At 38.9% G+C, this 72,089-nt stretch overlaps 1 protein-coding gene and 2 non-coding genes across 3 annotated transcripts; all 3 read left to right on the top strand.

The window, feature by feature from the left end:
* Window positions 1–17,634: 17,634 nt before the first annotated feature.
* On the top strand, window positions 17,635–17,706 carry Trnad-guc. The gene has a single exon. It is a non-coding gene; the product is annotated as a tRNA-Asp (tRNA).
* A 1,610-nt stretch (window positions 17,707–19,316) lies between these two features.
* LOC6558899 (leucine-rich repeat and immunoglobulin-like domain containing-NOGO receptor-interacting protein 4) lies at window positions 19,317–56,168 on the top strand. The gene is given in 5 exon segments (XM_032743496.2): window positions 19,317–19,393; window positions 39,904–40,192; window positions 53,050–53,189; window positions 53,366–54,666; window positions 54,668–56,168. Coding segments are annotated over 2 exon segments (2,361 nt in total). The 5' UTR covers window positions 19,317–19,393; window positions 39,904–40,192; window positions 53,050–53,189; window positions 53,366–53,400; the 3' UTR covers window positions 55,763–56,168.
* Window positions 56,169–59,357: 3,189 nt separating this feature from the next.
* On the top strand, window positions 59,358–59,439 carry Trnal-aag. Its single transcript has one exon. It is a non-coding gene; the product is annotated as a tRNA-Leu (tRNA).
* The last annotated feature ends 12,650 nt before the right edge of the window (window positions 59,440–72,089 follow it).

Raw genomic sequence — 72,089 nt, 5'->3', positions numbered from 1 at the left:
TCGTTTGCATTTGAATTCGAAATGCTCAGCAGACGAGAGCGAGAGAGAGACATAGACAGAGGGAGAGAGAGGCGGAGAGGGAGAGAACTTTGCATAATTAATTAATAATTAGTTGTTCCATTGTTGGACAGGTGGCGTCTGTGCTGGAAGCCACGCCCCGTGCCATCGATAACTTTTAGCCCTCGTCATTAAATATTCAAATGAACTACATTTCCATACGGAACATTCCCGTAGCGCTTTGGTCACACTCGGCGCTCGCTTGCCAGCCGCAGCGCCCCCTATCGGACACCTATTTGTCTTTGTCTTATTTGGTAAGCATTTGGGATCGACCCAATAATTAGTTGGACTTGAGTACACATTAGATAAGTGCCAGTCGGGAGCAATGTGTGTTTATGTTTCCAATGATGAAATTGATTAAGCGTAAATATTCTCTCTCTCTCTCTCTCTCTCTCTCTTTCTCTCTCTCTCTTTGTCTGAACAGAAGGGTACAAATTATGTGTACAACCAGCCACTGCCCGAGAGCAATTCAAAATTCAGTTTTTCGATATTTTCGGGGCTGCAATTGAACAGGCACCCAAAATTATTGATTTTTCTTTGCGAGTTTTGCGGATTTGTTGTTTTGTTTGTCTACGAAACACTGACCAGGCCTTGTTTGCCTGTTTGTTTGTTTATTTAATGTTTGTTCGACTCGAAAATTATTTGGGTCAAATCAACAGCAGTGTAATCAATGAATAGACGAAAGCGCAGACGAAAGTTAAAGAGTGAAAATCGAAAATACAAATTATATTTTAGTTTTGTTGTCTTCGTAATTGCTTCCTGGTTGTTGTTGTTGTTGTTGTTGTTATTCTCGCTCGATTTATTTATCAATTTCATGTGTTTTTCAAAAATTACGGTCGTTTTGTGAGGCGTTGCTCCACTCAAACTGGGCGGCAAAATCAACAACATTTGTTTAGCACAAGCTTTCGGTGGGGCAGGTTAGTTAAAACGTGCAACTCATCTGGAGATGAATTCACACAGAGGTGTAGTAGATTCAGCTTGATTATGAAGATACTTTTCATCCATACTATAAATATCTCAATATCACTTTGCATCCACTAAATAATGTTGCAAGCATTTGCTATTCAGCTGCGAATACAACTTGAATTGCTTAACCCCCTAAGACCCAAGACCACAAGACCTTTTAAAGCCCAAAAACCTTAAAGTCTTATAATCAGTTCTATTGAAAATAATTGAGACAACTTAAAAAATGTGTGAAAGATATGCATTCTTAGCTTTTAAACTTTATTTACTTCAATCAGTGATTAAATGCGTCATGAAAATGATAAACTTTAAATTATTTTTTATGGACAAAAAAAAACAAAGAAAAACTTGGTTTACAGTTATGCGTCATCTGTACTTTAACTGCATGACTCAATTAACCACATTTGTGCGAAAATTCTATTTCTGCTTCCAAATACAGCTATTTTAATATAATCATTTTTTTTGTGCCCAACCAGGTACAGTGGCCAGGAATGGGTTAAGCTGCGTGTCTCGTGTCTTATCTCTCATTGGCCTCTAAGTACACACACACACACACACACACACACACACACACTCACTTTTGCACAGTTGAGTTGTCTCAGCTGAGCGGAAGCCCTGCTCCCAATGAGCTGACGACCCCTCGGGCACTTAACGACAGCTACACACACACACACACACACACACACGTACACATACACATGCATAGACATACTTACGCATAGATGTGTATGCCAATTAAGAACGAGCTGAGCTTTTAAAGGGGGTTGCAGTTGAACTTAAAGCGGCGCGTCGCCAAGTCAAACTAATAACGGGTCTCAAGCAAAAGGCAAATGTGCCAAAAGGTTTGCCAACGGTTTGTTGACAAACAGAGCCATAAAATGCCAGACGCTGAAACCGTAGAAGCAAAGCCCAAAGGATGACTAGAAGGGAGAGGGGAGGGGGGGGGGGGGACACACAGGGAGAGGTGCTGCGTGTCAGTTGGGGCACGTAGACAAGGGGAGCACATTGTGCTGGCAAAATAAAATGCTAAAATTATTCATTTTGCAAATAAGCAGCGTAAATATTTAATTAACAACTCGGCGCGCAAACAGAGAGGGCGAAAAATGTGTGTATCACATGTGCGTCGTGGATCTAAGGTTTCCTCTGTGTGTATAGCCACACACACACACACACATACACACACACACACACACAGATATGAGGGTAATACAATATTTATTTATATGTCGCAGTTAGTCGGGAGCAGTTCTCAAAGTCAGCTACAAGTTGAGGCGACAACAATTTGTTGCCTTGGCTCGGTCGGATATTTTATAGTTGAAACAGAGCCACGCCAGCCACGACACACTCGATAACATTTATCACTTAATCCATTTCACTGGAAAACTCACGGCAATAGTGCCCAGAATTAACACAAACTTTGTTTACTAACTCTTTTAGCTATGACTCATAATTGATAGTGGAATAAATTTCGATAGGTTTCGATAGGCAGGTGGGTAAGCTGGATGTTTAAACTTTTTATTCTGTTGTACACATGACTAATAATTGATAATAATATTTAAAATTAATAAATTATTAAAAATGCGGAAACAATGATTCCATTGAACATTCTTCTAGTCTTAAATCCGATGTTCATACAGCAACATCTATTCAAAACTTGGTTCATCATTTTCCTCAACTTGCTGCCAACAATCCAACTTGATTAGTCCTGAAAGAAGGCGTATGAAACATAAAATATAAACTAGGTGGATAGAGTTATACACATATGATTCACAGGACGAACATAAAGTAAAACCAATCTTCGAGTTGTATTTAATATCTTGCAGTTTTATCTATATATAACTCTATAATTTTTAATTAAAATCCGAAAATATCTTATTCTGTTACATTACAATCGCATATCTTCGCTAAAAATGATTCGATATACAAAATATAATAATTTGCATGCTGGCTTATTATTTATATTAATTCTGCATTAAGAACTGAAAAGGTTGAAAGTTATTTTCTGAATCTTTTATTCGACTTCTTGCATTTAATTGTTGAATTTCGCACATAAATTCCCCTCACTATTTGTGTGAGTCAAATTGAAAGTTTCTTCTTTTGCAAAACCTTATAAATGATTGCAACAAAAGTAAGAATTTGAATTAAGAACAAAAACATTTTCATTAAATAGTAAACAAATACATTTTATCCAATTGTGAGCCTATCAACTTCATCTGCTACATTTTGTTTTTCGTCTCAATGCTTTCATTTACTTATCACACCTTTATTGATTGTTGTTTCTATGGGTGAAATTTGGCCCACTCAAAGTTTGATTTAATTTGCAGCAACTTGCCAACCAAATCCAGAGCCTGGCAAACTAAACCTACAAGGCCCGGAGCCCCATCCACTGCCCCTCCCTTCCCCCCTGGCTCTCCTTCTCCTGGTTGGTCTGACTAATTAAATTAGTTTAGTCTGTAGTAGAAATGTGATGTTATTTGTTGCTGCTGCTGTTGCTATTGTTGTTTTCATTATTGCTTGGCTTTAATTGCAGCGGTGCTATTGTGGGGCAGCAGCAATAACTTAATAGCTTTAATGCTGGGCTTCCGAGAATTTCATTTGTTGGCGGTTACTTTGGGGTCAGAGCAGCACTTTTGGGGGCAGCAGCTAAGAGCGGCTTAGCTAAAATCGATGCGGCTGCTAACTAACAAATTCGTAGCAAAAATAAAGCAATTAATAACAAATATGCTTATGCATTTTATAAGCCATCAAAAGCGGCTCAGCGCGTGCCCAGCACCAGCCAAAGCTGGGTGCCTGCTCCTAGGGATTTTATGTGCAGGTGCTTAAATATTCCATTAAAATCCAGCTAGAAAAGAGCCAAAAAGAGCAGGTTGCCAGCAGGTTGGCAGAAGAGAGTAAGGTCTCGGGAAAAACCAACCAAGTAAAGTGCTTGGTTGGTTTTGCTCATTGTTGCAATGCGGGGCACAAACAGCTCGTAACTCGTAAAACTCAGCAAATATTATTGCCCAGGCTTTGGGGTCGACGGGTTTTGGGCTATTAAAATGTCATCATTCGGGCAGCCAGTGAACTGTGGCGATAAGTCAAAACACGCAACTTCAAATCATGCGCCTTTTTTTATTGGCAGTCCAATTCCCAGTACTCCCAACATCCTACTTCCTCGCGTATTTATTATTTAACACCTAGAATTCAGCCGGATAGCTCGCTGGAGCAGGAACTGAACTGAAACATAGACCTAAGCGGAAAATGCCTATAAAATGTTGACCTTTTTCTATTTGCACGCACTGACAGCCAAGACAAGAACCCATCAAGCCATCAGTCCAGCAACCCATCAAGTCATCAACCCATTCAACCCACGCAGTCGGTTTTTGGGTGGTCTGCCTTTTTTATGGGATACTCTAGTTTTTACGAGTCGGCACACCATAGGTTAAAATATTTAAAAGTGTGCTTAATTATGCTGTGAAAAATAAACGAAGAGTACAACACAATGAAGAAATTCCCAAGACACGAACAGCGACAACTCATAAAGTGCCTTGTGATTCTTTTCTTCTCCATCTGCTCGCTTCGCAAAAAAAAACAAAACAAAGTAATTTCCTTGGCGTGACGAAAGCTTTTCTGGAAATGGATAAAATAATAAATTTGCTGCTTAATTGCAAGGAATAACGGTTTCATTCAATGCGCTAAGCCAGAAAGTGTTGAGTCATTGCTGGAGCATCTTTGTGTTTATCCTTGTTTAAAGACACTTCCATTCCATCGATAACTGTTTTGAGAAGATATATATATATATTTATATATATATATATATATTTTATTTATATATATATATATATCCAGATTATTTTAAAAAATCATTCTTTTTTTCAACCTGCGTTTTGCTTTCTAAATTTTCATAATTAACTTAAAAACTGGACTTCAAACTACGTGGCCTTTAAATTAGTTTAAAAAAAAGATTCAAGTTATCAGTGCTGGATGAAGTAATAAATGAAGTACACAAAAATTATAAATTTAAAATTAAATGTGAATTTTTAAATGCAAAAATTCATACAAATAAATTCAAACAAATGATTATTATTTTAGTATTTTTTACGAACCTCAATATAAATACATAACAAAAGAAATAAATAAAAAATGCATAAATATATGTTGTGTATATAAACAATCAAAATTTGAAAGAATTAAAATAAAAGTAATCGTTCTAATTAAAACAAATAAAAGAAAACCTATTTTAGGTTTCTGTCTAAAAATATAATTCTGTAAAAAAAAATAAGTAAAACAGTTAACAAATATTTATAATATGTATGTATGTTCTATTTTTTAAAGTAATATTTACAGTAAAATAAATGGAAAAATTAAAATCATTAATTATTATTAACAGAGCTGCAAATCTAGTCGCTAAAACTTTGAATATTATATATACAGATAATACTCCGATTAATAATATTCATAAATATTTTGCATACACGAGCAATCTGTAACCGTACTTTCAACTTGCTCTCTTTACAGTTAAATGCCACAACGCGCCAATTGCCACAGCTGCCAACTTTTGGGGTAAGTAAGATCCAAGCGCTCAACTCACCAAGTGTCCAAGTGTCCAACTGTCCAGGTGTCCAGGTGTCCAGGTGTCCAAGTTGCTCTGTTCACGTGTTGTTTAACACGCTCTGGCGGCTGCCCGTTACCAATTTACCCCACAAAACCATCCTAGTTGGCAGACCAAATCCAAATCCAAACTCGAACTCAAACCCAAGCCCGAGCCCGATTTCATCGTTGTCGCTGCTGTCGCTTGATATTCATGTACGCTATCATAGACACTCAAATTGAATTACAACAAACATGGGGCTGACAGTCGAATGGCTTTGGATGTTGGCAGCGCAACGAGATGGACCCATGCATAAAATATGCAGTTGCAAGTGCAGCAAGTGCAGCGACAGACATTGAAAGAAACTATGCAGACGGCTAAAGTTAAGGCAGCCCAGGTGATGTATCGCCAAACTAGTTTACGCAACATGTGGCATGTGAATTTTGCATGCCACACACACACACACACAGACACACAGCCATACATGCAGCTGCAAACAGACGTGCCACAAAAAAAATTGACATTTTGACATGCGGCGGTACCTCAAGATTTGCCACAGATAAACTACAAATGGTCCGAGCGACCGGTTTTCTCTGCATGTTGCATGCGTCGTGTGTTCGTTTGGGGCCAGCGCAAAGTGTCTTTTAAATACAAATGTTATCTGCTGACCGCCCCGAACCGAGGCAAGCAGAACAAATATCAAACTGTGTACTGCTCGTACGTGCCACGTTTTGTGGCTGCTACAGTTTTTAATGGATTGACGGCAGACAGCGAATGCGCATTAGAAACCGGGTGGGTCCCCAAAAACTACAAAAAAGAAAATCAACCAATGCACATGAGCATCATTCAGATGCAGATGCACCCCTTGCCACACACACACACACACACACACACCCACCCCTCCCACTCTACTCCCTCGTATTCACCACACTCGACTGTCTTTTTCCAATTTTCTTCCAATAACTGGCCCCGGTCAGTTGCCAGTTGTCCGGTTGCCAGTTGCCAGTTGTCCGGTTGCCAGTTGTCCGGTTGCCAGTTGCCAGTTTTCAGTTTGGTTTGTTGGGGCACGTAGTGCCTTAAAGTATCTGTTGGACACTTGAACCCTGCTATCACTTACAGCCCCCCCTCCCCCGTCTCTTTGTCAGTGTCTTGGGCGGGGTGTCAATGGGCGTTTGAGAGCGACTTTTTTCATTGCATATATTTATTTTAATTGCATTCGCTGCTCGCATTCGCATTTGCGCTGAATAAACATTGTCGAGAGTGTTTGCGGCAATGACTTTCGACTTGTTTTTGGGCTAATTGGAAAATTGAACAGTAGTTTCGACTGTGAGTAAATTGTCTCACTCAGTTCGCAAAACATTTGAAAGAATATTTCGAGAATTAATTGCGTTAGCTTCATTCACAAATTTTCCCAAGTCTTCATTATAAACATATCTGTGGCAAGTCCGGCAAATAAAATGATCTTATTCCAAAGGTTCAGCGACTTGCTTATATTATTTTTATTTTCCCTTTCACTCTTCGTCCCTCTCTTTCCCTCTCCCCTCTTAACATTTTACTTTCCTTAACGTTTTGGAGTTTCAAATTTTAATTTAATTATGCACTTCTAATTTGAATATAAAATAAATAAAATAAATAAATAAATAAAATAAAAATAAGAAAAAAATTCTGGAAACATTGAAAACAAAAACATTTTAATAAATTGCTACACTAAAATTGATTTATTATTAGCTTAAGTGCTAATGAAACAAACGATAAATAATAATTTTTAGCCACTTTTCAAATTCTCAAAATTGCTAATACTTTTGCGTAAATCTGGTGAAATACAGATTGAGATAATATTAATAAAAGATTATTTTTAAAAAGCTTTTTCAACGTAGAATATAAGCATAAATCGCTGTACATTTCAAAATATCTTCATCTGATTGAACTAAGCAGATATAATATTATAAGGAAAATCTTCATTTTATTTTCATTGAATTTGTAACATCTCATAATACATATTTTCTAAATAAATCAGTTTCTTGCGGTGTACACACTTTGAAATTGTTTCAGTTTGCTTTATAAGCCACTTTCCACTCCAAAATTCTGCTATACATTTTTCAGTTTGGGTTCGTGAATTTTTCATGTAAATAACTAAACCTTTTTGTTATTTTTGTTTTTGGCTAAAGGCATTCTTGTGAGTTGGCAAACGGTGTCTAGACGTCTGTTTTGAAAGCAGCCAACACACAGCTCACTTCCAGCTACTTCCTGTAGGCTTAAATAGAGACAAAGTAATATCTGCCTGACAAAGACCCACTCAATGGGAAGGTGAGCAGGAAGAGCTCTGTGGCACTGTCCTCATAATTGATATTCATATGCGGATTTTGTGGTCGTCGTTTGGGCTGCATCTGATTAGGAGCAAAGGAGCCTAGAAGCCTAGGAGGAAGGGAGTCATGGAGTCTGGTGTCGAGTTACCTGCGCTTATAAATAAGCACATAATCAGGCGACAAACGCGTCGGCAGAAGCTGCCACACTCGCATGCATAAATAAATAAATAATCTGCAACAATTAGCATAAGTTGCGCTGACATCTCCACTCTCACTCGGTGTAAAGGTGTTCGGCATTCAAGCATTGGTTATGACTAACTTGGCTAACTTGGCCCGACTGCCAGCCAGTCTCGGCCAGATGATGATGTTGACGATGATGATGTCAGCAGCGAGAGCTACCAGTCGATAAACATAAATATCTGCCACGAGCATCAGCTCATAGAGCGCTCACCCCTCCCGCAACTCTCCTCTATCTGTTACCAGCATCGTTAAGTGTTTGAGTTTATGGCCAAATGGGCGACAGACGCGTTTCAACTTCGGCTTCAACTTCGGAGTTCGTCTTTCGCACAGAGTCGAGTTTAATTAGTGCTCTCCTCACAGCTAAATTATAGTTTTCTGCCAACTCTCTACACTTAGAAAAAAACTACCATAATTTGTAGAAGAAAGCCACGAAAAACAGAAACAGTTTTTGGCTTTTAGAAGTAATTTCTAAATACACAAAAAAAAAATTTATTAAAATTAAAAAATATAAATATATAATCAGGAATATATTTCTTACAAATATAAAATATTTCAAAAAGTAGGAAATATAAATGCTTAGAGGTATTTAAAGTTTGCTCTCTCGAATAGCCACATTCCACATTTCTCACCTTTCGCGATCCCACAACGTGTGAGTGGCAAAAATACCACTCTTTGTGATATGAATGTTAAAACAATTAATTGAAATATGAGACAGGCGATAATCTGCAGGCAATCCAAAAAATGAGAAACATAGTAACAAATCAAAAATGATCTCATTTGTATCTTGAAATAAATTGAATTATATTTATTGATAAATCAGCTGTTTCTGACAATGATGTTGCCATACCTTTCACAACATAACGAAATTCGATATTTCATCGCTAAAACAGGAAACATACTTTACGAATGTTGAATGTATAGAATGTGGTTTCTTATGTGAAAAGTAGAGGCAACATACTTAACATACTGCCGACATTGGACAATGTTAAAAATGTTGATATTGAGAAATATAAATGTTCCATTTGAGAAATATACCTTTTCAATGTTTGGGTGATTTATTTTTCTGAGTGTAACTGACCATGATGCTCTCCACTCCTCCTAACAACTGGGAGTCTGTGAAGCTGCCGACTTGTTAACTCACTGCCTGACAGTCTGCCAACAAGTTTTAATTACCAGCGCGACAAAAAACATATATATATGTTTATATATATATATATATATATATATATGTGTATAATTGTCTCGCGGGCAGTTGGTATTTGATAGTCTCTGCTTTTTAATGACTCTCCACTCGGTGTGTTTTCTGCTTTTTTGTGCATGCAAATAGATGCATATTTTAGCGCATTTTATTGCCAGTGATTGTTATCCACACGTCAGTCTGGCTTAAAGCGTTTTTAGTGTTTGGCCTTTACATTGACCGGGCTCATGGGGACCTTATGGCCCGTCACTCTTCATCAGCAATATGGCCAGTTGACAGTTTTTTGATTTGTTGCTAATTTGTACAGAAGCCCGTTTGGCTTTTGATTTTGTTTTGTCTCTTCTGATTTGTTTATTGTATTGAAAAATACGAGTCTATCTCGTCTATTTATGACAGGCCGGTAGAATAGCGGAAGCTTGACTTCATTCTCTCTTTCTCTCTCTGTGTCTTTCTCTCACTGTCTCTGTCTCTGTCATATTGACATGCATTGTGTCAATAAAACCAGCAGCACTTTGTCATCTGATTTTATTTTGATGAAGGTCGTTTCTGTTAGCGCTGTAAAGTGAGGGACATTTTACCAACGACCTTCCACAATTGGGCCCCCAACAGCAGATACTACTGAAAAAATGCCACACACACACACAGAGACACACACACACACACATGTAATAGATGCCAATAAAAGTTATTTGATTGTTGTTCATTTATGACGAGTCTAAATTAAACAAAGCAGCTTTTATATATTTCATTTATAAAATTGACCATTCTACATTTATTTGTATAGTTATTTGTCTATAGTCGAGTGGATATAGACTCCCTTCCCTGTATCCCAATTATTCTCTCAGTGCTTCCACCTATCTATGATGCATACACTTTGCGCAATTCAATTGGAAATTTAGCTATATTAAATACACGTTGAAAAAGAAATAAAAACAATTAAAATAAGAAAGTTAAGTTGCGAAAATCAATTAACGGCACATATTCAAATTAAAATAAATTAAAAATAACAATTTAAAAAATACACGATTTTGTTTTCTTTTACTCTGATAGCTAAGATATAAGCTCACTCCCAACTATCCCGCAATTAAAGAGGTAAAGTTACCAAACTCAGATGGTAGATTTCAAGAAATCGCATTCGAAGATTGTTGCACGATTCATCTTAATCTTGACGAGTAATGTTCCCCCACAGAATTTAAGTCCGTTGATCGTGCTGAGCACTCTTAAAGCTGAAAGTCCTTCATCTTTTTTCTTTTTATTTTTCTTTTATATACTATTTAAATATGAATCATATCTGTGCGTAAGCTGTGAATACTATTTGACCCATTTTATCCACACTTATATACATTGGCTGGCAGCTCCTTAAATCTACAGTTTAAACGTATAGCTGGAGCATCATGCCCCACCCAGATTGCTGTGTGGCATGTCCCGCAACATGCGATTTTCTTTGGCGCTGCTCTCCGGCTTATTTACAACATGACATTTCTGTTGCCGGAATCGCGGCACTTCCATGCGCTCCAATTGCATTTTATGACAGACCAAACTGACCTACTTAAAAGCACTTTCCACACACACACTGCCTCACAGAGCTGTCACGCCCACAGAACGCTTGGCGATTTCATCGTCCTTTTCAATCGCATTATAAATTTAATGTGTTGACCTTTTTTTTGTTCGGCCTGCGCTCTCGACCGCAATTTCAATAGATTGGCTGCAGAAATCAGCGCTCGGGCGACTCGCAAACGGGGACCCTTAAAACCCTCGTAAAATTTAACTAAAATGTCCATAAGTAGCTCGGCGGGGTCAACACAACTGCAAATGGCAAGTGAGCCGAGCTACAAGTGAGCAGTCGTCGCCTGGAATTGTGAATTTCAAGCTGTATCTGAAAGATACTCGGGCGCTTTAAAGGCGTGCCAGGGTTGTCGCATTTCACGCTGAATGCACGCACGACCCACCAGGCCCCGCCCCCGCCCAACGCCCACGCCCTCGTGTCCGCCAATATCCTGAGCCATTTCCTGCTGGGTGTTTTTTTTCCCTCTGCAACATTCGCATTCTGTTAGAAGGTCACCAATTTTTTTGTTGTGTTGGCACCCGCTCAAGTCATGGGTTAACATTTCTTGTTGTATTTGTTTTGTTTTTTTTTTTTGTGACAAATGCTGCAGCGTATCGGGCTTCGCAGAAAAGACAAAGCAACAAAAATAAGCAAAAATAAGCAAAAATAAGAAAACAAACAAAAGTTTCTAAAGAGTTCTTCGGCTGCTGCTGTTTTTGTTGCTTGGCATTGAATAAAACGTCTTCAACTAGAAGCAAAACATTGTAAATTGTTTTTCTTTGGCACACACAGCTCCCACTCGCTGCTGGCCCCTCCCCCTAACCCTCCCCCTCCCATGTCATCACATGTCCTGTGTTATTTTTGTTAAATTTTTCTGGGGGCTGTCATCTATTGTTTTCCTTATATATTTTTTTTCAACTTGTCTGGCCATGTGCACTTCAAAAGCAGCCAAGGAAAACTTTACTTGTTTCAATGTTCTTTCATTGCATGGTCTACACTGTTTTTTTTTCAAGGACTCTGCCAGCTCCTTCACCTCCTGCTCGATCTGTGCAGTGTCTATCCATCTATATTGATATAAACAAAAAAAAGTCCCGAGTCCACGCTTCAATGATTTTTGGTCGTGCAAATTCTTTATTGACTATTATTTTGGTCTTTTTCCTTATTTTTCACGCTTTGCCGCTCTGCTTTTTAGTTAAATGTATCTTTTCTGCCTTGCCCTTTCTTTAAGTTTGGTTTTCTACTATGTTTATTAAATTAAAAACACACTCTTCCAGTTCTTAATTTTTCCTACAAAAATGTTGAACATCAGTTTGGCATCAAATCGAATTCAGCGTTCCGGAAACTTTCGCAAATTAGAAACGATCGTAAATATAATTATTTTAATAATCTCTAAGATCAAATTAAATTTTAAATATTTTATTTTGTATAGAAAACTTGCAGATATTATTGAATAATAAACATGAAAATAAAAATAACACTGGAAATTATGACTTGGTTTCATTTGCTGCCTTCATTGATCACTTCTTGATCTATTTTCTCGTTTCTTACTCTGTCTCTCTCTTTTTTCCTAATTAAAATTGAGTATAAAACTAATGTGAACCAATTGAATATATTTTAACATTTACGCCAACTGTAGAAGTCAGTCACTTGTTCCCAAGAGTCCTTGAAATAGTCCAAATAGATTATGCTTATGCACATCCAATAATGATAATTAGGTCTTAGTAAGCATCTTATTTGCTGCGCGGCACCATCAAAGATGTTTTTTACTGCCTCTGGCATTGAATAACTAAATAAAAGAAAAACAGAAATGAAAATACATTAAGTAAATCGATTTTTAGAGGAAGCTCTTCGCCTTTATGGGGCCAATAAACATGTGGCTGTTAATCCATCAATATATTCATTCTAATAGATTGTCTTAAGCTAAATTGCCGCCAATTTTGAGCGTTTCGAATTTTCGCACATCGCCTTGGATCGTGAATTGCGGCAATTAAAACATTTAGCACGCATTTCTGTTCACACAATAATTTGCCATCCCGTTGAATATTTAAAAAGTGTTTTCAATATTTGATTCGATGGATCATGCAATTAATTGAGCGGTCGCCTCTCGTATCGTGCATAATTGCCGCAAGTCTTTCTGAGGCGCCTCAAGCGGCGCGAAACTAATCAAGAAATCATCGACAAATGCCGGAGGGGCAAAAGGCAATATTATGAAGCAGGGGGGGAAAACTGTTGAGAAACATTGCGCTTTAAAGCCATTTGCCACTAATTTTATTAGACTTTTGCTCCTTCCCCATTTCCAGTGATGTTCTTGGCCCAAATGATTATTGCAAGCAATAAAAAAAAACAAACAAAAAAAGCGGCAAGCTGGGCAGATGTGTGGGTGGGAGGAGGGGGAGTACAGCTGGCAGAATTGCGTAAGGGAAACAAATGAAACCATCCTTGAAATCTATTGTCTATCGTCTGGGGTCCAGAGTCCAGACAATTGCAACGGCAAAAAGGGAATGAAAAACAAGAGAAAAAAGCAAATGTGGAAATGGGAAAATGGGAAAAGCAACAACTGATGCCGCCCTTACATAATTGAAAAACATCAAAACAAACGCACAGACATCAACATGAAAATCAAAACTACGAGTATCTGTTAGATACAAGATACAAAATAAAAGATACAACCCAAATGCAATTTCCAGCTGACTCTTTTCCGACTCTTTTTGCTTTTGCTGCCCTTAAATTGGCCTCTTAAAATTTCAATGTTATTGCGGCAATGGGAGGATTCCAGTTACTGTCCATACATATTCATAATTAGTGCAACATTACTTGTTGTTGTTCGCCATAATTGTGTTGCTGCAAATGAAAAGTAAACATGCAATGCAATTGAAAATAAACATTCATTCAACTCAGCGTAGGCTTAAAAAAAGAATGTCTTCAACATTTATTTACAGTCAAGCATTTGATGCTCAAATATCCATTGGGAAATGTACTAGTCAACATGCCACATGACACTTTGCCACAAGTAACAAACAATTCTATGAATCTTTAGCTATAACAAACTTATCCAATTGCAAATGTTTCATATTGCATTTTATTGATAATTATCGAATTTGATCGATTTTGCTCAGAAGGGATTGCCATTTAATAATAAACAAATTTTTTTTTTTATTTACTTATTTATTTGGACTAAAAACAGTCTACAATTTTGTAAAATGCCTTACAAAATACAAAATTTACGTTAAATTTAAAAATAACTTTAAAAATTAAATGATACAAATTTAAAAGAGAGTATTTATATTAAATATGTAAAGTGAGGAAGAAAAAAATAATATATAATCAAATTAAAATAAGGAATAGAATTTATTTGGAAAATCATCGCAGCATTCTTTGGAAATTCGGATTTTAATATTCAATGGCATACATTTATCTTTAAAGTAGAAGAGTTTTGAATAGAATTAAATATTACTTGACTACTATAAGTATCTGTACTTTAATAAACAATTGAATGAATGGATATTGAAGCTTCTATTTATTTTTAATTTTCATATTAATAAGTTCACAGTAAAAAAGTCATGCTATTTTTAATTTATTTTTGGTAACTGTCTTCTTTTTTATAAAGTTTGAAAACTGTGTTTATATTTCTTCCCACATTATTATAGAATTTCCGAAATCTAAGAATGTTTTTATAAGTTCCTTCTACTTACAAATTAAAATATGTAGATATGAATAATCTAAACAAATAAATAAACATAAAATAAACAAAAATAAATTAATTAATTAACACAAATTTCATGAAATATCTTGTAATTTTTAGCAGCTGTAAATATTTATTAGCAACTTCATGTTATTGTTTCCCAATGATTATTTAATTACACACTTTTACTGTTATAACAATTAATTCGAAACGAACTTTAATTTTAAACTTCATTTTTTGTACATTTGTCGACTGTTTTCAGTAAAAGTAAATAAAAAATAAATATATATATTACATAAATCAAATGTGAATGCAATCGAAACTCAGACTTTAAAAAAATATATCCTTCTTTTGGGGGCGAGAGAGAGAGAGAGAGAGAGAGAGAGTGACAGAGAGACAGAGAGCTTGATTGTTGCTTGTTTATATATATTTTATGGTCATTAGCGCTACATTAAAATAATGAAAAGCTTTCACATTAATACAATGCAAAATGCGCCGCTTGTCAAATGCCAGAAGCAACAACTGAAAAAGTAAATGCCGAAAACTGTGAAATTTATGTGTGTGTTCCCACAAAGAAGCAGCAATGAGCAGCAACGCACTAAAACACACACACAATTGGTGAGTGGACTGTTGCCACAACTGCCCCAGTTACTGCTGCTGCTGCTGTTGCACGTTGGGCTGCAGTGGCCATAAACAAGGACACGCACGCAATTAATTGCAGAATTATTACAAATTTCATTACATGCTAAAATATGCAAATTGTTTGACGTTGGCAACGCTGAATTCCCAAATGCTCCCCTCCCTTCCACGCGCACACCCCTTCACCACCTGCAACGCCCAGCAACTTGTTTGCTCTGCTAGGACTCAGCGTAGTCCATGCAATTAAATGCATTTGCATACATAATAAATAAATAATGCAGCAGCAGCAGTAGCAGCAGCAACAGCAGCGGCAACATTTCGCAGAAATTCTGATGTGCAACACCGAAAAAAACAACTACTTCTGAAATGCCTTTTAATTATCATTTTAATGTGTTTATGAAAATTAGAAATGCATGCGAAAATTGCTTGCTAAATGCGGAGAGTGGAGAGTGGAGAGAGACGAGTGTAGAGAGACGAGTGTAGAGAGTAAGCGAGTGAGCGATGTTTGAGGGACAGCTGCATTAAGGGACATATTAAATGGCAAAAACACAGCTGCTCAGCCCAATGGAAGAGCGAGGGGCTTTTCAGTGGTTCGTCGGGGGTTAGCTGGCTTACAATTGCTGTTGCAGTATTTGTGCACGAAAATCTACCCATTCGCCAAGTAGCAAAAATCCATTACATCAAAAATGTTGCTACGCTCTTGTTGTTGTTGGCCGTCTGCTGACTGTTATTGTTATTGTAATTGCGCCTGTTTGCAGTTTAGATGTTGTTGTTGCTGTTGCTGTTGCTGTTATTGTAGCATAAATATTGCATGTCTACAAAATATTTGGGTTAACATTTTGCACGCACACACACAAAGACACACACACACATAAATTCGAATGACTGCATATAAAAATGTTTTATTTGCATGATTGCACTCAAAAAAGGGAGTGCATAGACAGCGAGACATTGTGAGACGGAGAGAGGGAGAGAAGCATAGGCTGCTGCTGCCAGTTGAGTGTCAGTTGAGTGGCGTCGTGCATGCTGCTGCCAGCGGCGACGTCGACTGCAATCGAATTGTTTGTGTAATTGTTTCTCTTATTTTGTTTGCCTCCTTTTTGCCGATTGTTTGGCAGCAACAAAAACACAAATAATAACAGCAAACGCACCTTGCGGTTTCTGTGGTTGCGCTCGCTCGCACTCCCACGGCGAATGTGCCGTAGCATGTGATGGAGAAGGAAAGAGAGGCGAGCATTTTTCATTTTTTTTTTAGTCGCTTTACGCTTTACATGCGTTATGAGTGAATGGTTTAGAAATCGTTTTGGGACTGCGGCACTTTGTTGGCAGTTGTTTGATAGTTTTTTGTAATAGGTCTCCAAAGAGATGTTATCAACATTGTTGACGTGTTGACAGCATTTGAGTGCTGCACAAGTGCAACAAAGGAGAATGTATGCACATTTCTACACACATACATACATACATATCTCTGTATCCATTTGAACATTTGAGCACTCAAGCTGAGATATTGAAAGACGCAAAATTGCAAGCTAAAAAAAAAAGCTCCACACATACACATACAGTTGTAAATAAAATAATATCATCACTACGACATTTTGTCTAACGAATCAAAAAGGAAATCATTCGATTTGGAATTTTTTCAAATGTTGATATTTAATTTATTGTTTTGTAGTCACAGTATAAATTAAATGTAATGTAGTACAGCTTCTTCAATATATATTTACTCTTCTTTTGAAAGGAAAAGTGCCAAAAAGTAGCAATAAATAATAGCCCTTTACGCATCTTATAGAAATTGTTTATTTCTAATTTTCATTTTCAGTACACATTTGAAAAGTTATGCTATTAGTTTTTCCGTTCGCTCTGAATTTTTCATACATTTTGTTAAAATACATTGAGAACGGTGAATAATATAATTTTTTTTTTTTGTCTCCCCTTTCTTAAGACTTCTTCAACTTCTGAAAACGTATTCATAAATTCCATAGACTCAAATTCAATAAACACGCATTTGAACATATTTCTTGTGAAGGTGGTGCTATTATTTTTTTCGCAATTGTATCTTTAAATATATTCGAATGCTTCCGCTGACAATAAATCGAAGCGGATGCTATACAAAAAAAAAGTGATATTGCTTTTGAGCTTTGCCGCTGTGAAAATATTAGACCAAAATTATAACCGTTCATAAACATAACTTTAGCCAATGACAACGCATAATAAAAAAGCACACGTGAGTTCGCATAAATGCGCCGTTATCAGATGCCAAAAACTTATGCAAAGCTTCATTCTGCTGTGGTGCTATTTATATACACACACTCACACAACTTCCCATTATTCGTGTGATTAATCAATTACTAACACTCTTGTATTTCAATTCTTATCTTTTTTGTTGTTTTTTGCAGCGCTATAAGACGGTAGTTTGGCACACCGTATTCAACGTCCTCGATAGTATAGTGGTTAGTATCCCCGCCTGTCACGCGGGAGACCGGGGTTCAATTCCCCGTCGGGGAGAGGCAAGAAAGTCTTTTTTTATTTTTGTAATTTTTTATTTTAAATAAATTATTTTAAAAAACTACATTTATATTTTATGAGCAACATTTGAAACAATTCGATTGTCAATATAGTCTCGTGCACGCCATGAACCATACACACAAGGCCACATAATAGGCACACCCACCCATCATACAAACACACATACAAACACACACATAACGAGAGAAAAGTATGCGTTCAACTCATTCATGCCTAAACAAAAATATAAAATAAAATCGGGCACGCACAAGCTAAGCGAAATCTGTGCAAAACCGCAAAACAATAGTCGAAAATAGTTTGGAAAAATCTATGCCAGTGGTTTTGGTGCCCCTCCCCCGCTAACCGCTGACGGCATGCGGACCTATGCCCAGTGGACCACAAAAATCACGTTATTTCAATTTAAATGCCAAACAATCGCCGCTCCATCAATGGGACCAGCTCTCTTGTTATCGCTTATCTCTGCAAGTGGGTTTTCTGTATTTTTTTTATTTTTTTTTGGTTTGCATTGCTGATATACTGAGGGAAAATGGGCGTAACTTTCGGACTTTCGTTAAACGCCCACGTGCAAAAATGGAAATAATCCCCAAGTCGAATGCGTAATTCGCCAATTTATCACTAGCACCACCGATGAAAGCGAGTGTGGGTTGATTTTTTTGTGAAGAGATAGATAGAGAGAGAGAGAGGGGGGTATGGTGGGGGAGAGGGGTTGTCTATCTTTCACTCTCGTTGCGGCACGTTTGGACGCCTCTTCAGTTCCATTATCGAATGCGTGGACTAATGAAGAATTATGTTCATAATTTCCAAATTTATCGCCGAGACCCTCTTGACAACTTGTACTGTGATCATCATGGAGAAGCTGATGATGCTGGCTGTCTAACACTTAAGTGTGTCAAAATGTTGTCGCTGTGGCACAGTCACACACAAATTGCTGTGGCATGCAGGCGGCAACACCCCTCCCCAAACAAACAGCGTGTCAGTTATACACCGAGAGAGGGAGAGAGAGAGAGAGAGAGGGGGAAGGGAGGGAAATGTACACACTTCGAAATATGTATATTATTTATATTTATGATGCCTCAAGTCAGTCCAAGCGAACTCATCCTAACTCAACCCAACTCGAAGTCAAGTCAACTGAAAGCAGCTCCTCTCATTCGGTTCACAGTTCAAAAAGTCATTTCAAGTTTCTTGTTTCAACAAATTTCAAGTGAAAGTTGTTCAAATTTCTTCTGTGTCTGTTTCTCTGTCTACGCCTCTGTCTGTCTCTGTCTCTGTCTGTCTCTGTCTCTGTCTCCGTTTCAGTGTCAGCCAGCTATTAATTTTCACTTAGTTTAAGTTCTCGCTTAGTATTAAATTACATTGTCAATCCTTTGCTTACTTCAATTCGAACACAGATGACAAAACATTTTCCAGTAGCAGCATTTTTTTCCATTATTTTTAATTGGAAATATTTTTAGATAGTTTTATTTAGTGTTTGGCTTCAGCGATTTCGACTTTGCTTTTAAGTGCTGCTGGAAAATTTATGTGGAAACATATTAAATTTATACGTCTGCTCTTCATTACAGATTATATGCCGACCAAATTGTGTGTGTGGATTAGTCGTCGAGTGGATTCGTATATATATACTTGAATATATATATGCTTGTTTTTGAGAGTCTCAAAAACTGTTTGGGTAAGTTTCTGAACATCATGTTATGTGTTGGGTCAATTGGAAGTCAAGTTATATGGCAGCAGTGTGCCAAACATGGCAAAATAATGTAAATATTTTGATAAAAATGAAATAAAATTGGTGTTGAGATCGAAGTCGTACAGCTAATGAATTGTAAGACATGTTTAATTACTTCTCCAGTGGTAATTAAATTATAATTGCTGACGGAACTTGAGTTAACGATGTGATTAAAATTTAAAAATAGCCAAGCAAGTCAGCAAAGAATTTCACTCCATCCGATAATCAACTGCAAAATAAATAAATGAGTTACAAATATAATTATTTCATAACGAACTCAACCTGCTCGTAGAACATTATTTCAAATTAAATTTCAAAGGCCAAGCAATTTTGGCTATGACTAATCCTTAATTACAGTCACACATTTCAAGGTCGTCCATATCATTTATTATTATTATCATAATTTGTTATTTATTTTTATTTTATTTTTTTTTGACAATAAAACTGGTTTCACATTAAATAAAATTCGTCGTGGGTAACGGCTAAGTACAAAGATAATTTATGGCAAAGAAAAAGTCGCATTTATTTTTAAGCTGAGCTCAGACATTCAAATGCCAAGCTCATTATACAAAAAAAAAAGAAGAAAAATACAGTAATAATGTAATAATAACGCAACAATAAGCGATTTTCGTTTTCGAAAATGCATATAGGAGAAAACAATTTCCATAATGCACAAAATGTTGAGCTCAATTAGGCATAATTTGAAATTCAGCGAAACAGCTGAAAGACATTGCGAGATTCAGTTGAATTTGAATTTGAATTTGGCAGCGCATGGAAATCGAATCTTTCAGATGCAAACGTTGACTGCAATGCTTGAGATACTTTTTTTTTCTTTTTTTTTTTGCATGCAACGGAGAGCGCTACAACATGTGGCAGCACCCAGATCCGCTGAACGAAAATGCCAACGAAATTTGAGGCCTCTTTTTTTGTGGCTGGCAACCCTTGTGGGAGTTGGGCACCACGCCCACCTTTCCCCACATGCAGCCTCCGAGTCGACGCCTGTTTGTTATTTACCGACAACCTTATGGCCACATGTCGGCGTCGTCAACGAAAAAATTGTCATCATAAACAACACTGCGCATAAAAAACCAAACAAAAAAAAACAACAAAAAAGGGGGAAAAATATTTCTTACATTTCTGCCTTTTTGCTGTTGTTGTTGTTGTTGTTGTCGTTTTTGCTTATTTCCTTTGCTGTTTGTTGTTATTGTTGTTGCTGTTGTTGTTGTTGGCGAGCATGTGTGAAAAATAAGCAGTCGCTTGACTGTTGAGAGTTGAGTTCAGTGTGCCACAGTGTGTATAATGCGGGGGGCGTGGCAGCAGCTCGGAAAAGCGCCGCGGCGTCTATTTAATGAAGTGCCATCCCAGGCAATTCGCTCCCAACACAGGCCCAGGGCCTAGGGCCTTTGTCAATTGTTGCGCTTGCCGTTTGCCACACGATGGCAGTGTGAATTTTCACATGAGTCTGTTGCAAGTCGAAATTGAAGTTTGGATTGCACAAAAAGAGCCGCTGTTGGGTTGTTTATCTTTGAATTTGGCCTAGCTGCCAGCTACAGACAGACGAGTGAAGGTGGCTCAAATGAGTTTGGCAAATGAATAAATCACTTGCACAACCAAGCCCCAGATTATTGTACAATCAAATTGGAATTTGGCAGACATTTTTGTATTTGGCACGAGAGATCAGAGATCTCTTTAAAGCGTTTTGAACTTTAAATCAAGTTTGACTCCGTATCAGCTGTATCAATATCAACATCGAGTGTTCACACACACACACGCACACGCACACACACACACACACTCACGCACACCATCATTGAAATATATACACACAGCTTTGGTAAAGCCTTGACAGGCAATTTGTTTAGCACGCAAATATTTGTTTTAATAATTTTCATTGAAATTCCCGACATGTAATTGTCATTTTGTCAGACAAACAATAGGCTCAAGTCGCCGAACTTGGGGCCAGCTAATACCAGCTGAAGACCCCACCCAGACCCCAGCCTCGCCTTCCCGCGTCCCTCCCTGGCCAGCGAGTGTTAAGCTCTCCATTGTTTGTCTCTGCCACTTGGGGCAAGAAATGCGCAACGGCCGCATAAATAACATGAAATTAGCAGGCAAACATGTCAAGTCGCAGTAAAGTGGGCAAAAATACAACTTGAGAATAAATCTAGAAAACTTGTTTCACTTTTTTTCTCGAGTTGGCATCGAGGAACACCTGCGACACGTTGTTTGTTGCCTGTTGTTTGTTGCCTGTTGTCTGTTGTTTGTTGTCTGTTGTTGTTGTTGTTGCTATATTTTTGGTTCAAGTACTAAATCACCTGGCTGGTAAAAGTTTATTTTTATCTAATTTGAATTTATGCGCGTAGATCTCTTGCGCTAGATCAGAAACTCAAACTGGGAAACTGGTTTCCACTCGTGATTTATGCCACACAGGTTAGAACTCGCCGCCAGATTGCCACCAAAGATATGGCAAATGCGTTGCGGCTTATTGAAAATAATATATATATATAGATGCTAGATATATATGACGGATACGGATATGATGTGGCCACTATGTAAATAGTGTCATTGTGCTAAGCCCAAGTCCGTCTCATTAGCCCAAAAGGTAGCAACAGGTGCGACCCGGGGGCTACGCTTCAGATTATTGTTATGCTGAGTGGCACTTGTTGAGTTTTTTGTTGTATTTCATCATCATCATCATCATCGTCATCATCTTCTTCTTCTCGTTCATCGCTTTTCAACTATTTAGATTGGTTTTCACATCAGCTTACAAATGTGTTGAAAGGCGAAGGTTGAAGGAAAAGCCAAAAATGCTGATAGCCAACGTTTGAATTGCTTCTTATGCCAAGGGGATTAACGCAGGTGAAACTCGTATAGAAAACGAGAAAGATACATGAAATGGTTTGAGCTTGGGTTGCAGTGATTTTTTATTTAATATATTAATATATATATATAAAAATATAAGAGTGAATAATTAATTTCAAATTCTAAATGAGACAATCATAATAATTATAGATATATCATTTATCAGTCAATTTAAATATGTAAACCAGACTAAATCAAAAACAGAGATTCCTATAAAATCTTTCCTTTTATTGGATACAACTTAATGTTAATTATCAGATGAATTATAAAAAATGGAATCCTGTTGATAGAACTAGATTTTATTTTGTAAAAAAAAATATAGTTAATATTAAAATGTATATTTACTTGGCTGAACCACTTTTGTTACTTAAATAAATTAATGAAGTTGTAATGCAAAAAATGAGCAAAAATATCAGTCCACACAGAAAAAATAATTTAAAAACAAAACAATTTTATATGTTTGCTTTTTCAATAAAAAAATTACTTATATTTTATTTAATTATAAGATCAAAAAAAAAAAATCCCAAAAAGGCTTAATTATTTGATATTGTATTTACCAATTTCTACACATCAGCCGCGCACGCATTCAACCAATCCACTGATTTTGAGGAATCTCTGTGGCAACAACAACAACAAGAGCAGCTGAGCTACTCGCACAATTCATAAAACTACAACATACAACACAATAATCAACAGTGAGTGAAGTAATTGGAGCTCCAGCAGCGCCGAGCTTGTAAAATTCAGCAACAGAGAGCAGACCGGTGTGTGTGCCTTGTCTCTGCTGTGTTGTGGCAGCTGTGGGCTGAGTTTAAATCTCGAATAAAAAAGAAATTCATCTTCATAAAACGAACGAACCGAAAAAAAACCGGCAGCGGCTGTCGATGCAGCCAGAGACCGGCACAGAGCCACAGACCCACACTGAGAGGTAGTTTACTTGCGATAATCACACCAATCCAAAAAGCCTCCGTTGTCTCAGTTGCCTCCGTTCCTCCTCCCCACACACACACACACACGGACACTCGCACTCCTCTCGCAACACGTCGCATCGGCTCAACATGTAACGTCATAAACACTTGAAAAACTGTTCAAATTTGATGTACCACTTACAAGTCGAGCGGCGGCTGACTTCAGTTCTGTCTCAAATACCCTTACCTTGCCAAGGCTACTGCAAATTTCAAAGAACTCAACTCAAGTCGGAGTTTTTACGGAATGAACTCCCATATCATATAGAAACTATCGGTCGATTGATAATTGATACTACAACTTATGTCTTACAGTCTGTTTTTCACTATGCCCAACATTTCCTACATTCACATTCCGAACATTTCGCGATTCCATTATGGATATCCGTTGTTCTTATCGCTTGACTCGATAATAAAACAGCTGATCAGCTTAATATTACTTGTCTTTAATAAATCAATTAATTAAAATATAATAATAGGTAAATAAATAATAATTAATAATAAATCACAAAAAAAAAAATATATATATATAATTGATTCCATTTCAATTGTCATTCAGCATTTGATTTTAATAAAATAATAATAAATTAATTAAATTGTAGTTTAAAAAAAGCTCTTCCTTTACTTTAAATATGAACTGCTGTTAATTTTTATTCTCTTTAGATTTTGGCAAGAAAATGCTCAACGTCTGATTTAGAAATCAAGTTATTTTTTTACAAATAATTATTATCAATAATTGATTGCATATATCAGCAGTTATTTGGTTATTTAAAGAGCATCTAGTCTTCCGCGTGCCGAGGAAAGTTCCATTTTCAGTGTTTTTCATTTTATTGGCAACGCTGGTTTGGTTTTGAGGCGGCTTCTTTTGGCTTCGATATCTTGCCCCCTCATGCAGCAATTGCTTTGGCTCTGCTGTGATTCGGCTCGAAAATTACTTTAATGTGTTGTTGCACAGATTTTGGTTTTTATTCAGTTCGTTTTGTTGTTCTTTGTTTGACGATAGAGGCGTGAACCTGTTGAAATTCGTAGCCAGAGACTTTGTTAAGACTTTCTTGCTGCCTGTTTGTTGTGGTCCAGCATCCGTTCTGGCCAACCCCAGGCCCATGGGCTATTTGGCTGTGTGTGTTTTGGGCCAGAGCTGAGCTGAGAGTTGGCCAACGCGCATTTTGATTGTTTTCTTAGCCCACATCAGCCATCAGCCCGATGAAACAACATAATCATTGGTTATTGCGCTTAGAACCTGTCGATTTACTTTTGGATGCCTATTTTGATTTTATTATGTATTCCATCTCATTTCTTCTTTTCTTGGCTGGCAGCTCGTCGACCTTAATCACATTTGAAAGTTATGAGCAATAGAGTTTAGCCTGTCATTTCTGCGATTTGTTAATTGCCGGTCTCTGTCTCTGTCTCTGTCAGAGAGCAGAGGCTGCTGCTGCTTTCTGGATTTCTGGCCGGCTTTCTCATTTTCTCTTGCTGGACTGGAGAAGTACTTGGGATTTGTGTTTTATTTGTTTTGTGGGGTTCTGAGCTTGTTGGCTAATTGCCATATTAACCTATGGCCCCATGCTGTTGGCTGTTGGCTGTTGGCTGATGGCTGATGGTGTTGATAATAATGAAGATAGCTGCGTGCTCGATTTGTAAGTGCTGCTTATTTGCAAGATTGAACTCGGCTCGACTGCTCGAAATTCTGGCCAAGTGAAAGTAATTAGTTGGCCTTGCCTCTGGGTGAAAGCTGAACCTTTAATTGTATTTATTTTTTCTCTGGCTACCCTATAATCAATCAACGCTCCGCATTCGCATGACTTTTGTCGAGGGGCCACCTGCGGTTTTTCTTCTCTCTCTCTCTTTTGCTTTTGGGTGTGTCTTGTTGGGGTGGTGAATAGGGTTTGGTTCGATCTGCAGCGAAAGTTATGTCCAATAGCTTCTAGGAAAACGTGTACGTGGTCTGTCCATCGATTATCGAAGCACTCAAGTAGAAGATCACTTTATAAGATAGCTAACTCATTTCCCATACTAATTCTCAATTATTTTCTATTCAAAATTCGTTTCTGATTTGCCAATTGTTGATGAGAGATAACAAATTATCTACAGCCGAAGATGTTTTTAATTTTTAGCCAATCGCAGCTTATCGTCTTGAAGAAATACATTTAAGTCTTAAGCTACGCTTAAATCGCTCAACCGCCCCTTGGACCTGATCCTGATTTCGAAGATGCCACCCAGTGAGACTTTCAGCAATTTGTCTCCCAGCGCTCGCGCTCTCACGCTACGATGTTCCGATGTATGCATTAATATATATATATATATATATATGTATAAACTCTACGAGATGATAATCCTTGTACACCTTATGCCTTGTCCCCAAAACGAGAATCAACCCCCAGCACAGCATTCCGATGCGTTTCGCCGTAAACTGTGCCAGATCGTTCTAACTAACCAGGCAGCGATCGCGTGATTGCCTCCATGCCAACCAACCACAATATATATATATATAAATATTGCAACCGATCTGGATCAGCAGCGCACATATCCCGAAAAGAGAGAGCGAGAGAGGAGGGGAAGGGGCTGGGGCCAAGAAATGAACATCAAGCAGCGCTGATTGTCATAATTAAGGATGCTATGTGCTGGCATGCCAGACTCTGAGACAACGCAGACTGATGTGTTGCACTCGAGGCACTTGCAAAACCAACAGATAACCGTAAGAACAAGTTTCGAGAGCTGCACAACAGCAAAAAGAAAAAAGAAAAAAGAAAAAGAAAAAGAGATGAAGACGAATACAAAGCTTCCGGTGCCGGCTGTGCTGGTTTTTTTCTCTTGCCTCAGCAGCAGATTCAAGATCAGCCGCAACATCTCATAATTGCAGCTAAGCAAAATTATATACCACGGAGCAGCAGGCCGAGATCTCAACAGATCTCAGCACATACATAACACAACGCATGTGTCATCCTCAAAGAGCAAGGGGGGTGGGATGGGGGAGGAGGAGGAGGAGGAGACAGCACTTCACTCCACTCTGTGCCCCCATCGGCTGTGGCTCTGCGACTGTGTAAATATGCCAGCGGTGCAGAGATCTTCGCTCAGCTGCGATCCACACAACAATTACTCGACTTTCTTGTGGCTGTGGCTGTCTCTGTGATTGTGGTTGTGGTTGTGGTTGTGAATGTGGTGCGGTGGCTACGGCAAGCTGTGGCCTGCACTCGAGACAAATGTATATCATTCATCAAATTAAAAGTTCAACACTGTTGCAGTTGCCTGTCAGTTGCCGTGAGGCAACCTTCGAGCACAGGTAGCTCAAGCAAATGATGAGATAACAAGTGGCGAATTATTGAACACAAAAAATGGTTTTATAAATTGTGAATACCAATGGAGCTTAGAGCATAATTGTTTAAAGAAGCAAATTAAGAATGGATATCATTTTAATTATTAATTGTTTAACAATAATATTAATTATCGAAAAGCGGTCTGATCAAAAAGTGTCTCTTTAGTTAAAAGTTAGATTGAGTTAATTGCACTTGAAAGTAGATGAATAAACATAAAACATGTTTTTGGAGCTACCCAGTCAGACCAATAATAAAAAATAAAATATTATATACAATAAATTGTAATAAAGATATCATCAAAAAATCCACACAATTAAAATTATTTATATTTTTGTATTTAATATTAACTAATATCAGTCGACACAGAAAAATATAACAAGTAAAATAAAATATAAATAAAATTAAATTTTAATGCTCTTGGAATTTTAATTAAAATATGAAAAGAATTGATAATTTTGAAAAAATGGTTCTTAGTATTCTAAATATTATATTTCAAATTATTTAACTTTATTTATTTATTCCATTTTGTATTAATGGTGGGACTATACACCAAAACCCTTTACTCAAGCCTGCGTGTACTTTTGGAGCGACCCTCGCTCAAGACCATCATAGTGAGACTACCGCAAGGCAGAGCGACTGACTGACAGAACAACTGTTGCCGTTGCAGTTTGTGGTTGGTGAAGTTGCTGTTGCTGTTGCTGGCCCTGCTCTATTTTACAGCCGGTCTTCAGTTGGGGGTATGGGACTGCCAATCATTGGTCTTGGTCTGACGTCTGCTGCTGCTGCTCATCTTTGGACTCCATTCACTCAAACATCAAGTGAAGTGGCTCCGCTCGCTCCTCTCACTGTCAGTGCTCATCCGTAGCCAGTGCCCCGACTCCGGCCACTTGTTGGCACTGCGAGTTAAGAGCAGCCCCAGCCCAACCCCAGCTGCAGACCCCGGGCCAATGCTTATTAAGAGAGCTTTTCAACTTGAACGGTTTCCTGGGCCACTTTAATATAATCTATACACATAAGTATATATAGAGACATACGTATGTATATTTAAAATGCCGAACAAGTGACCGCAAGTCCAACTTTTACCCTTTGGCCCCATCCACCCAGCATTTGTTGCTGCATGTATTTTAAAATAGCACTTATGAGCTTAGACGGCTTAAGAAATTTTATTGGTTATTAGTTTGTTGCCAGAATTTATGTCCCTTTGCCGGGCTTTTCCGGTCGATCCCAAAGCTTCCCAACGTTCGGCTAAGACTTGAGAAATCAAAGCATCTAATGAGCTTAGCACGTGTTGGTCATCCATTTCAACCCCTGCCCCTCGTCTCCTCGGAGATAGTTGCAGCTTGTGTCCCGGTTAACTGTCTAGTGTCCATTTGCTGCTCAGTTCGAATGTTGTTGTTTTTGTTGTGACTTTAAAGTTTAATTGCTTTTGGGTTGGTTCACGAACATGCCAGAGAGAGCTTGTGTGTTTTTGGGGTTTCGTATTTATGATGCCAATAGTCGAATGTGCTAGAGGCGTCTTAGGGCATGGCTTTTGCATTTGTGGCCAGTTTCTATTTGAAGTTATGGCTTTAACTTGAAATAGTTTACGATAGCAGCTGTAGTTGTTTATAACTGACTTGAAATATTTGGTGAGTTTTCACTTACTTTTTAAAGTGATAAATCGCTGCAAACCTAAATAATGTTTACAAATGATTTTTTTGCTGTGGACCAATGGTGTACCATTTCTAATTAAATATCTGAATTATTGCCCACTATTTTATGAAACTCGCATTTGAAATGAATTTCCTGCAATGCCAAAACAATAAAACAACTTTTGCATGCAATTCTGTCAGTGGAATTTCCACAACATTTAGCTTCAAAACTATTTCAAACTCACAACAATTTACATTAGCAAATGCAACCGAACTGACCACAAAAAGCTGTTCAGAGTTTTGGTATTATTTTTATTTTTTGATGTTTTGTCTGCCTCGTTCTACTTATTTCCTTCTAATAACCGGCACTTCGCTGTTGGCTAAACTTCTGACCCAGGATTCAGTTACTGCCAGAGAGAATTCCCTTTCATTAACAAATTTTCGATTGGGGGTCGAAAGGCGAAAATTGGTAGTCGAAAGTTGTTGGTAGCAGAAGAATGGAGTCGCTTCTGGGCAGCAGATGAGGAGGAGGTGAGATTGTTTGGGTTAAATTACGTGCGTTGCAGAATAGTTCAATAGCAACGGCCCCAAAAGAAAGCCACAGACAGGCATCCAGCAGATACGCGCCAGCATGCTGAAATATTGCAAAAATACTGAGATACTATTTCGTAGCAGCTACGGAGGAAAGCGAGTTGAGGCAACAAGAAAGCAAAAAAAGCCAAACGGATATAGGAATAACAAGAACTATAGCAACAACACTGCATGGACTTTTTATTTGCATTGGATAGTACAGTGAATACAACTACTGGAGCACACACACTGCAGCAGTATGTGGCAGGAAAAGCACACATTGAAAATATTTCCCGTAGCGCTTACGGCTTTTTGGCCTGACACTCCACATAAGTTATTATTTGCACTGGCAATGAGCAGGAGGAGGGTTGAGCCAGGGGATGAGGGGAGTGGACAGGATGCATAGCTCCAGTTTGCCAGTCAATTGTGCTGCGGCCCCTTGCCAAGTTATTTGTTGTTGTACTTGTTGTTGACTTGGCTGTGTCTGTGACTCCGACTCTGGCTCTGGCTCTCTGCATCTATATCTGTTTTTGTATCGGTATCTGTCGCTGAGTCTCTGTTTTTGTCGCCCGCCTTTCAATACAACTTTCATGGGCCACCGCTTTAATCTGAGGCGGTTGTTCAATTAGTTTCGCAAATAAGAGGGGTAAGCCAGCTGAACTTGCACATCTTTTGCATTCACGGTTTGCGTTATTAAATACAGATTAAAATAAATACTTACACTTTTCAAAGCCATGATTCTAGCCTAATTTACTTACATTAGTAGGAAATAGTTTAATATAAAGACAACTCAATATTAAGTCCCGCATGAACATAATTGATTGAATTTCAAGCAAACCTTAATTAAGCTTCAACACCTCTTTAATTCACTTCATCTATCAATTCAATTTTTTGAAGACTTAAACGGTTTATTTTTCATTTAATGATATTTATATTACTTTTCCTAGACCACCTCACATCCATTGCGAGTTGATTTGAGCTTTATTTAAGTAGAAGAAATCAGGTAATTAAAATGTGAAATCAAATTGTCTTCAGGAATATAGTGATTCTCTGCTTTTCGGGTTTTCTGCGTCGATTTCATCACTAAATCTCAAGCTCATCTCTTGCTACTCGTCCGTTGCATTGTTTTTTTGCTAGTTCAAGTTGGGTTTCGTTTGGCACTCCTCTGTTGGTAAATAATGGTTAGTTTTTGATTTCGAACAATAATTCAATGGCAAAGCAGAGCAGCCAACTGGGGAGAAAAGTATCTGTGAGCTGATCGCGGAGCAATGCGGGGCAAGTAGTCAATTTGGTGGCGCTTTGCTGACCATGTTTGGGTGGCCCCAAACTCGAAACGATGCGACGCCTCCTCCAGTGACTATCTTGTGGCACTGGAAAGCCGCACGCGTTTCTATTGTTGCTGTTGTTGTAGTTGTTGTAGTTGTTGTTGTTGTTGCTGGTATTGGCCATAAAAAGCAAGACAAGTTGCCAGGCTGTTGTCGTCTGAGTCGCTTCTTGGCCGGGCCTGTCAGTTGAAGCTGTTAGATACAATTACAGTTAGCTGGCTGAAGATACAGAGATACCGACACTGAGACTGAGACTGGGACTGAGACTGAGACTGAGATATAGTACTGTAACTACAGCTACATACGTAGTGTCGAGTTTGGCGGCATTCTCAGTGCCTTTTGATGTCTAGTTGCCCCTCCGGCTTCTGCTTCACAGTCATGTGCGGTCTCCATCTGCAGATTTGATGCTATTTGTGTGTGTCTGATACAAATGCCTGTAAGCCGAGGCACAGCACAGAGCAAGTCGAAGCCAGATTTTATTGTTTCAAATGTAAACTTTCTGCTTTGATTTGCTTATCGTGCTTAGCCCGTATCTGTTACCAAATCTGCCTGCTCAGTTTGTGCAACTGGAGATACGTTGACTCAGTTGGCCAGTTGCCCCTTGGCGTCGCATCGCACAATTTGCTACATATTCAAATACCTGAAGCGTGTGAATCATCAGATACGTCTATATATATTTATATATATAAATATACACCTATCGTACCGAAAATACCTGCGCATTGAGCTGCGACAAGTGTTTTCGGTCTGTAGAAAATTGCATAATTGCCATGCTCTGTGGCCAAACCATATAATCGCTGAATGATTCATCGGTTTAAGCAATTTCAAGTTTCCAACTGATGTGACCTCAGAGATATGCGGATTGAGGACCAGACGTGAAGTTAACTGAAAACTGTTCTTTTTGAGCTGCTGGCATCGATACATTGAAAAGATTGATCTGATTCAGAATATACAAGCAAATAAATGTGTTTTGAATAACTACCATGATACCACAAATGTCTCATAGATAGTATCTGTACATAATATATATATATATGGAATAATAATAGCATGATTCGGTTGGATTTGTTGCGTTGTAATCAAATTGTAATTGCAAATGATTATATGGCAACTATATTCTCTTACAAATTTATGTAAAACAAAATTAGATTTATGGTAATAGAAACCAGAATCGCAATCCACAATAATAAACAAAAAGCTAAACAAAAAATATATATGAATTTGAGCTAATGCGAAATACGAGTATGAAGATAAAATTAATAACATTGGAGAATCATATTTGAGTCTTATTTCTTTTAAATAAGACTCAGAGATTCTGTTCCCGGGCAACTGTAATAATATTTATGTCATTTTGCTGTTGATACAAGATAAAGTGAATGCTTCCATTTCATTTAAATTGAAGATATTTACATGAGTACTGAAATGGAATCGTTGTTAATCGCCTTAAGGGCTGTAAATATTGTCAAAGGCAACAGTTCTTAACTTACTTCTGCACAAAATCAATTGATATCTTATTTATAAAGTGAATGTGACTGCCACACGTATCAGGTCTAGGGGAGGTGGATGAGGCAAAGCTGGAGGTGAAGAAGGGAGAGCCATGCCCACTAAGAGCTTTGGGTTGCCGAAACCGGCAAGTTCTAAGCACTAGACAAACAAGACGCAGCACAAAGATGAGCTGGGTGCAGCCTCGCAACGAAGTAAACAAACAAGACCATAAATAAATTATTTACATTGGCCCCATCGTCGAAGGCGGGGGCGGGGGCGGAGGCGGAGGCGTTGCCGGTTGCGTTTGACTACGCAACTAGGCAGCTGAGGAGGTGGCAAATATATATTTTGTTCTTTCTTGTATTTTTTTGCAAAATCAACAAAACTGAAATGACAAAAAGGCAAAAGGGCAGTCGGCTGGCAAAAGCTGACAATGGCATCACCAGACCAGACCAGACCAGACCAGGCAGACTCGGACCCTCAACACAGTACATGGAACATGGAACATTATCAAGGCAAACAGAGGCATAATGGACGCGCATAATGGAGTAGTCTGGACTAGGCAGCACAAAATAAAAAGACTATGGAACAACTAATAGTGCCAGCAAAAAAAAAAAACAGAAAAAACGAAGGAAAATCCCAGCTAGAAGGCGATGTGTGTGGTCTGAGCGGTGGCGAAATTAAATGAGGCGAGGAAATGAACGGAGGAGCATTTGGTATATGAAAGGGAATAGGAAATAGCCCCAGGACTGGCTCATTGCGATAATAAATAAATAAATAAATAGCCACAGCGGTGCTTGGCTCCCATCGATTTGACTTACGGACTTAGGGGCATATGCAAAAGAAGAACAAATTACCAACAGCCATAAATACATCAGCACAATAAGGCGTGGCTGGATGGGGTGTCTGGGTGACTGGGCTTAAATGGCAAAGCTATCACAGTTGAACATTAAAGGACATTAATGCAGGCGGGATGATTTGCATTTGCATCGAGATTATAGCATTAATTGATATGGGAAATAAACAATTAGTTTAAGCATCATTAATGAGCGTAATTAAACACAAATCCGAATGTTTCACTGAGGAGATTTGCTAAATTGAACATTTACTTAATTCCGAAGACTTCATATTAATTATAATACACGTTTGCAAAGTCAGTTAAGTCATTAACAAATTGAAAACATTTTGCAATCTCAAAAAAAAAAAAGACAAAGATCAATATAAAATTAATGGCAAACAAGTTAGGATGCTGCAGTCGAGTAAGGTCGACTACGAGATACCCTGAACGCAGCTGTTAAATATCTGATTTAAATTTTAAGGCCGAATTTCGTATTAAAAATCAGTGTGCATGAATGGAAGGCCTCTCAATTCTTATGCCAGGCATTATCGATTAACATTATTAATATATTATTATTATAACTGAATGAAGGATAAGAACAATATTCCAAATTTGAAGTCTTTAGTTCTTAGTCTCCTAGTCTCTGAGATGGATAATAATGAATATGTTTTAAGTGTTCTGCGATGCTTCCATTATACCCATTGTCAATGTGTTCAGGGTATATAAATATTAGTTTGAATACGAAATAGAAATGGAAACACGTAAATTTCCGTGCTAGACTGAATATTAAAATAATTATTTCGAATAGCTCGTTATCTGATTCATGTCTCTGCTGTTTCCTCGAACGCAGCTCAATGCGCATCAGCACCCAATTAACCTTTGAAATAAATTTTCAAATATAATCGAAAAAATACATTTATTATTTTTGCGTCGTGTTTATCAATAAAAAATGCACGCCTCTCATTCCGAGCTGTTTACAATCAGAGCCCGATAATAAATGTGTTTGCATGCTTGCACATTATATAATTACGCTAAACGTTGTGAGCTTTTATTTTAGATTGATTTTGAATTTTATATTTTGTATTCATTTACTTAAGAGCAAAAAATGCACACAATTTATTTGGTCAAAGCCAGCATTTTTCAATTTTTTTCCAATGGTGTTTCTTTGATTTTGTGTAAATGTTGCTGGCTGCTTATTAAATATGCAAATCACTTTGCGTTTAAAATGTTGTACAACTTAAATATGCAGCTTACAAAAGACCGAACTAGTTAGCCATCAACATTTTATAAAATTGACCAAATTTTTGCATAATACACCAAAAGCTTTTCGAACCACAATTTTCAACAAATTGACGGTCTGACTGAGTATTTTTTTTTTTTTTTAATATTTCTGTCGGCTAGATTATATGGTCATAATAAATGAGAGCGACCCGGGATTGTGACCTTAATGAGCTACACTTGGTTAGGACAACCTATCCACCCCCGATCCCTCAATCCCCGTTGAAAGCGTGTCTAATCAAATTTGAATACGCGTTTGCCAGTTGCAGTTTCAAACGGACAATTTCAATAACAACGTTAACAATTTCAGATTTGCTTCTGATGATGTCATTAGTTTGCCGAGTTTTTTGAATGCACTGACCCAAATTGTTTATTTATTGAAATTGCTTTTTATTTCAATAATAAAGAACATCAGTGTGAGAGAGAAAGAGATGCAGATGTTATAGATTTTTGTCTGCAATCAAATCGTCCATTTTGCCTCAATTATTATTTAATTTCAGTTGCAATTTATGGGCAGCTTAATTTGTCACATCATATTGTTATTGTCACTGTTGCTGCTGTTGTTGTTGTTGTTGTTGTCGTTGTCACTGATTGGGGAATTGCTTATTGGATATCACTGTAAAGGTCACAGCCAGGCCAGCTTGGCATACGACATTGATTTGTGTGTGCTCGACCGGACAGCACTCAAGATTCATTTCGATTGAGGTTAGCTAGAAATGGACACAAAAAGAAAGTCAATCGATTTTTCAAGGCTCTGTCTTTGTCCATGGAAATTGAATGAATATTGAAAGAGATTCAAAAAATGTTTAGGACGGCTTTAACCCAGTTGCAAATTGCAAGAGCGCTCAGCATTTTCATTGAGTTCTTAAATGAAATCATTCGTTCAACCAAACACAGACGATCCCTGCTCAAATTCGCCTTAATATCTTAAAAGAACAGATGAATATATACTTAATTATTAGATCTTGAAACCTAGTATAAATATATTTAGAGGAGTAATGTCAAAGTCACATTAGCCAGAGTTGTTACATACAGACAGAAGGAAAATACTGCGTATATATTCCTGATCAGCCAATGTAATCAATTCTGTCAGCTCCTCAGTGATGCCGAGAGCCGAGGACTTAACCATTTGATTATAAGTTTATTTAATTTTTTCGATAACTTTCTTGTTTCTTTAATATCGATAAGAATCGATTACCGTTTGCAAAAGTGAATATATATAAAAAATATATATATATATATACATATTATATTGATAAACTACACAAGGTGTTGTGTGTGTGTGTGTGTGAGTGTGTGTGTGTGCATATGTGCTAATAGTCGAGCTCTCTCGAGCAGAACATTCTCACTTAATTGTTCGTTAGCCTTTAGCCAATATACATTTCATATTTTTCAAGTCTTATGCACATCCGTTGAAGATGAAAGAAGCAAAACTTTGAGTACTCCCCACTCACGCTTAGCTTTAGTCCAACAACCTTGTAGAAGCTTAGCCCAGATTTTACATGGCACACACATGTATACATATGCACACACACACACACACACACACATATATATATATATATATATAGCTCTGTCCTAACATAAATCAGTATAAATTACCTAAGGCAACGCAATTTATGCACGCACTTTGTGAACTTAAAAACGTTTTGTGTGCTGTTTTTCTGATGTGCCGCCCTCGTCTGTCCCCCTTCCCCGCTGATGCCATGTAATGTTGCCACCGGATGGGCCACCGGAGGGGCGCCACCAATGCGTTCACAAATTGTGAGTGCGTATTCCCCAAGTTTGTTTACATTTTCGATGGTTTGTTGTAATTGCTCACTGTAATTTATGCGAGCGGCGGCCCAAAGTCAATGTCGGGCCAACACCAACATCAACACCAACAACAACAGCAACAGCAACAGCGACAGCGACAACAACATCAGCAACAATATGAAAGAAAAAAGCGAAACGAGCAACGAAAACCTAGAAAAACTTACCGACTCCAAGAGCAAACAGAGTCTGGCCCAGCGACAGACACGGAAAACCGTTTATCTGAGCAAATGTATCTCAAGGCAGTAATTACAATTTATTGTTGGTAATTATGTAATTTCGTGCAGGGCGACAGATACGAGTAGTTAGCAGACTGCGAGTCTGCATCCAAGATAGCTCACACTCTGAAGCTGACAATCCAAGTGCGTGTACATACTATTTATATACACTCGGAGAAAAAGATGCAGATTCGATTTACTTTTGGCGCCAAGGCTAACTCTGCTGAATATTCAGAAAGTGTTTTTCGAAAATCCAGGGTTTTTCTTTTCTCAATTTGAGTTTGAATATTTATTTAATTTAAGACGGCAGCCAAACTCTAATATAAAAGTTAAAACAATAAAATGCGTAAATTGTTTTTTTTCTTCTAAAATGTTGGCTTGCATTTCTACTTTTTAGAAATGCATTTCTTAATAATATAAAATATATCTCAAAAATAATCAAATAAATATTATTGGGATTGCATTCTAATTTTTAAAAATTTACTTTTCTCTTTTATCTATAAATTATTTCTCATTTTTCTGAGTGTATGTATGCATCTGTGTGTATGTATGCATCTATGTGCGTGCCTAGGTCAGTTGGTTGTTGATTGCCACTGCGAACCTTGTGCGTTTTGCATGCGTGCGCATTTAAATGAGTCTCTGTAGCTGAAAAATGCATTTGAAGCCACTTTGCAAGCTGTTTGCTTTCATGCGGACTTGCACCACTCAATGTGGGTAAGCACGGAGCTAGCTGAATGGAGAAGGTGAAGCGGTGGGGGTGGTGAGAGAGAGAGAGAGAGAGAGAGAGAGAGAGAGAGAGAGAACAGCTGCTTGCACTTTTATTGACGGCTTGTTAGCTCTAGCGGTGGGTGGAGGAGAGGGAGAAGGAGGGAGAAGGAGAAGGAGAGGGAGAGGGAGAGGGAGTAGAGGGAGCCCATTGCATGCTGCATGCAAGCAATTATGATTGCTACTACGACTGTTTGCTGCCTTTAGCCGGTTCATCTGGCACACTGCAAAGAAAGTTAAGCTGTTACCGGCGAACGCTAGTTAAGATATGCTCTCTCATGCAACATGCAACATGCAACAACTGTAAGCTGTTTGATCGTCTGCAACACTCTTGTGTGTGTGTGTGTGTGTTTGCAACAATGTTTGTCACTTCCTGTCCACGCATTGGGACCTATTTTTGTGTCAACTTCATGGCCTAATACACGCATTTCCTGTGGCTTTTATGATTTGTATAAAAGAACAAGTTAAACTGAATAATAGGGAAACATGTCGACAACCCGACAAAAATTCTTGAATCGGTTTTGAGGGAAGAGTTATTGATTTAGAAAGGGGCGCACTTGATCCAACTAGTTCGCAGTAATTACTCCCCAATAATAATATAATAATAATAATGTTGAAATATGTTTGAATAGTGCAGCAACGATTAATACTTAAGTATCGCTATATCGATTAGTATCGAAGATCTGGTCACACATGAATTGTCTTTTTTTCTTACTGCGTTGTATTTACCTAAGTTCAAAATTTGCTCTCAATTCTTCAACAAGTAAAGACGCACTCGCGCATAATAAAGATAATCCATAATCAGAAACTGCGTTTAACTCTTCATTTTTATCCACGCCATTTCCAAAAAATAATAATAATAATAATAATAATAATAATAATAATAATAATAATAATAATAATATTAATAATAATAATAATAATAATATTAATAATAATAATAATAATAATAGTAATAATAATAATAATAATAATAATAATAATAATAATAATAATAATAATAATAATAATAATAATAATAATAATATTAATCATAATAATATTAATAATAATATTAATAATAATAATAATAATAATAATAATAATAATAATAATAATAATAATAATAATAATAATAATAATAATAATAATAATAATAATAATAATAATAATAATAATAATAATAATAATAATAATAATAATAATAATAGTAAAAACAATAATAGTAATTATAATAATAATAATAATAATAATTGAGAATCATCGTCTCAGGAAGCGAGTGACTTAAATGAAGTAATCTCTTCAAGCCCATCAATCCAAATTGATAAAAAAAAAAGTACTATCTCATTCCCAATTAAATTTGCCGTCCATCTAAATCACATTAGTTGCATGTTTAGTTCACTTATTCACCACAAACCCCTCAAGGTATTTCCGTTAAAAAATTGAAAATTTAAATTTAATTTGCGGCAAAAAAAGCAAGGCAGCTTCATCAGCAGCTTCATCAGCAGCATTAGATTGCACATATTCAAATTATCTTTGGCACTACTTCTTTTTTCTGTATTGTTTGGCGAGCGCAAAAAATGGCATTAAAATAAAAATAGCAAAGTGTTGGACCAGTAAACAATGACAGGAAATACGTTTGGCTAACTGAGCAAACGCAATGGAGGCGCAACATATAAAAAAAAACAGAGAAAAACTGGAAATCATCGTTGCCGGCGCTGGAACCCGGTGGTACATCATTAACATACATTTGAAAACGCAAATTCCTACCGTGCTGCAATGCCTTGTGTCTGTTGTCGCTTGTCTCTTGCCACTTGCCGCTTGCCAGTTGCCTTTGGTTGCCAGCGTTTTTCACTCTGCCCCTTTTGGGTGATAATGTGGCTTGGGCTCTGTGGCCGCCGCATAAAATTTGTAAGTATGTTAGACTTGTCACTTGCACACTTCATGCCCATATTTGTCACATTTGCGCCATGTTCGCATGGGTTCGGGTTCTGGCTCGGGTTTGGGTTTGGATTCGTCTGCCCAGACACAGAGACAGACGCAGAATGGCCCGCGGCACAGCGTCCGGCGCTGGTCCTACATGGGTCCTAGTCCTCCTGGCTCCAGTTGTCAGTAACATTGTCGTGGCTGCTGCTCGTTAGTTGCGCATCTGATTTGCCCAACTACGACGACAACGACATGGAAATTTCGCTCGCTCCACGTTTTGTTTGTGTGCGCACCTCCTAGTCTCATTTGTGGGGTACATTATTTCATCTAAACAGTTGACAACTAAAGCGACCTTAGTGTTGTCAACAGAAATACATTATGTTTGCTTAAAGGCTTTAAAGCAGCTCACATTTATAGGGTATCTTGTCGCCTGTCAGCAGCACAATAGCATGCGGACTTGTTTTATTGTTTTGCCGGCTGCTGTTGCGGTTGCTGCTGCTGCTGCTGCTGCTGCTGCCGTTGGCCATATTTGTATGAATAAATGCGTATTTAAGCACATACTTACAACACTTGCCATGTACATATGAAACAGAAACAGAAGCAGAAGCAGGAACAGACACAGACACAGAACCTTCCCCATTATCAGCTCCTATCCCCTCCACCCCAGCTCTCCACTCAGCTCCCATCCATGGGGCAGGCTCTTCAGGCGCGCATTTTGCATTTTTCTGTGCGCTTTTCCATTTTTACATCTTTTACTGCTGCGGTTTTTCTCGTTGTCACACATTTGCTTTATGCTCTTTATGATTCTTAGTTGGAGTCTGCTCATTTTTAAATTTTCCTCAGTTTTTCCAACGAAATAATATTAACGAAAAAAGCTTTTTTCCCAATTAATTCAAATGCAAAATTGCATGTGGAGAAGTTAATTGAATATCGAAATTGTATTCATGCTTGTTTGAGTGGAAATCAGGCCATCAATATGTATCTAATTAAAAATAATAAATTCACTTGACAAGCTAAGAAATATGTTAGCTATATTATCACAAATATGAACTTTAAATGTTGTACATTATTGGCAACCAAATGTGATTTGCGGCAAACAAAAAGTTCATTATTTATTTTTTTAGTTTTAATTTAAAACAAATTATTATATTTATTTCTGATTGGTAGGCAAAGTGGACAGCAAAACTAAAACACTTTTTATGCATGGGTGAGAAAAGTCGCTTTACCGGATTTCATAGATTCAATTGAACCATTAAAATATTAACATAAATAATTTAAAAATGTTGAGTGCAAGAAAAAAACGAACGAAAACGAATAAAATGCGTGGCTGCAAGCGAAAATTTAATTTATTTTTAATGCAGGTCGAAACTCGTCATAAATTGTTGGCATCAAACTGTGACATTATTAACAATTTACCACTGCCGCAGCTGCAATTTGTTGTTGCCTTAATAATTTATATATATTTTTCTCTACATATTCATATCATTGCAGGCCCTACAACAACAACAACAACAGCAACAAAAAGAATATTATTCAAATGTAATATGTTTGACAACAAAGTTCCGGGATTGAAATTGAAATTAACAACACAAATGCTTTAAATTGAAACGGCAACTGGACAGAGAGAAGAGCGGAAAAGTCAACCTCATTTTGAATTTTTAATAAGCTTCAAAAAGTGTTAAATGTTGATGACGTCACCGCTGCCACTGCCGCTGCCTCTGCTTCTGCCACTGTCGCCGTCAGCTTCGATTAATCAACATTGCTGAAAAGTCAATTAAAGGTAATCAAATCGAAACTGATTCCATTACAAAACCACCTAAAACACAAAACAATTTTAATAATGGTTTATTTTGGCACTTATTCCATTTGCCAACTACATCGATTAGTTCGGCATGCAAATGTCGCACTGCGGTTTTTAACGGCTGCAAATGTTGCACTTAGCTAGGGCAACCAGTTCAGGGTGAGGCCTAACCAAGAAACATGATGTTTTGGTTATTTATATTTTTCAACTTATCGACTTTGAAGTTAATTAACTGCATTTGAGTGCATATTTCTGTCTTGACATATGAGAAATTGTCGCGAGTGAAGTTGTTGCAAGAACTGAGGAATTTCCAATTGACTAGGGTGACAGCTAATAATTGTCCGCATACCGAGCATATTTATCTACAGTTTTTCTTAACGCCTTTAACTTTAAGCACGTCTGCGAAGCGCCAAAGAATTCGATATGTTTTTGTGCAGTTTTCTACGAGCAGTCAGCGATCTGTTTTGGGCGCTCTTCTCGAGTTGGTCTTCCGCATTTGTGCAACGCCAACGTTATTGCCGCAAGGGCCATTGGCCCCGCTCGGTCTGCAATTGCGTGATAAATTCAACAGCTGCCGTTGCAATTGCGCCTCTCCATGCGATTCTCAAACAGATGACTTTCACATGCCGCCGTGTCTGCAACACGCTCCACGCTCCACTTGAGCTGGCAACTCAACTGCGTAACTTAATTAATACCAGAGCGTAGCTGTGTATTATAAACAACACAGATCTTCAGTTTGTCAACTTTCTTCATTAATTTAATTACTGCTTTCAATTGAACCAACAGCAGCAGCAGCAGCAGCAAAAGCAGTAGCAGCATAGAACAATGCGCTGCAAGTGAATAAATCAATTGATTTGGGTCAACCCCCTCGCCATTCTGATTACCGATTGCCAGTCCCCCCCCACAATGCAGCCTTGCAAATAATGTTCTAACTTCAAAGCACTCAACTAGCAATGAGCAATGAGCAGCGAGCAGCGAGCAACTTGCAACCAGCAGCGAGCAACTTGCAACTGGCAGGCACATTTCACATTTGAAGCGGAGAGGCACATCATTCATTCACTTAAACACTTGTACATCTGTTCGTTTATCAATTATTGTTTGGTATGCACCACTTGAGAGTCGCTCGTAGGTCGCCAAAGTCTCGGCGACGTTTTCCACAGCACAGTTGACCGACTTTGAGTTATTGCTGTTTCTATTGTTGTTGCGTTGTGTGTTTGATTTTCATTAAGTCGCTCCCTTGTGCCATTCAATGCACACAATCCCCAGCTGGCAACTCTCAACTGGCAACTAGCAACTTGCAGCTTGCAGCTTGCAGCTTGCAGCACAATTGCAATTATTTGCGTCATTAAACCAGCGACCATTGCCGGCATTGGGTTACTTTCTGAACCTTTTGCGTGATTTATATTACTTCCAGTTTTAGAGTCACTAAAGATTTTCAATTGAGTTGCAGTTGCAGTTCGCAAGTTGCAGCTGCAACATTAACAATTTGCAATGAGCTTCTGACCCCAAACCAAACAGCACGCAGCCAAAAGCCAAACGAGCTTAAAGGGTTCAGTTGCTGCTTTTGGCAAATAAACTTTTTTCTTCGTACATTTCTTGGAAAATAGTTAACAGATTAATGTGTTAGTTTTAATTCTGCCCGAGTATTAATTGAAATAGAGTTGCAATTAGGAACATTTGATTTTCTTTGGATTATAAATTATATTTTATTTTAGTGAAATGTATAAGACATATTCAAATTCAAATTAATGATTGAATGATAGATATATTTGTAGATAGCCCAAGACGCAAATTTATTTGTTTTCAATACCTGACTACTCAACTATTGAAACTACAAACTTATTTAAAAACAGAAATGCAATATTAGAAATTATTTTGTGATTTAATTCAAACCCACGCCGCTGGCAAGGCACATTTTTCGCAATTTTCACATGCCATGAATACAATCTCATATTAGTCTGTTACTCACTTTCTTTTGGTCTTGAGCATTCATTATTAAATTAATTAAATTCTTGCGCTTCAATTAAAATCTTATTAAGTCCTCGCCGGCCTATCCGTCGCTCTCCCCCCTCCACCTCCACCTCCACCTTCCCCTCTCCATTCTCCCTCTCTCCCTCTCTCTCTCGAGAACAATGAATAATGCCACGAGGAGTGGCCGTCTGGCGAATTGTTCGGCAGCATCTTTCAAAGCTTTCTTATTCACACTTGGGCATGCGTTGCACACAGGGTCGAGAACAGGAACAGGACCAGGGAACAAGTTGCTGCGCCTGGCAAATGCCTTTCCTCTTCTCGCCGCCCTACCCCTTGCTGCCCCCAATCCGAGACGATCCCTTGCTACACATTTTTCAAACAATATGTGTGTGTATATAATAAAAAAAAGTCCTGGGAAAAAAGGACGCCTCTGCGTACCTTGTTGGCCCTTGTTGTTGTGTGCGGCATATGGTTGGCTTGGATTGGGTTGCCTCGTTTGTGCTCTGTTTGAGTGCGAATTGGTAAAGTTACCGCACTTGTCGTAGTTGTTGTTGTCGCTGCTGCTCCTGTTGCACATATTGCTGCTGCATTTTTCGCATAAATTTCGCTTTTGCACTTAGCTCATGTCGGCTTCCAGACAGGGTCTTTAAATGACTCTACCCTCCTCCCTCTATCTCTCTCCCTCTCTCCCTCTCTTTGTCTGTCTGTCTCTCTTTTTCTCTGTGTCCAGGTCGGTGCATGAACAATGGTTCTGTTTAAAGCAAAAACCTTGACTGTGCTCGATCTCTGGCTCCCCTAAAATGAAGAGAGGGCAATATGGACCAGGGGGAGGCTTGAATTGGATGTCGGTCGTGGGCAAAAGTTTTGTGCAAATGATGAATGCGAACATTATGGGACATTTGAATGCACAGGGAGTGATAACAGTAAATGCATTCATCTAATAAGAATAAGTGCATTTCTCATATAATGTGAGAGGTAATAACAATTATTCTCCACCTAACAATTATTTTTAATGTGCAATGGCGCATCCCATTCTTATGGGTATCTTAATTGTCACTTTTAAGTACAAGTATTTGTAATAATAAAACCATCTTATTACCTATTTCACTATGCGGAACATTTCCTGCATCCACATTTTTAACATTCTTAATTTGACTCCGTTGTGGTTAACGTGTGAGTCGCAAAATTGGAATTTGATTTAAATAATCTTGATTTCATTGTTTTTTTAATAATCTTTACGAAATGAATAATAAGACAATTAGTTAAAATAAAGACAAACGATAACCACTTTTCTGCAAATAACCCAATTAATAAAGATTAGAAAGGGTTTAATTTCTATTTTGCTTAATTGTATATCAAACGAAGCGCTTACCTTTCTCCAATTATCTGCTGTTTGTGAAATTGATACTTTTCACAAAACGAAAATTCGATAAATCATTCAAAAACACAAAATACTCTAACATTCGCAACATACTATACGAATGTTGGATGTCCCTCAGGGGAAAAAACATAATTTACATACTGCTGAATTCAAGAAATCTTTGGCTGATTTGTATATTTCCAAACAGACTTAAGGCTTTCAAAGTCAGCGCTTGGGGCTTGTAATATTAATAATGATCAGATCTGGTCAAAATTTTGTTTAAGCTTAAAGCTTCTTTCATCGCCTGTCGCTTTCTTCGTTCTTTCTTTCCTCTTTCCTCTCGCCCTTCCCCAAGGCGAGTTGATTGTTCAGTTGCCTGACCTGCATTGCCACCCACAGCTTGGGGTTGCCGCTCGAGTGCGATGGCCAACTAAATCACCGCAACTGTGCAACTAAATTTCAAGCGCACTAAATTTCGCTGCAGCTAAGAGCGACTCCGAGCATGTGGCGGGACTTGTTTGCCGAGCTGCCCTGCCAGCTGCCCCTTTGGATTCATGTCTACCTGCACTCAGGAAAAATCAGTCTGAATTTTCGAAATTCGCCATTCTTTGGAAGCAAAGTGTTCCTTTAATTTATGTTTCTGACTTTCTAAGGACCTGAGTTCTTATTTATATAATTTCATAGTGGATTTTTCTACAAAATTTAAAATAACTGAAGATATAGAAGAATTTGTTTGGTACTTCAACATACGTATTTTAATATTTCACATATATGCAAACACGCAGTTCAACTTAGTTTATACAAATTAATTTACCTTCATTGGAAAAGACTTCGTATTTTATGGTTATTCCGAGCCCAAATTCTTCGACTTATTTTCCGCTGAGCTACTGAAGCAGACAAAAACTAAACCGCTGAGCTACTGAAGCAGACAAAAACTAAACTTTTATGTAGAAATCAAGAGAGAGAATTTCATAAAGGACTTTTATCATCAAAGTATGCTGTTCTACTTTTTAGAAATGTATTTTTTAATAATGGAAAATATTTCAGGAAAATAAAAAGAACTATATTTTTGGGATTGTCGATTTCGGGCGAGCCTTCTTCTTATACTTGGAGAATATTTATAAAAGCAACAAATGCTTTCTAATATTTAGGTCGAGTTACTGAATTTAATTTTTTTTTTTGAGTGTGCTACGTGGCAACAAGGCTCTTTGGCTGCCGTCGTTCTGGTCCTTTTGTTATTTCCTTGCCGTGCAATTTTCGCCATTTTGTGGCGCACTTTGCGCCCGCCGCGATTTGCAAAGATTTATGGCGCTCGACATGGCGGCGGTCAGCGCTTGGCAAGCTCTACTTAGTGTGTCTCCCTCTCTCTCTCTCCTTGTCTTTGTCTTTGTCTTTGCCTGTGTCGGTTTGCTTTGCCAGCTTGTTGCAGTTGCAGTATTCGCGAATTGAGTCAGCTCAGCAGCAACAAATGCTGCCTTCTAATGCCTGCCAGCACTGTCGCAAAAGCAACCTAAGCCCTTGGCCAACTGGTGCTGGCTGTAACTCCTTTACGCGCTTTTACATTCTCGTTTTCATTTTGCTGGTTTCTACATTTCGCTACTTACTGCTTAATTCAAACACAAATCCGATCTGCTTGCTGACTTTTGTCGATAAGCAGCCAAAATGAAGCAAAACTTGGCAAAGTTCCCAAGTGCAAAAACCCAAAAAAGAAATATAATAATTTCGCTGCACAGCAATGGAAATTTAATTTGATATCCTTAAGCAGCAAATTTTGTGCTTCAAATTGAAACAAATTTGCTTAGCTCAGCCCAAATTAGGATAATTGAGTTCTTGATTGAGGCTTATGTTTCTACAGAATTGCAATTTTTAACTCGCTCACATTGTAAACATGCTCTGAAAAATGAAAAATGTCTTGCCATAATACATTACTCACAACGAAATGTGCTTACTTTTAATAGAGATATGTTATCTTTTTCCAAAAGATGGAAAACAATATTATCTTCGTTCTCTGTTTATTTTCTTTCCTTCTCATCTCATCTGGGCTTTCTTTTGCTCTCAAGTTTTTTTTCTCATGCTTTGCTTGCATATTTAGGCCATATTAAATGTAACTCTCCAACCTTAGACGCATATATGTATAGCATGGCTTATCTCCTTGGAGTGCTACTGCTTGCCTTACCCCCACTTTGTTCCACTTGGAATTTATAGTTCCACTTTAATCCGCTCTGAGGATAAACATTGTAATAAAATGAAAAAAAGTGTTGTTGCTGCTCGCCTTAATTTTCAACTCTGCTGCACTAAACGTTTCTCCGAATCTATGGCAAATCTCCAGCCGTGCAAGGTTTATGTTCGACAAGCTCCTGCGATGCCATATGCGCGTTTATCAAATGCCACGCAGCGGGGGCAAGTAGCGAGAATGGGGGGATAGGGGGTGTCCTGTGCCAAAATGTGTCAGTATATTACAGCGGAAGTACATAGCTAGTTTTCCGTTGGCCATATAAATTTGCTTAAGACATATAACAAGGATCAATGGCCCGGATTTATTGTCTGCCACACATAAGTTGCCTTGGCTTTAAAACTGAGACTGAAACCGACTAAACAGTTCCAGGAATGCGTTTGGCAAGGTCGCCGGCAAAATTTTTTTTTTACCTACTTTTTGGCCTGTCGCCGTTTTATGGGCATGCGTCCAAAAAAAAAGAAGAAAAAACGACTGAAAACCAACAGAAAAAAGTTATGGCAAAGATGGCGACGTCGTCTAGCCCGCACCTCTGTGGAGGATTCAGTTCTCTTGCTCAAGAGGGCCTCGACTCTGACGTCTGCTTGCGGTCGTTTATATGTAAAGTATTTGGTTTTACTTTATGACTGCTTTGGGTATTACTCTTTACTTTCTTACCATGCCAATTCGGCTGCCTTTCTCCGCTCCAACTGCCGACCCCGTCTAGCCGTCTCCTTGTCTCTCCTTAGCGAGCAGTCAAAGTTTTTGGCGTGGCTGTAAAAACAAAAAGACGGTGCTAGGAATTATGCCATAAAAGCGTCGTCGTCGTCGTCGTCGTTGACGTAGTGCTAACGTTACCAAATTTTTGGCTAACACAACTGGCCCGTCGTCGCTTAGCTGGTCGCAATGTTCAAGGGAGCCATAAAATACTTTTTGTGCAGCTAAAGCGCTCTTCATCGCACTGCAATGGAGTGAGAGATTACGGCTTTCACAAAAATTACAAAAGTTGTCAGAAACAGAATCAGAAACAGAAACAGAAACAAACCAACAAATAAGCTAAACGCAGTCGCAACTCCCTTAAACCACACTTTGGGTTAGCTTAAGAGTACATTTAAGCATGCTAAGTAAACCAAAATTGATCTAAATAGCTACAAAGATCCCTCAGAATTATGGACATTTTTTGTGTAATGTCGATATAGTCATATCCAAGTCTGCCAGTATATGCCAGGTTCATTTGTCACAGTTCATGGGTCGTCTTGTGTGTTCCAAGTCGAATTTTTTGTTTTCAATATCGTCCCCCTTTCGGAAATGTTGCTTTATTTTCTATTTTTATTTTATTTACTTTACTTTTATTTTAACAAAAAATCAGTGACTGATTGATGTTGATTTCTAGGATCGAGTACCACACAAATATGTGTGCATGTTCTTCATGTGAAAAGCAACAAATATTCATTCAATATAAATTCTCAATAAGCTTTGTGGTTACTCTTACAAATCAGCAGAAACTCAAGTATTCTAAGGAAATACACCCACAGAACGCTCTTCAGCAGCAGCTTCAACCGCAGCTCCAAATTTAAATTCAAATCAATTGCTAGACAAACTTGCAAGGCTATCCGCAATTCACAAGCAGCAAGCTGCAAGTTGCAAGTTGCTGGTTGCTGGTTGCTGCTTGCTGGTTGCTGGTTACTGGTTGCAAGATTACCATTACCGAAAATTGAAGTACATGTGTGACGACGATGGGTGCATTGCAATTGTAAAGCAGACCCGCTGTTTTCTCGTTACACCCAGCCGAAAGAGGGCATTGTTTCGTTTTCTATTTCACAGACGACTGACTGCCTCCATCCATCGACTTTCACTGGCACACACACAGAGCCTTCAGTACGCTGATTGGGGTTTTCATACCCTGAACCCAATAAAAATGGGTAAAAAGGGTATAATTGTCTTGTGCCAATGTATGTAACATGCAGAAGGAAGCATCTCCGACATCCGAAAGTATATATATTCCGAGTCGATATAGCCATGCCCGTCCATCTGCATGAATACCATAATAGCTAAAGACAAATTTTATATATTAGTACTTGTATACCATTGGCGGAGCAAGCTTGCGATAACTGGCTCCGTTTCTCGAATATTAATCCCTTTCGATTTCTGATAGCAATAAAAGCCACGAATATAAAGGAAAATTATTCTAATTAATATATATTATAAGCATATTATTGATCAATTGGACAAGTTTTTTGTACTCTTCACTGAATGTGCTGACATAAGAATTGAGAGCGGCTGCAGTCCTGAGTAGATTTCAGTAAGCAAAACTTTTAATTTGGCAATAACCATAGAAGATACTTAACAGCTGGATTCAGGGTATATCGCAGTCGAGCTCACTCGACTACAGCATTTTGACTTCTTTCTTCTGCTTCTGCATCTGCTCGCTGGCAAGTGCTCCAAATACCGCGCCCATCTTTGCAGCGTGCGTGAGTTTCTCGTACTCGTTCTCTTTCTATTGTTGCTGCTGCTGTTGTTGTTTGCAGAGCATTGCAAATATTTGACTGTGCTTGTTTAGCAACACAAAGTATCTAACAGATGCACACGCGAAGCTCGACTCCAAACTGCTGAAACTGTAAACTGTGCAAATAGTGAAGGAGTGAGGAGGAAACCTGGAGTGGGAGCGAAGACGGGAGTTTCTCAGCGCAAACTGTGCCAAAAGACGTATGGCGCAAAGCAGGATAAATTTGCCAAGTTTATCATAGCCAAATGTGGGCGACGGGGTTGGGGTAGAGCATGGGGGATAAGGGGGGCTTGGGGGAGAGTGATACGTTGGCAAAACATGAGGCAAAGCATGAGCATAAAATATTGTCAGCGATATTTTAACGCGCACTCAAGCGAAAATGTCATATAAATAACACCAGGGGGTTGGTTGGGGCAAGGGACAAGGCGAGGGCTGCAATCATCCTGAACGCCCAACCCCCCCCCCCCCCTCCCCCACAAGAAGAGGGGCAGCGAATATGGAAAATGGGTTTTGGGTTTTTCTCTGCTATTGGCTGGCGTCACTTTGAAATATTAAACATTTGGCAAAGAACAGCAAGCCCGCTTGAAGTTTATTGCTTACGTTGTTGGCCACAAAGAGGGGCAGTGCAAGGCGGGGTGGGGGCGGTGCGGAGCGTGCTGACAGTTAGTGGAAATTGGAGCAGCTCAAAGATGGCTAAGAAATTAATAAAACGAGCAAAGCAAGAGTTGTGGACAAGCGGCACGATACCATTTAAAGCTCAGCAGCTTCCAAAATAAAACTCAATGCAAGACTGAAATGAATCGAAAAACTAGAGAAAACTCATCGCAACTCTCTCTCTCTCTCTCTCTCTCTCTCTGTTTCTCGCCGCTGTCGTATTAAATACGAAACATGCATTTATTTAGCAATTTCCCGGCAATGGGAAAACAAAAGAAAAACTGTTGGAAAACTACTTTTTTTTTGGCCGTAGTTTGGCAAATTTTCAAAAACTCACCCAACTAAACAATAAGCACCAACAATAAAGCGGGCAGCCGACAAAAAACGGAACTCATAGCGCAAAGCGAAAGCAAAGCTTGCCCAACAGCCGGCGCAGCAACAAACCAAACACTACCAGGATGGGGCAGGGTCCGGGGCCAAGGACTACGGCGGAACCAGACAGACACATACAATAAAAGAGTTTTGCCACTTTGCCTTTTTTCTATTTTGTGGGGCATGGCCGCAAGGCTACACAGCCACAGCCACAGTTGAACTGACAGCCAAACATTTATAACAATAGTCAGTTGGTGGGAGTTGGGGTTGCTGGCCGGCCGGGTCGGTCCTGGACCTGGACTCGGACTTGCACCCGGCGTCGGACACAGGCAGAACTAATAAATGAGTTCAGCAGCGGGCAGCAGTCGAAAAAGATTTGTCCGACGCCCGTAAACCAAATAAAAAGCCAAAAAAAAAAGAAAAGAAAAGAAGAAATCTCAGCGCTCATGGCGGTGGCTAGCTATAAAATATTTAGAGCATACTTCGGAGCGGCAGACACATCAGCTGATGGGGAGAAGGGAAATGAGTGGGGGTATAGGTCTGGGACTGGGACTATGACTGGGTGACAATTTAAATGGCGTTGACTAAAGACTGAGGTTAGAACTGAAACTGAATTTGCTTGTGACCGACCAAGGGGAAGCTTAAAGTCTGCTGATTGAGATAAAACGAGTAGTTTGTGAAATATGTAAAGAATGAACAGCTAGCTTCGACCGGCCGAATATTAAATACGCTAACAGATCCGATTTTAAAATAATATATTTATTTTTTCAAAAGCTTATTAAAATTAAAATATGCTTATACAAATTATAGAAACAAAACAAACATTTGAGTTCGCTTGCCTTAATGGATAATAACTCGTAAATCCTAAAAGACTCTTTATATGGTTTGGATGTGCTGGAAAAGCATAGTGTTTTTTATACAGGCATTGATCTGTCTAGTATAACGCATAAGTCAACATAATTAATATAATAATAATATATTATTTATATAGAATCGTTCATTTCGTGACTGAAGTAAATTATTACACATGGTATTTTGTTAAATATGAAAATAATTATTGATTACTAATTAAATATATTTTACAAAGGCCTTCGAAGAAATATGGATTTCTTTAAGCTTTATGGATTGGTCTGATCAAGAAGGATAGTGTGAAATCCACTTGAGTAAAAAATGTGTCCTGGAGTCTCTTTTAGCTGACCTTTTACCAACACAGTTCGACAACACATTTTGGCTTGTGGAGCACCTGGAGCAATTCTTTGCTGACAATGTTGGTTTAGGCCAGGTTGCAGCTGGCTTGTGCTCCCGGGCTCCCGGTAAGTGTCTCCTCGACCCCCAAGAAGAGTGTCTGCTAAACGTTCACATTTGTTGGGGCTAAGCCAACAGCTTTGAGCAAGTTTGGGTCATGTCCGGATGCCTTCTGCTCTGGGCCATTTAAGAGACTGGTCTGCAGATTGTTTTAGCCATTTAGCAGCATTTCACAATTCACATTTCAGTAATTTAAATTTAATTTTCCCAGCATGTGTTGACTGACTGCCTAAGCAGCTGCCACCCGCACGAGGTGCACATAAATGGAGCAGTCAACTACTCGACTGGTCGAGGACTGGAGGACAGATCCTTGCCTGCTTTCCTTGATTTTTATTTTGCGAATCTGCTTTCAGTTTGTTGTTTGTTTTGTGTGTTGTTTGTATGTTTAACGGTTCGCTTCGTCTTTGTGGCTCCGAGTTGAGCTGCCAAAAAACAAAAAACCAAAAGAAAAAAAACAACAAAAAGTGAGTCGCAGTCTCAACAAGTCGCTTTATGGCATATGCATGATAATGATGAGAGACTGCAGTCCCACCAAGGACCCGTCGCTCCATTTCTGCGGCGTTGTTTCATATGATTGTGCCGCTGAGTCGCTGCCGGGTGTTTATGTGATATTTACATAATAAAAACGAGAGTCTGGCGAATTGTTGTTTGGAGCCGAGTCTCGCTGCTCGTCCCGAGAGTTTGCTGCCAGCTCTTATCCGTTATCCTTTTTGGCGCAACATAAACAGCACAAAGCCATCACTCGTCCCCAATGCCACCACCACACCACCACACCACCAAACCAGCACACCACCACAGCACCACAACGATGCCGTCACCCATCCTGAAATATGACCCACATCTATGATTATTTTCATGACGCCTTCGGGGCCGAACCATTTCCAACTCGAGCAATGCGTAAAGTTGAAAAATATGAAAAAGCCAAAGCCAAATTGTGTGAGGGGGCGTGGCCGACTGGTTGGGTTTTTGTTTTGTATACTGTGTGGGGCTGGGCAAAAACAAAAACAAAAGCAACAACAACAGCAACAACCAAATGTTGTGTTTCCCCCTTTTTGTGTTTTATTTATTTGATAGAGCACTTGGGGTTGCGCCTTGTGCCCACATCCTAGCTGGCATCCTTGAACTTCTGGCAGTTGTGCGCTAAATTAAGTTTCCTTTTGCTCCCGAACTGATAAATGTCCCCAAAGCATACAAAGTGCAAGTTGTTTTTCAAGTTTCGACCAAAACTATGAGCCATATCTTCGGACCCCGCCTTGCCCGGCTTTAGGGAGCTGCCCTCGCCTGGACATTCACTGGGCTTCCACTTTGGGGACTTTCAAGCTGCCACAAAGGGTTGGGTCAGTTGCAAAAAAAAAAGAAGAAAAATGAATTCGATAAGAGGGGCAGGGGCATAAGGCAAGGCTAAAGCAATTTATGTGTCAGAGTGCTTTGGCTTAAACTGGACTTTAATTCTGTTGCACATTAAAGAATACAATTAAATTTACCTCTGGCCTCCAAAGTACTTTCTTTGTGAAACTAAATTCAGCACTTTGCATTTTTCTTGACTACAAATTTTCTTTAAGGTGTTTTACATAGTAAAAACTGAATTTATAATTGAACAATGTGCATTGCAGCTAAGCAGATATAAAATTGTATGGAAATGAAAATCATTTAAATTGTACTCTTTTCAGAGTAGAAGCGGTTTTAACATTCTGGTTTTAAAATTGATCAATTGGGGACATGATCAATGCAGAAAATATTATGGATCTGCAGCCATAAATTAAGAAATCTTTCAAAATTTATTTAAATTTTTTTTAACCATCTGAAATGTTACTTTTAATGATAATTAACATGTAGTATTAATAATAGTAATAGGAACATTAGATAACTGTTTATATGTCTTGATTAATGAAGTCAAATAGCATTGAAGATTCAATTCAACTGAATATACATGAAAAGTGTTGTAATCTGAAAAATAAGATTTATTTGTCACCCTTACTTTAAAATGAAAAAGCAAAAGGAGATAAGAATATCAGATTAATATTGTAGACGTTGTCAACTTGAAGTAAGACTTTAAAATTGACCAGATCTGCTAAAAGCAACTATTGCCGGCTTCGCATTGGAAATTGCCACTAATGTGAATGCTGTTCCTAATGTCGTTGCCGTAGCCACTTAAATTGTCTTCATTTGTTTACTGTCGGACAAAGAATACGAAATAGAGATACAGATACAGAGAAACAGATACAGAGATACAGATACAAAGATACAGATACAGAGACGTAGACAGGGAAAATAATGCACAAAACTAACGATTAACTTGCCGGGTTGCCAACGAGGTATCCGAATACTGCAGCTGCCAAATCCAATGAAAATCCAAAAGCCAAGCAATTTTGAACTCTAATGGAAAATCAATTTAAAGCGCACATACTAACCCCCCTCCCCTTCTTCTTACACCCCTTTTCCCATTCTCTTTGCAGGCTAAACAGCAGACAGAACGCCACGAATGTCGGACGCCAAATACGAAAGCCATTGGCAAACTTGGCTAAAACGTATTTAACCCAATATAAAAGCGAGCGAGAAGGAAGGGCGACTGAGTCGGAGAGAGAGAGAGAGAGAAGGATAGAGAGGAGCAGCTGCACTGAGGTCCATCAGACAGCAAAAGCAACAAACCAAACGGACCACACCACAGACTAGGGAGACTAGGGCTCCAGAGGGGCTTGTCCAGCCGCAGACAGAGCCAGGTCACCAACAGAGACAGATACAGAGACAAAAGACACACACAGAGAGAGAGACCGAAAGAGAGAGAGAGAGAGGAGAGTGGGCACATAATGAGCAGACGACGGTCATCGGCAATGGCAATTACCATGTCGCCGTCATCGTTGTTGTCGTTGGTGGTGCTCCTGCTGCCGTTGCTGGCACCGACAAATGGCCTGGCAAATTGTCCCAACGGTTGTGAATGCGATGACGAAACACTGAAAGTCAACTGTGGTGTGGGCGCACTGGATGTGCTGCCCATTGCCCTGAATCCATCCATACAGCGGCTGGTCATTAAGAACAACAAGCTGAAGACCATTGACTCATCGATGCAGTTTTATTCGCAACTGACATTCCTTGATCTGTCCTACAATGATATGGTCACGATACCGGAACGTTCCTTCCTGTATCATGCCAAACTGCTCGAGCTGCATCTGAATCACAACAAGATTGGTCAGGTGACGAACAAAACGTTTATGGGCCTCAGCACGATAACTGTGCTCAATCTGCGTGGCAATCTGATTGCCGAGCTGGACTATCGCACTTTTTCGCCCATGGTGAAGCTGGTCGAGCTGAATCTCGGCCAGAATCGCATCAGTCACATTGATCCGCATGCCCTGGACGGACTACAAGATTTGAGTATACTCTATCTGGATGACAATACGCTGACAACGGTGCCCGCAGAGATAACATTCCAGGCGCTGCCCAGTTTGGCCGAGCTCTATCTGGGCACCAATTCGTTTATGACCATTCCGGGAGGCGCCTTCAAGGATCTCAAGACTCTGACGCGCCTGGATTTGCGCGGTGCGGGCTTGCACAACATATCGGCGGATGCGTTGGCCGGCTTGGAGCGCATACGCTCTCTGGATCTATCCGACAACAGCCTGCAGGCGGTGCCCACAGCTGCACTGCAGCATCTGGCGCGACTGGAGCAGCTGTCGCTGGGACAAAACGTTTTCGAAGTGATTGGAACGGGTGCCTTTGCGGGTTTGCGTGAGTTGCGGCAGCTGAATATCACCGGAGCACCGCGCTTGCGTCGTGTGGAGAGCGGCGCCTTCACGGACAATGCCAACTTGGAGCACCTGAATCTTTCGGCCAACAAGCAGCTGAACGAGCTGCATGCGAACACCTTTGGGGGATTCCCGCATCTCAGCAGCGTTGTGCTCAAGGAGAATCAACTGAGCTCGCTCCCGGAGACTCTATTCCCCTGGTCGGATCTGCAGACGCTGGATGTGTCCGACAATCCCTTCGTCTGCGACTGCCAGCTGATGTGGCTGCGTAATCTGCTCATCAGCAAGAATGCCAGCAATCAATACGCTCCCGTTATCTGCGCCTATCCGGGCTAATTTGAGGGAGTTGCCCCTCACACAGCTTTCCGAGCCGCTCCTGGGCTGCACCCACGGTGCGGCTAACAACCAGAAGATCATCATGGTCACCCTGGTGGGCTGTGCCGCCCTGATCACTACCTTGGGCCTGATGATCTATGCGTTCCGTCGTCGCATTGGCGAACTGTTCAAGGGTCACTCGGCGCTGGGGCGCAAGGAGCGCGAATATCAGAAGACCTTCTCCGATGAGGACTACATGACGCGGCCGCCAGCACCGGGCTGTGTCGGTGGTGTGCATCCCGGCTCGGGTTATCCCTGCCCGAGCAGCTACAATACCACACAGTATTTGGGCAGTCGGCCGATACCTGTCACCGAGCTATAGCTAGAAGTTCCACCCCCACCTCAGCTGCGGGGTCGGGGTGGTGCCCCAACCAGTCATGGAGCATCGCTACAGCAACTCCAGATCGTGCCCAGCGCTATCGACGCGCATGCTCCGTTCGCCCAACTCAGTCACATTCACTACATGACCAACAATCCACTAACCACTGCATCATCAGCCGCAAGTTCAGCAGCAGCTGCATCCACAACAGCAACAACAACTCCTCGCTCCCATCACTCGCAACAGGATATGCGACTGTTGGCCAATGGCAAGGCACTCGGCTTGAATGCCTCGCTGCCACGCCACATGGCTGGGCGGCAGTGTGGGGTGCAGGAGAGCACCCTGTCGCACTACAGCCAACCGGTGGGCATTCGCCTCACCCAGGATCACTTCAATCACAATGGTGGCGTCTATGCCAAGCCCTGCGATGCAATGACCGACCCGGGCTATATCCACAATAATTCGCACTATTCGCTGCCGCTGGATCACGATATGCCGCCCAGTCCCACGCCCACTCCGCCGCCGCCGGCGTTGCCGTTGCGCAATGGATTAGGCATGGCTCTGGTGCATGGCAACACAACCGGCAGGCGTTCGTTCAACAGCAGCAGCAGCAACAGCAACAATAACAACAATGTGGCAACGCTGTCAAACAATAATCACAATGGTCTAGTGTTGGCTAACGGCTGCAGCGGCATCAACAACAACAATGGCAGCCTGCGTCGCTATCACTGATACACGCTTAAGTCGTGCGGCACTCTTTGCCGCAGCAGCATGTTGCAGCCGCACACAGCGGACATTGAGTTGCATCACTTCTACAAGGGTTGAATCCGGTTGCATTGTGTTATTATTGTGAACTATGCATTATTTAATATTTATGTGTATCTATATAATTTTAGTTAATTTTATTCAAGCGTGCAGCGATCTGTATAAATTAGCATTTAGTTGAAAAGAATTGCTGAATTGCAGGCGGACATGTAAATAGGTACAGCTTGACACTGTTTACCAACACTGTTTGGCAAATCCCCACAAGTCACCTGCTGCATTTCTTTTCTTCGCATCCAGTGATTTAACTAATAAGTTTTGCTTACAATTTTCAAATTCGTGTAAATAATTAAATGCTATGCACAAATTAAGGAATACAAAAACACAAAAACCCTAAAAAAAAAAAGGAATCAATTTGTATACAATTAATTTACGCTTCTAAGCACAAGTCATTAAAAATATATGTGTATTTAGTATAAAATATTGCAATACAAAACATAAAATATATAAATATATCTATTAAAAAATCAAAACACAATTGCAAAATGAATATGAAAAAATATATTTAAAAAAAAGAACAAACAATATCTAAGCTAAACTCACTTAAAAAGAAAAGCATACAAATTATAAGTAAAAATCATATATAACAAACAAGCAAAACAAAATACAACAAAAACAAAAAAAAAAACGATTTTTATAGTTAATAAATTCCAAATAAATAGACACAGGAGGTAAACGTAAATTACTTATCGAAATAATAAATAATGAAAAACTTTATGAAAGGCATCAAAATAGTAACAATTATACAAACTACACAATATTCATAAGGATGATACTACAAATTGACACAATATGAATACGAAAGCAATTTATGCAGTAGATAAATACGAATATAAAATATGTGTAAATAAAAAGTGTATGCTGGAACAAATTTAATCTTCTGTTGTTTTTTATATGGCCATTTGGCTGATTGGTTTCTCGTTTTTATTCACATTTTAATTATTATTCTTTTTTATCATCGTTTCATATTTTTTTGTCGAGTGGCGCTTTTGAATAATTGTACATATTTAACAATTTAATGGAACAAAATGCAAAACACATACAAGGGAGTTAAACGTAACCTAAAACTAAACGGACAAACGAAAGAAGAGAAAAGAAATTTATTGTAATTGAAAAACTTATTCAAACGTAAATTTATATTCATATTTCATAAAGCGACAAATCTCTCATCTAGTTATATACATACATTGAAATAAATAAATTAAATTTCATAGATTCTAAGCAAATTACAAGGGACACGAATAGTTAAAAAAGCAAAAAAAAAAAAAACAAAAGCAAAACAAAAGTTAAACAAGGTGACAAGAATTAAGAAAAGTATAAGGAAATCAACCAAAAATATGATCATATTCTACTATTGTACGAGTACTACAAAATGCTATTAAGCTAGACGAAGATAACAAAATATAAAATACCAAACAAGGAATTTCCATATACTTCTACACGTACTTACGTAGGAAGGATGTTGGATGAAACATAAGATTGCAAACTGTTCAAGAACTAGAAGATAAAATCAAATAAACAACAAACTTAACATATTAAATGAAACACTTGTTTATTTTTTGGAAGAGCCATTTAAAAAAAAAATCCTAGTCTTAACGGTTTTGAACCTATTTGCCTGCAAGTAAGTACATATATATTTATTTATAAAATTTATAATAACCAAATGTAGTTTTCTAACATTTTTATATTTATAAACTTTTATTTATATATACAGATTCAACAAATGTTTTATTTATATATTTTAGGCGTTGAATCATATATATATACCTCGAATTGATTGAACAATTTATCATATTAAAATAAAAATTGAGTTGCGAATGAAATTGTGTAAATCAACAACGTAAACTATTAGTCTGGGCTCCATGGCCCCAGCATAGTGAAGCAACATACCCAAAAATGATAAGTGACTTATTTAAAGTAAGCCCTTACGAAAGAATCTCACTTAAGTAACAGTGTCTCACAGCTTATTTCCGACAGTGTCTAGCAAACATTTTAATTGCCTGCCATAAACTAATTATACATTATTTTTCAAAAATGCCAAAGACCGATGGCAGGTACATATATTAACCACCTAAATGAATATATGACCCCATAAACTGGGATTTCCCCATCAACACCTGGTCGGGTTATGTAAAAGGTACCATAAAACCCGGATTTTGTACGTCAGGTTGATTATTTTCGGTATAAATAGACCAATCCTTCGTAGTCAGTTCAGTTATATCCTGCATCTCGGGTGCAACCAGTCAACAAGGAATATGGGCAAACGGACTACCATTGAACAACGGAATCTCATTCTGGAACACTTCAAGATCGGATATTCACAGCGCCAAATGGCTAAAATGGTAAATCTAAGCAAATCAACTGTGACCAACATCATTCGGCGCTTCGTCGACGAAAATCGAATAGAGGACAAGGGCAGAAAGGCACCAAACAAGATTTTCACCGATCAGGAAGAGCGGAGGATCATCAGGAAAATAAGGGCAAATCCCAAGCTATCGGCTCCAAAACTGACTCAACAGGTGCAGGATGAAATGGGGAAAAAGTGCAGTGTGGAGACTGTGCGCCGGGTTCTACGCAACCATGGCTTTAATGCCCGAATACCACGGAAGAAGCCCTTTATAAGCGCAAAAAATAAAGGGATTAGGATGACGTTCGCCAAAGCCCACTTGGACAAGGATGTGGAGTTCTGGAACACATGTACATGTAGGAGATCCACCAGAGTTGCCAGACGTTTGATAGTCGAGAAGAAAAGCGAGTCAAGGAGTGTTAATAAAAAAAACAGTTGTGACAGTATTTTCTTAATTAAGACATTTAACAAATTACAATACAAACAATATATTTATTAAAATAATCTACATACATGAATATTTATTGTTGCAGCTCAGGTGAGCCTCCTCACAAGCAACTCTGGCTACATTCCTATTTTACAGAGACTCTCATGCACTCTTTGAGCACATAATAGTCAATAAGAAATATTTAATGAATATTCATATTCATTCGACTTACTTTAACTTCATTGAGCAACACTCTATTTATTTAGCCAACATAATTGAGTTTCTCAAAAATAGATAATCTTTATTAAAATATCAATAAATAAGTTCAAATAAATAATTGAATGACTTGTTTCTTTGACAAGTGTGCAAAATGTCATAGTGGTGCTATTTGTACAGTTGTGTAATATATGTATATAAATATATATAAACACATATCATCAGCGAAATATTGTAATTTTGTCTATATATAGAAATTCGTAAGTTAGTCACATGGCACGTATTTATTTTGTCACCTGACAACTTGGCGGGTCTTACACAAATATCTAAAAATGCACAAAAGATGAAATGAATAAATAAATGCATACATATAGATATCTATATATACATAGTATATAGTAGTCAAATGCTCCGTGTGCACTATAAATAAATCAATCGAAAATGTTAAATTTACTTTTTGTTCAACAATTCTTTTTATTTAGTCATGTTAATTTCGTTACGCTCGAAAACCATGTGGTAGCGTGGCCGAGCGGTCTAAGGCGCTGGTTTAAGGCACCAGTCTCCTCGGAGGCGTGGGTTCGAATCCCACCGCTGCCAAGTGAGAATTTATTTTATTATTTTTAGTGTATTACTTTTTTTATATAGCATTTTATAATTTTGAGAAAATGATAAACAATTGGCGAACAGTATGCAAAACTGCTTAGTTTGCTCCATTTGTCAAGATTTGTCAGCTGTTTGTCAACACTGGCAAGTGGCATACCTAAACGCTCTTTTATGTAATTTGCGTAGCAACAGCGACATGTTGGCACTCATCTGCATAATTTAATTACATTTAACAATAACAAAACAAGCGCACACTCACACACACACACACACACATGCATACGTACGCAAACGCAAACACACACGCACACACACAACGCGCGTGCTGCGTTTTGTGCTAAGAAGTGTGAGACGCGAGAGAGGAGAGAAGCAAGTGACTCTCTGTCTCTCTCACTAGCTGCAGTTCCCATGTTACTTGTCAAGCAGCACACGACGGCCATCAACAACAACAACAACATCGAAAAATCTCAAGTACACAACGCGACGAGGGACGGCTGGCATAAACAGTTACACATTTGCATGACACGCCGTCTCCTTCTGCGCCCCCGAAAGCTCCCATAGGTGTTTCGTACTGTTGGTTATTGTTCTTGTTCTTGTTCTTCTTGTTTCTGCATATGCGACATTAGCGCACGCAAACAACGTGCACACAATTAGAAGAATTAACAGTAGTTAAGCTGGCAGCAACTTGTCGGCAAGAAGTGCTGCGGGTGCAGCGAAAAGGAATGAATGAGAGGGAAGTAGAAATGGAAGTGGAAGTGGATAAGGAGCTGCTGGTGCACCTAGTGCTGCTGCAGGCATTTTCTGTTGTTGTTGTTTCAGCAATGCTTGTAATTTAGTTTGGTTTGTAGATTGGTTGAGGGAAGGGGAAAGGAGTGGGGCGGAGGGGAGGAAGGAAAAACAGTGCGTTGCACTTTTCGCATAGTTTTCGACTTGTGTGCAGCCTGTCGTCTGCCAGGACCCATTTGTGCACGGCGCACGGGGTGGCAGGTTGGAGGGCTATTCTGCGGCAACTTATTGGCCACAACATGCCAACTTATTAGGCAAGAGCGCAAAAGTTATAAATTGTTTTACGAGGCGCACATTGTTGCGGGTATAAATATGAGAGCATAACATAAGCCATAAGGCAGAGCAAGCCAAGAACTTCGACTGCAACGCCAGACAGCGGATCCAAAGACTGCCGGGGAGTGTGCAACAAAAGTTCCATCTCCATCCAGATATGTCAGTATGTATATATCTTTACGATGAGTTTTATGTTTAGTTAAGTAATTGTCCACTCAAGTCAGAAACTTATTTTAAGCTCAGGTGTTAACCAAATTGCTAATCAGTTTAAATTAAATATTTAAAATTGAATAAGGACTGTCAATAAGTAATAAATTAATTTATAATAATTTAATAAATAATTCAGGCAAGGCATTCACTTAAAAGTTCCAAAGTTTCCGGACGTATCTGAGTTTTCAGTTGGCCATAACACGACCGACCGGATGTCCGGTAACACGCGCCACAGCCCAAAAAATGGAGGACGCATTGTCCTTGGGCCGCCGCATCTATTGTGTTATATCCGTTGGCTGTTATTCTAGTTCGTCGCGAAAATTAAAAACTTGCCTATGACTAACTGCCGAAATCAACAACACTCTCCCCACCCCCAACACCCTTCACAGGGTGTCCCCTCCGTCGTCTGCGGTCGCTTTTCTGTGGGCTTTTTGTGTGCGCTCAGCAAAATTTCATGCAAAATAGAACCAAAAAAAAAAGAAGAAGAAGCACGAAACGCCTTTCTGAATGGGGACAACAACTGGCTGGGGATCCTTTCCTGTTTTTGTATTCGAAATAAAGCGACCACATCAACAAAAATAGCAAAGCGGCACAAAATACTCATAATATGCATACTATACGAAATAAATAGAAATATGAAAAAGAGCATAAAAAATTAACATATAAATTAGCACAGTAGACAAAAAGCTCCGCTTTTGTTTTCCAAAAACAATTTCTGCTGCATAAATTTGGCAATTAAAAAATATTTTTTGTTCCACACTTTGTCATTTCCTTAGTTGACCGCATTTCATTGGCTGTTCCACAAAAAAACTTTCATTAAAATATGTCTGCAAATGCTGTCGAGTAATATTTTTGGAAAAGAGTTGAACAGTTGCATTGTTTCCATTTGAATGGTTGCCACTCCCTCTCCTCTCAAGGAGTTTACCGCTCCCTACACCCAACCCAACCAGACCAACACGAGTTTGTCACTCGTCAGGAGCGAAAGAAACTGCGGAGCATATGAAAAGATTCTCATATTTCCTCGCAAGAGAAATACACATACTCCCAGAGACACACACACACTCACACACAAGCAACGAGAGAGAGAAAGAGATAGAGAGACAGAGAGAGAGAGAGAGACATAAAAACTGCTGACACCTTTGAAAAATTTTCACGCTTATAAAATACAAAACATGCCAGTCAGAGCTGAGAAAGCGTGAAAAGCGTAGCCAACCACACACAGAAAGTGAGAGTTTGGGACATGAGAGGAATCGTGAGAGGGGGAGGGGGAGGAAGAGGGGTTGAGTAAGGGGAAGATGATGGCGATAAAGTTGGAGCATAAAGCTTCAGCGTTGACAATTTGGCGGGGAAGGGAAACCGAGCAAAGGCCACAGCGCAGATGAAAAAGAAAAAGATGGTCTCCCTAACTGGAGACCAGAGTTGTATTTTGCACCCCCTCCCCCTCTCCTTGTGTTCTTCTTTTTTGTCAACACACAACAAAACCGGACTGATGAGCAGAGCAGAGAAGCGAGGAGCAGAGAGGCGCACAGAGCGATACAGAAATTTGTTTTAATGCTGCGCGCACTTTTTATGCTTTTCTTTACAACATTTTTTCTTTTGGCCTTATTGTGTTACATTTGTGCAGCGACAGCAGTAAAAATGCTGCCTGCCTCCCCCAACTCTCCCCACTCTCTCCACTCTCCGCACTCTCCCCTTAAGCGAACCGCAACTTGTGCAACATCATAAACCCATTTGCGTTTTTAATTAGTAACAGCGCGTTGCCAGAATGCGGGGACATTGGCCAGGGAAATGCGTATAGAGTGGATAGGGAGAGGAGCTGGGAGTGGAGGGATGGAGGGATGGGGAGTCCCACAATCTAGATGTCACGGAGCCCCAGTCTCGGTGCCACTTTCAGTTACTTTTGGGTGTGTGCAAAAAGCAAATGACCATGCAAAATTTGTGCTGGGACGACAAGACCCAAAGCGTAGCAAAATCGCCACTGATAGGGCAGAATGGAGCAGGAGAAGACAACACTCGAAAAGTGGAGCAAATAAGGTAAAAATATTTAAGTGCCGCAGCAGAGAGGAAGCAAATGTTGAAAAATGGTTCCAGCTAAAATTATTAAGTTGCGGTTTTTGTGCTCAGTTCTGTAGTCAATCAGTCAGTCAGTCAGTCCTTCAATCAGTCAGTTGGTCAGTCACAGCTATGCTGGCAATCCACATGCCGGCGGGGGGTTCGCTGCAATCTAAAGAGTAAGGGTTGTGAAAAAGTCAGTGCAACAGCGCAACAAAGTTGAATAGTTGAGAGCGCCACTCATCCCATACAACGGGAAACACTTTTTGGAATTGATGGTCAGCATTTTGGGGCAATGACCGCGGTCAGCAGTCTGATAGCCAGATATTCAGATGAATTGAGTCTTTCTGACTGATGATTTTTATCAGACTAAGTGCTGTGTGTAAATGGTATTGAATCCATCTGTTCATTGAACTAAAATCCAATTAACTGGAATTCAGAAACTGGAAATAATTTTGACATTTTAGTTAACCTTCAGATAATCTAACCTCAGTTAACCTTTACTATTTGAGTTCTGGTTGTCTTATGATTAAATCTGCAATATTTGTTAGTTATTTAGTTAACTAAAATAAATTGTTTTCAAGTACCTTAGATTTTAATACCTAAATAAATGAAGTAACAATGTGTCTGTGTTTTAGAAATATTTTTGAGAATTATATAAGTAGATTTCTAAGGTATTGCCAGTTACTTTTCATTTCTCAAATTAAGTAAATTCCATACCAGCAGTAACTTTGATTAGTGAGTATTGATTATCATATTTAATGCACTTATTTTAAGTTTCTCAATCAAATTTAGATTTTAATTTTTAAAATTTATATGCAATCACTTTTTTACTACACTTGTCTTACAGGGTTTGTAATACTCATACTAATAATCTATTAAAATGTTATTTGCATATTTTTTTAGTTGTTTTCTTGATTACTTTAGTTTGTGATAATATATATTCGGGTATGCCGAAAACAATCCATCTGTTTTTTATTTGGTAAACAACTTTTACCAATTACCCTTAATCGATAATATTCAAACAGAAAGAAATATATCACCTCTTTAATATCTCTCGATCTCTCTTAAATTACTTTAAGCCAAATCGCATGATCTTGAAGTTCTCTTAGCCATTAATAAAAAAAACCTTTTTTTTTGCGAAATTTGGTTTTTGAAAATCCAATTCACAATACTCGTATGTCTGGCATGATTAATGTAGGACCCATTTCTCAATTGCAAAAGGATGTTTTGAAAGCCTTAACATAAATATTTGCTTTTAATTTGCAGTACTTGAAATACATGATTCATAAAAAAAACCCAGGCAGACATAATATAAATAGCAATCTGCTCGTAGCCTAATCGATTAGCCACGGTCGATTTCATAAATTTATAAACAAATTTGTTCGCGTAGCCTTCGCTTGGTTCTGTTGGTCTTTTCCTTTGGCAGTTTTTGTTACTGCTGCTGCTGCTGCTGCTGCCTGTTGGCAATGTATTGAAAAGTAAATAATGCAATTTGATACGCAAAAAATCGCAGCCATGAAGAACCCGAAGCAGAAAGAGAGCCCAGGGCATTGCTATTGTTCTCTTTGTCTGGGCTGCTGCATTTAAGCAATTATGTAATTTTTAATAGTCGTCGTCGTCGTCGTCGTCGTCGTTGTCGCTTTTGGGGGCAAAACGTTACGCAATTTATGAGGGGCAACCTCGATAGGAGGGTGCTTGTAAAAGTCAAACCATAATTTATTATTGTCAGTCGAGGCAGAAGAGTGACGAACAAGAAGGCAAAGCCACCCTTGGAATAAAGCGATGAAAAACGATTAAAATGCGCAGCGTCAAAATGAAATAAAAGACAGCAGCAGGCCAAGAGAGGGGGCGCATGTGTGAAGGTGGAGCAAGGACCAGGACTCTGACCCCTCGACCCCTCGACGAAACAACGCATCAACCCATCAAGGATCGGAAGTGCAAGCTAGTGACTTACTTGACGCTGCTGCAGATGTGACACGTGCAGCGCTCCACGGATTTCGTAGCGCACTCACGTCCCAGACTTCAGTCGAGTCGTCTCCGACTCCGGACTTCATCCCCGGCTTGGTAGCGATTCCGGCTATTCCGGCATGTGTTAATTGTGATGCCGTTCTCCAGGCTCCTGTCAATTGGCCCTTGGCGAGCAAAGCAAAACACGAACAGAGCAAAACCCACCGTTGTCCGCCCGAAACCCTCCATCGAGCAACGCCCTTGCACCAGCAGTACTCGAATAATATATGGCTTACATTTGGTGGCAACACATGGTACTGGGCATGGAATTGGCACAGGGACGCCTGGTTCCAGGCACGGACGCATAACCTAGCGGAACTCCGTCCCCGGCACTCGGAACTGTGGAAAGTATTTGCTATTGCTTGGCAAAGCGTTCAGTGGCACACATTGGCCAGTTCCATTTAGTTGCAACTTTAATAGCCAGCAAATAGAAAGCGTTTAAGCATTTGCCAGAGGAAAACGAACATTTTTATATATTTATGTATTTACTTATGGCTGTTCTTACTACTGTAGGTTTAAGAGTGAAATTTCTAAATCAGGCCATGTTCTAAGTATATTTTTATATATAGAACGATTTGAAAATGAAATATCAATATTTAAATCATTGTGTATTTATAATAACGAATAGTTCTTAATGTTTTTAGGTCATTTTAAATCAATTTCGAATGACTTAGACATGTGTGTAGTAAATCGGACTTAGAATATGAATTTTAATTTGAAAAAGTTGTAAAATAGTTAAGCCAATTGTTTAGTTTCTGGTATTGTTTTGTAAAAAATTAATGTTCCACAAAAACAATCATAATCACAAAAATACCGATAAGCCAACTAGTTGGGAGAATCTAGTTTTTTATTGTTGTTGTTGTTTCTTGTTACTTGAACCTTAAGGTGCATCTGAACCATAAGGAGCCCTGAGCATTATCTCTGGCTCCATTTTGTCAACTGCGATTCCTGCCTTGTGGTCTTCTTAGTCAACGCTTTGTGGCTCTGCTTGTACCTCCGCAGGAACTAGATTGTTTGTGCATCCAATTTGCATGCAATGCATATCTTCTTGGGTAGCTTATTACTCTGATTCAGTTTGCTGCTGACTCACTTATTTATAAGGTCTGTGACAAAGGTGCTCACGCAAACGCGATCCATCAATTATGCGCTGAAGGAAACTATTTATGAATCGTATATTGCTGTAATCCCTTTCAAGCAATTTCTTCAATTTTCCTTGTATGCAATGGAGAAAGAAAACCCAAACACAAACCAAACTTTTGTCTTGTAGTCTTGCCATTGTTTTCTTCAATCGCTAGGTAGCCTTTCAACAGTGTCGTTATTTTATTTTTAAGTTAAGCCATTTAATAATGCCCTTGACTGATGAACATTCAAAGTTCAACTTCTGTGTTTACTTTCACACAACTTGGATCACAAAGGAAGTTTAGGAAATCTAATAGAGGTCGACAAAAACATACCCTATATGTATATCTACCATAAATCGTGAACTTTGTAGTTGAGTTGTCGAATCCAAATGATCGAATTAATTAATTAAAATTAAAATGGACATTTGTAGCTCTCGTTGACACAGACTGTCAGTAAATGTGGGCATACCGTCTTCTTTCTGTTACACGCCTTCGCACAACCTTAAGATACCCTTCTTGTACACTTATACTGGTTCCAGGGCATAGGCGAGAGTAAATAAACAGAAAGAGGAATTTGATTCTCATACAGCAATATCAAGAACTATAAGAACAACAACGATAACTTGTAAACATTCGAACGCCAAACATTCAAACTCCCTTGAGAAGTTGCCCCGTTGTTGGAAGCACACAAAGTAATTGATTGTTTATAGCAATACAGTTTATGTGCCACAATTTGGTGTATGTGGCAGGCAGCGGTGGGGGGAGTTGGCTGCTACAAAATATTGACCATTTGCTAAACGATAATTCAAAATGTTAAATCGACAATTTCAATTTGAAGCAACCAGCTCGCCGACTCCCTGGAGCTGTGTTTTACATCTACATACACATACATATATTTACACACACACAAGTAAGTGCATGTGTGTGTGTGTGTGTGTGAGTGAGTATGTGTTGTCAATATAAATATAAAGTCTCCACTTAGCGCAAAGGCGGGTGCGATTTTGACCCCTGGTTCATGGCTTCTGTGAAATCAATCGAACGTATAATAAAATGCAATTTTGCTGTGCTCCCTGCCCCACCTTCTCCAATCCCCCCTGGTTCACTCGTCGGCGCATTTCATTTAAAAAAACACATGTGTAGCCTTAGCCAGTGCCCAGTACCCAGCACCCAGCACCCAATCAGTAGTACCACAATATCGCGCTCCGTCCCGTCTGCCCATCGGGGTTTGCATTTACCCTTTTGCACTTTGGGGTTCAATTGCTGTATAAATGTTGGCCAGCAGTCGTCGCAGCCGTTGGGGTCGATGCTTGTATCAAAAAACTCAACACAGTTGCGACTATTGAATGGAAAAAAAAAGAAAATACAAAAATTACTACATGTATTGGTCATTGTTATTGCTTACTGGTTGTTGTTATTTTTACAAGCAATTTAAACAATCTGTTTGCTGTGGGTTTTAGCTTAACATGCATGTAAACAAGGGACGCGGATTTTAAAGCTCAAATGTTGTGATTTTAAACAAAACAGAAATATGTTTAAAATAAATTGTTCTGGGAGCGATAAGATTGTGTTGCTGCTGATGATTGTGTAAAAAATTGTGACATGCAGATCAAAATTGTCCTCAAATGAATAAATAATATGGCAAAAACAGTAAAATTCAAATCAGTTTTACATTATTTTAAGTTTTTATATAAAATAATTTTAATTATATGTCAAAAATTGAATAAAAATGATTGGTAACAAAAAACCAAATTGTAAACCAAATCGGTAAACAGAAAAAATGTAAAACACGGTCAAGTTTTCATAATTGTACTTGTTATTAATAATAAATAAAGTATATAATGGTGAAACTATTTAGTTAGGAGCAATATTAAAATTATTTGTTGGATTTCTCCAACACTTTGCTGCGCATAAGTAGCACCAATAAATTAAAGGCTTTATAATAATAATGGAGAGGCGACTATCATCTATGAACATCTTAATTAAGGTGTTAAGTATGAAGCTTTGCAGATCTTGGGTTCCACAAGCAGAAGCTAAAACTATTCACACGATGATATGTTAAATCGGCAATTTGGTTTTATTTTTTCCATTACGATTCTTGATTCTCTCTACGCATAATTATGGATTATTAAAACTCAATTAAATGTTATAGCTTTTCGGTTGTTGTATTATTGTTTTGCGATTTTTTGTTGAGTTGTGCACGTTTCTATCATAATGAGCGTGGGGCACCCACAAAAAGCTGGCCAAGCACCTGCCCCCAACAGCTGATGATTGACCCAACTGGGCCAACTGACCAATGTCCAGTCACATTTTTTTATTTTGGTTTGGCTTATTTCTAGGTCTGTGTGTGTGTGTGTGTGCTCTGTGGTGTTTTGAGCTGGCTGATTTCGCTTTGCAACATAATTATTATTTAATTTTGATTAATGATTTGTGCAAGGCGGCGATTAAAACGTGACTTTGTATGAAAATGGCAATGGCAGCCAAGTTCAGCTGACTGACTAAAAAGTTGTTGGACTGTGAAACCCCCAGACGACGATTCCTAAGTAAAATCGAATCGATGCGAAAAAGGGGCCGTCTATGTGCTGTATATACAATAATATAAGAGTACACACCGATATTCGTCGGAATAGGAACAGCTCAAATCGATACCCAGAACTGTTGTCGTAGTTGCAGTGGTTGTATTTTTATAATTGTTGTACTGCTGCTCTTCGCATTCGTCAGCGTCGACTATGAAGTCTATAAAACGCTTTCTGATTGTAAACAATACAGACGATTTAATATTGCGCGCTCGTTGGCCCAACTCAACTTGACAATCGGACTCCCCAGTTCCACTCGATTCTGCAGCTCCCAGCGGAAACTTCAAATAAGCAAACAACACGCTCAGCACGCCGCGTACCACGAATCAAACCAATGTTTTTGTTGTCGAAAGTATGCGATCACGATATACCCTGTAGCCAAGTGAGAAGTTTGTTTAAGTATGGAAAAATTGACTAAGTAACTTTTTGTAAAGTTTAATATGTTGCTGAGATGATGAAATTATTAATCTTGGGGATAATGAAAGTTATTATAATTTTAATATACAGCAATGTAATAATAAATTATAAGTATTAGTATTTTAAAACTTTGTAAGACAATGATTTATCTTAAGCGACATTGTGATTTGTGTAGTAAATTAAAAGTGCATACTTCTAGAGTAAGGAAGAAAAAGAATTAAATCAAAATAAATACATTTTGTCTCTTCTCAAAAAGTATATAAGATATGTGATATTATAAAAAACACTTATATTTCTTTTAAAACTAAAGATTTCTTGATATCTAAGCTGCAGCTTAAATTAGCTGCGTCATGTCACAAATAGTAGCAGGCTTGAGGTATACCCCACTCATCTGTGCAGATTTACGGGATATAGACATACATGCTCACAGAAATGAACAAAAAAGTTGAATTGAAACGCATGTGCGCAGTAGATTCACAAAAAAAAAAGGGGGAAGAGTTTTTGTGATGTACGAGATGTGTGTGAATGGATATGAAAAAAGTTTAAGTTTAATTTAAAATGGCAAAAAACTCGACAGTAAACGATGGCCTAGACCAGGAGCGGGTAGCGGAAACGTTTGAGAGGGGGTAGGGGGTAGGGGGTACGCGCAGTGGGGGTTTATTGACAGTCAGTTGGTAAAAATATTTAGCAATAACAATCTTAAAAGTCAGCCATCAACAGTGTTGAATGCGTTGACTGCTACAGAAAAGAGAAGAACCAAAATCAATAGATTGAAATTGCCCAAAGAGTTTCAGCAGTTGTAAGTAGAATTTGTTTTCAATAGGTCATGTTATTATTGAGAATGGAACATTGCAATAATACAGAAGAGCAGTCGATGTAGACAGTGGTGCCAGCAGGAGTGGTCAGCACTATTCCCCTTCATCTTCAGCTTACATACATAGAAGCGGAAAGAAAATGTTAAACAAAAGACTTAACTTCAGATGAGTTTTACACAAATCCTTAGTACACTTTCAATTATTTGATTGAGTGGGTTTTCAGTAGCTTGTTAAGAAGAAGAAGCGGAAACTCGTATTAAATATAAACATTTTCTGAAACTGTAAAACTGACGTCATTTCACTTTAAGAGAAACATATATAAAACTCAACTATGCGAAAATATGTAGAGAATACTTATTTCTAGTTCAGCAAATTCAAGCAGATAAAATTCGTCAAGTTTAATAAATGTTTTTGCAGCTGAATAATAACATAACAAATATGCTTGTGTATTAAGTGTTGAATGTAAATACAATTCATAGTTAGTTCTCCCACTTCCTGGTATCCATTTGGACCACTGGCATTTATATATATATATAAATTTCTAACTGTTTGCTGGCATGCGAAGAGGCAACTTACAATCAAACTATTAAAGTGCACTTTAAGCCCAATTGGTTTTGGGCTTTGAGAGGTTTTCGAGCGTTTTCATTTGGTTGTTCTTGGTGGGCCATAAATAATAATCATGACAATATTTCGCCCAAGGCAATGGGAACTGTTCGCTGGCTCGATTTGAGGGACTCTCGGCCTGTCTTCTTCCCGCCACCGACAACTTTTGGGGCCTCTTTTGTCTTATGCCGCCGCCCCGCTGTTGACAACGGCCAAGACGGAGCTGAGGCTGGGGTTGGGCTGGGCCTATGGTCTAGACTCTATACTCTAGACTCTGGAGCTTTGGAGCCAGCTACTGCCGGCTTATCAAAATTGCATTGCTGGCGCATCAGAGCGAAGAATGCTACAATGAGAGAATATGGCAAGGAAAGGCAATGTGAGACAGAAATGAAACTTACACTTTTCAACAACAAAGCAGACAACAACAAAGAAGCAACAAAAAGCGAAACAGCAACAGCAACGAGAACAACAATAAAATTGCAGTTGGCTCGTCGGCATAGCCACAATTCTTGACATTCGTTGGCGAGATTAATGCGCCTTTGGTTGCAGCCGCCAGCTGACACTGGCACTGGGCCGCCAGCTCGGGCCCAGAGAAGCTGGCCAAAAAACTTTGGCTCTGTGCTTGCATTGTCCGACCTGCAAACGCATTCGCGTCCGAGTCCTCGTCCTCGTCCTCGTGCTCGTCCTCGACCTCGTCCTCGGTCAGAGCTATGGAGGAGCCAAGGGTCTAAAATTGGCGAGGAGCGGGGGAAAGCCGTCCACAAATTGTTAAAAATAATTTATATTAAAACGCAGCACAAAGACAAGAATGGCAATGAAATTGTGCAAACAATTCAAAGTCGCGCCGTGAAGATGCGGTCAGAGAGATGTGAACCGAGATGTAACTGGGATAAGTTTGCTTTTTTTTGTTGTTTTTTGTTTTTTGTTTTTCATTCCTCCTGTTGATGGCTGCGGAGGGTAAGCGAATCCCAGGCCTGGAGTAGCCGCAAACAAATGTCCAAATGATATTTTGTCATAATAAATGGCGCAGCTATGATTATTTATGACTCGGAGCTGCAATTCCGAAATGCGATCGCTGCTCGCAGTCAATTTAAGTCTCATAATCAGCAAAAAACTGCAAAACTAGCAACAAAAAAAAAAAATAAAGAAAAACAAAGCTGAGCAAAAAAAGAAATAAAAAAATGCAGTCATGATTTCGATTTCTTGCTTGGCTCAGCTCAATGGCATAATTTATAGTGCCCAGTGTATTGAATAGCGCTCGGATGAGCTGCACTTGGGCCAGGACTGATGTTGCAATCGCTGCTGCTGCTGCTGTTGCTGCTGCTGTAATCCAACTAGACCCGAAGACGTAGCCGGTGATGGGTACGGAGAGGGAGGCAGAGTCGGAGCTGTGACTTAAACCACGAACTTTGTTAAGTTTTTCCTGGTTTTGGTTGGCAAGCAACGTTTCTTTTAGTGCCGCGCTTTTATTGCCAATTGCAGTTGATTGTTGTGAGCCATCATTAGAAGCACGTAAATCAAACAGTTCTACAATAACAGCCTTCCAATAGTGTTTGTTTTTCCGCCAAAGTCTCGTTACAGAAACTTTTAGCAATAAGTTTGATTTGTTGTGCATCTCACACATTGAGAGGTATTTTGTATCTCATAAATATTTGAGTGAGCCCTGAAAGCAACCTTGTGAAACATTTAACAAATATTGATAATATAATATTTGTTAAACACAACAAATAAGTTGAAAATTGTATAAGTTTTTTATGAAAATTCTTCACCGTTGCTAGGAAATT

This window comes from Drosophila grimshawi, unplaced genomic scaffold (assembly GCF_018153295.1).
Source record: "Drosophila grimshawi isolate 15287-2541.00 unplaced genomic scaffold, ASM1815329v1 contig_44, whole genome shotgun sequence".
NCBI lineage: Eukaryota > Metazoa > Arthropoda > Insecta > Diptera > Drosophilidae > Drosophila > Drosophila grimshawi.
The sequence above is the reverse complement of the archived record's forward strand: the minus strand, read 5'-3'. Positions and strand labels throughout refer to the sequence as shown.